The sequence below is a fragment of the Vulpes lagopus genome, chromosome 5 (assembly GCF_018345385.1).
Source record: "Vulpes lagopus strain Blue_001 chromosome 5, ASM1834538v1, whole genome shotgun sequence".
NCBI classification, from domain to species: domain Eukaryota; kingdom Metazoa; phylum Chordata; class Mammalia; order Carnivora; family Canidae; genus Vulpes; species Vulpes lagopus.
In genome coordinates, this window is record NC_054828.1 from 41,419,760 (window position 1) to 41,491,848 (window position 72,089).

A 72,089-nucleotide genomic window follows, 5' to 3' on the forward strand; every position below is an offset into this window, starting at 1 on the left:
TCAAAAGAAACCTCCAATTTTTATGTCTTCAATGAAAGTGATTTTCACCCACAGTTAATTATTTACAATTGTACCACAATCTGCACAGCACCCCCAAGGGAACTCCTCAACTTAGTCCAATGTGTTCAGTTGTCTTACTCTCAAACCACTACCCAAATCTGTTTATCTCCTCTGAGACTCCTCTTGCGTCTGTCCCCTCCCTCTATCATAACTGCATCCATGCTCTCAAGGCCCCACTCTTCTCTTGGCTAGGTGATACAGCAGGCCTATCTATCCTTCCCCTTGTTTTGACTCTTCCCACATTCCCATTTATTTCCCATATTACACAACCATGGCGGTTTTTCTAAAACACAATGTGAACACTTCACTGCCGCCCATATGAGCCTCTCTGGCTCCCTGCAGCCCTCGATTGATCTAAGTCAACACTCCTCAGAATGCCATTCAAGGCTCCGTAGCTTCATTCCCTGGCTTATCTCTGCAGTTGCATCTTCAGCTGTTTATGCCCTCAGACTGGGATGCAGCATTTTTGAACTATTTATAGTTTCCAGGTTCTATCCTGTATCTGTGCCTTTTCTCAGGCTACTGCCTCTTCCTGAAACACTCTTCCCCAGCAGTTTTGGTCTCATATGCATTAACATGGCTGACTTTTGTTCGCCTTTCAAAATCTTCCCCAGGGAAGAAATGAATCACTCACTCTTCTGAACAGAGACCGCCTCTTACTTGGTCATATGAAGTTAGACTGACTGGGATCAAATCCTAATACTGCCTTTTAGGAGCTGTGTTACCTTGAGTAAGTTGTTTTCTTTCCCTGTGCCTCACCTGAGGCCTCTTATTTTAAAATAATAATAATATCCCTATCATTGGGTAGTTATCAGAACACAAAAAATAAGACAGAAGAGCACTTGTTATACAGTATGGACTTGATGACTCAATAAATAGAACTACAATTACTTTTTTTTGTTAATTACTACTATATTCAGTAATTATCATACTTCACACTGGATTATAATATTTCTTTACAATCTAGTATTTCTGTAACTTTTAGTGAGGATTTTGAGGGAAAACATAGCATTCTATTCATCTCTGTATCTTTAAAAGTTATGATAAGGCCAGGAACATATTAGACTGTAGATATGAAGTGCTTTAAGGAGAACAAAATACTGTGTAAGTACACAGCAATATACTTCTACGATGAGAAAGAAAGCAGGAAGAAAATTCAAAATTAGAGATGACATAAAATGGTTTAAAATTGATATTGGTTTAAATTTTAAGATGTACCTTTTTTGTTGTTAAAGATTTTATTTATTTATTCATGAGAGACACACAGAGAGAGGCAGAGACACAGGCAGAGGAAGAAGCAGGCTCCATGCAGGGAGCCCGATATGGGACTCGATCCTGGGTCTCCAGGATCATGCCCTGGGCAGAAGGCAGATGCTTAACTGCTGAGCTACCCAGGCGTCCCCTAAAATGTACTTTGTTAGGCTATATGATTAAGTTTGCAAGTTTAGTGCCTCTAATGGTAGAAAAACAGTGTGTTCCAATGGGTAGCTCAGTTAAAAGAAAAAAAAATCCATAATTTATATTTTTGCTGGGTAACACACAAAAATTGGTGAACTCTCACATCCCAGTTGATGAATGTGATGCCTCCATTGCACCCCTAAATACATGACTCCCTACATCTCTTCTCCAGAGCCACCCTCCTGCTGTCATTGGTGGATTGAATCCATTGTCTTGTAAGTCTATGTATATAAACCGTGGGATCATTCCCCCAAGGCCCACATACCCTTGTAAGTTTTCATCCTTCCTTCATGACCCCCCAGAAGCTGAGAGGGCTCTGGTAGTAATCTCAGGCCCCACGTTTTCATTGCCTTTATCTCCAACTGTGAATTTAGGTTGTACTGGAAGTGGAGTTATTTGGTGGCAGGAACCACATATAGAATTCCAAATAACTGAGTTTATAATGATATTTTTTAGATAGTTCGCAAGGTGAGCACGTCGAGCCTACTCCATGTAAACCAATAATTGAGAATAGACTGTACATATCTTCACACTTTACATTTTTATGTAAGCACATAAAAATCAGAGGAACATAGCTACTTCTTCCAACACATTTTTTTTTTTTTTGGAAATTTCTGCATTGTCCTTGGAAAAACATAAAGATATTTAAATGGTTGATTTAGCTAAAGTTCTTTTTGACAAGACAGGAAAAAGAAACATGGAGTTAGGGATTAAAATTAAGCTGACACGGTCATAAGCAGCAACCATGAAACTACAGAGGTCATGTTTGGTGCTCTGAGATAATATATACCTGAATTCACATGTGTCAGTGGTCTTTCTGAGACTGAAAGTTGTCAGAGACTATGAGATTGAGAATAAAGTTACATCCTATTTAAAGATGAAGCTTTTTAGAAGTTCATTGAGGATGGGATGTAGAGAGAATGGCTATATGCAGCAGCTTGAAGAATAAATATTTATTGAATAATTATAAAACAGACCAATATTGGTTGGATTATTTGATTTTTGTGCAGACTTTATAATAGTAATAATGATGATGATGATGATGATGATAGAAATTAAAGGAAGAAAAGAACATCCTGACAGTGTTTTGATAGCAAGTACATTTTTTTCTGTAACTCCAAGAAGAGCTAATGATGTTCATGTAATTTTATCAAGTTAAATTAGAAAAACAAAAAAACAACTGAAAATTTGCTATTGGCCTGTGGCACCTTCCTGAATGTCATGCTGTTTTTGGACTTGGCCCCAGGGAAAGAGATACATTATTTTGGATATGAAAGACTGTCCAGTGCATTAGCTGTGACAGGATTGCAGAGACAGATATTGAACTAACCAGTGGGAAATGTTGCAGATATAGTGGACCTTGTTTCATAATCAATTGCTGCAATTTTCTGGCTCTGTAATAATAGGAAGTTCCAATATGGATATGAGGCAAATGATAAGAGTAGATTAAAAAAAAAAAGAGACTCCTGTTGACAGTAAGTACAAGACAACATATGATATTGGGGGTGCATATACCACATGGCTGGTTAATCTTCAAAGCTCATTTCATGTCAGAAAACAGAGCCAAGTGAGAACTGCCTCTTCCAAATCTAGACAGCCACACGAAAGCCAGCAATCAAATGCAATATTATCTCATTAAGCAAAGCTGTTTCCTCCTGATCAGTCTTCTTGAATAAAATAAAATTATGTTCAATTTTTTTTAAAAAAGTATAAGATTGGTGAAATTCAAGAAAGCTGTTGGCATACATTCAGCCTACACCATATCATTGCTTCCTCAGCATGAGCTGTTTTTCTGGAAAAAACAGCAATCGGCACTAATTAATACTAATCACTCATCTTGCTCTTATTACTTCAGTTTTTCTGCCCTTTCCAATATGTACTGTTTGAGTTGAATACTTGCTTGAGGACTGGGAAATTTTTTCAGCTCAGCCCTAACACATATTATTCTATTGTAAGCTGGAAAAGGAAGAACAAATGGATGTCAGATAAGATTAGAGATGTGCTTAGACCTCAGGGGAGGTTATAAACTTCTAAAAGATTTAATGTTTTATGATGGGATTTCTTCCGACAATACTTTTTATATCTGTATAGTTATTACAACTAGGTGAGACAACAGTGAAGGTATTATTGCTACTATCCTTGGTATTATCCTATTGTTACTGGTATGTCCTTATAGTACCTTTACTCTAAGGTACTCTCTGTATTTAAAATCCATCAATGACTCTTCATTGTCCACTGAGTTAAGAATATAATTTCTACCTTAGCGATTAGAAGCTTCACAAATAACACAGTGTCATCTTCCTTTTCCAACCTCATCTTGTATTATTCCCTTTGGCATTTGCTTGTAATACCCTGGACTCCTGCCCTCTAGACCAGTCATGACTGCCAACCATATTCTGGTCTTCTTAGTTTATGTGCCATTTTTTACTCATGCTTGGCCCTTCCATTTTTAGTTTCTTTGATCTACTAAATCCCTTTTGAATAAATAATTTCTTTCACTTTACAATTCATATAACATTTTATACTTTTGCTAATAGTACACTAGTAAAAGTGTACTTTTGTATACTTGTGTCTGCCTGTCATCAACACAGTTTGTCATATTAGACTTGAAATAAGTATTTGATGGACAAAATTAAAACATCTAAACGGTTAGATAGATTTTCTCCCTTTACTTGGGGAGATATGGATATAAATCATTTTCTTGGTTTTAGGTATATTTGTATAATATAAATACATATGATTACAGCAGACAAATTTTTCTGGTATGTTCACATTCTCCTGGAACCTAAATATTTAAAGTCCCTCTCAATTTTTTTTCTTTTTCATAAAGCTTTTTTTTTTTAAGATTTTATCTATTTATTCATGAGAAACAACAGAGTCAGAGACACAGGCAGAGAGAGAGGCACAGAGAGAGAAGCAGGCTCCATGCAGGGAGCCCAATGTGGGACTTGATCCTGGGTCTCCAGGATCACACCCCAGGCTGAAGGCAGGCGCCAAATTGCTGTGCCACCCAGGCGTCCCAAGTCCCTCTCAATTTTATCACTAATATTCTGATTATAACTCTAATATTTTGTCATGGTTTCCAGCTTACACCTAATAGGGGCTGATGAATCAGAACTGATCATTTGACAATGAGAGTGGGATATTGGGACTGGGTGGGACATTTTGTCTTAGAATCTACTGTTCAGTTCGACAAGTGGCCATTCCAACCTACATCAGTCTTTAAACCTGGCTTTTTCCTATGATGGTGCATATCTGGTATAGGTTGAAACTTTATGACAGCTTTCATAGACAGGAATTTAATGGTAACAGAAACTTGCAATTTTGTTGTATTACCATTTAGTATTTGTTCTTTTCCCTCAGATTTTTCCTACAAGATATGGTGGATGAGTCTGTATTTCTGTGACCTCTTCTTTAATTTAAATTCGGTTCAATGCTTGAGCCTTAATTTTATCTTCTATGTTAAGTAAATTCAATACAGTACATTTTTTAACACAATCAATGCATTATAATTCTTTGCTTAATAGTCACTGGACCTTTGTTCAGATAATGCACTATAGCCCTTTTAAGTTAAATCCTTGTGTGACTAAAGGCATATGACACTGAACTGCAAATAGGTATGTTACAAATATCCACCTGCATAATATCCTGGCAAAAAGCCTTTGATTAACATAACGATCCTGTTGAGTAAGGAAAATGAATGGAGAAAGTGAAGGGGCAGGAGTTTGTAAATATTAATTCCTCAAGAGAGACATGAAACATTGACATACCTTGAGAACTGGTTGGTGGTACAGCAGAAGTGAATAACATGAGAGAATTGATCATCTTTTCCTTTCTCCTTTCCTCCAGGCACTTCCAGAGAAGTAAATAACTGTTGTATTGAAACTTGCAGACACATTTTGTCTTCCTGGAGGTATATTTGCCATTTTATGATTGACCTTAGGCTGTTTATCATGTGAATACTTTAAGGTGGTAGAGCTGTATGTGAATTAAGTCACCTCCAAGGTGGCTGAACAGTTTAGTACATTCCCTCTTCTGGACACAGAAATGATTTCTACTTGGGACCACTTATTCTCACATGACTAGTTTACTTATTTGAACATTTGGACCTTATTGCTATCGGAGAAAGAAATTACTCTAGAGAGAAGGGAGATGATGAATCAGTATTAGATGATTTCAAGCAAGGGAATAAGCAAGATAATAGCCTTCTTTATCATTAGTATTTATTCAGAAAGTCATTTGGAATTTTATAGCCAACTTCAGCCATAACCCTCCAAAACATAGAAAAAAGGAAGAATCAGGGGATGGAGTACTTCCATACAGAGAGACTGCCTATTCTTTTGGGAATTCTAACCCTTAAAATGAATTCTTACCAATACAGTCCCAACAGCTCCCAGGACATTTCTAACAATTTTCTGGGTGGCAGTTTACATTTATCAACGATTGCTATGAGAACTCAAAATTGAGAAAAGCATAAAACTAGAGATACAATACTTATTATCATTGCTAGATTGATCAAGAAACTTAGGGACTATTGCCTCATGCCTTTCTTTTCAAACACACAAGTTTTAGAAAAACAAACAAACAAACAAAAAATAAAAACCATGGGAAAAAGTTCTTCAGAGTAGGAATAAATTAGAACATGACTACAGAGGGAAAAGGGCATAGGGGCTGCTGAATTGACATAAGGAACCCGTTTCACCATGTCCAAGCATATCCCAACATTAAACAAAGCTTTATAACTTCCTCTCAAGTTGGCATTATTTATATTAAAAACTGAAAAGATCAGTGCTGGGGGCAAGTCTGCCTCTTGGCAGAACCTCAGAACTGGAACACAGAAGAGAATCTTATTCTCAGTCTCACAGTCCCAGAATTTCAGTTTTGCCAGGGTACACAGTTTGGTCACAGTTAGGGAGACTGATAGAAGCTAAACAAAACCAGAGAAAATTAAAATGTAAACTAGCCCAATCATAGGATTTACAATAGGCAGGGAGTATTACTTCTCATAGAATATATATTTATGTTGACTCTTTAGGACAATATCTGCACATATCAGGGTACTTGGGAGGCTAACTCAATAGAGCTTGGTGGTGGAGAATGCCACCAGAGGTGATTTGTTTTATGAGCTATTATATTCATTTAGTGAGAACAACAACAGTGACATTATTAAATCTGATGAAAATCATTCTCATTGTTTTATAATAAATATCTTAAATGACAGCCATTTGAGTATGCCAGATTTAAAGTCTCTTGCCTTTTTAATCAGTGACGGATAAATCATTGGTAAATCTTTTTACTCACCTTTTCCTAGTATACTTGCAAATATTCAAACTTTGTTAATGTTAACTGGATTCTTTAGACAGGTTATAATAAGTGAACTGTAAAGTCCTCTATTCCTTCCTTTTATTCCCTTTCTTTCTCCAGAAACTGTATTTAATTATGATTTTGTGAAGAAAAAAATTTAATCATAAATAAAAATATGTAACAAATATATAAATATTTAAAATATAGCAAATGCCCATAATATAGTCACCTTTCAGCTTAAATAAATTAAAATAGTTTGTATTTATTTATGTATTTATTTTTAAAGATTTTATTTATTCATGAGAGACACAGAGAAAGGCAGAGACATAGGCAGAGGGAGAGAAGCAAGCTCCCTGTGGGGAGCTCAATTTGGGACTCCATCCCAGGACCCCCGGTGATCACACCCTGAGCTGAAAGCAGACGCTCAACCACTGAGCCACCCAGGCATCCCAAAAGTTTGTCTTTAAGATTTTGAGGGGAATTTCCTCTAATTAGGTTAAGGAAGTTCTTTACTTTCTTTTGTTTGCTGACAGTTCTTACCCAGTGAACCTACAGGATATTATGAAAAGTGAAATAAGTCAGAATGAGAAAGACAAATATCATATGATTTCATTTATATATGGAATCTAAAAATCAAAACAGATGAATAAACAAAAAGCAGAATCAGACCTATAAATACAGAGCATAAACTGATGTTGCTTGAAGAAAAGGGGAAGGGGGATGTGCAAAATGGGTGAAGGGAGGTGGGAGATACAGGCTTCCAGTTATAGAATGAATAAGTCACGGGAATAAGACACAGCTTAGGGAATGTAGTCAATGATATTGTAATAGCGCTGTATGGTGACAGATGGTAGCTATGCTTGTGGTGAGTATAGCATAATGTATAAAGAAATCAAATCACTATGTTGTATCCTGAAACTAATGTAACATTTTATGTCAACTCTACTCAGAAAATTTTGAAAAAGAATTGGTATGAAAAAAATATAAAATAACATGTATGTTGGGCTAATTAAAATGCATTAAAATTTAAAAAGTAAATAAGTAAAATCCAAAAGAAAAAGAATACTTCTTCTGAGTGGGCCAGTCATTTTTCTATTTATGGATTGGCACTATGTGGTCATGAGGTTTTGTTTGTTTTTTACTATGATAAATTTGATGTCCTCCTATTTAGAAATTTTGCTATTTCAGTGTATTTATTGTATACCTTTCCACAATTTTGATTCTTGCTTATATATTTATTATAGAGTGAATTGGATACCTTTCCTTTGTTTTGTAGTGTTTGAAAGAATTTGTATCATATAAGATTTATCTGTTTCTTAGAGGTTTAGGCTTGAAAAAAATGTTTTCTTAAAATTATGTGGCCTAAGCCTTTTGGAAGGGTGTGTGTGTGTGTGTGTGTGTGTGTGTGCGCGTGTGTGTTTATGTATGTTTTGTGAGTTGGGTGGTGGATGTAGATGAACCATCAGTAATGAACTGGGAAATGGGATTTTAACTATTTATTAAATTAATAAATGTTGGTTTATTTTTGTTATTAAAGATTCTTCTAAAGTCAGTTTTACAAATGGATTTTGTATTTTTAGTTGCTCATTTCATCTTGGTTGTGAAATTTATTGATAGAGATTGTTCACATTATTCTGGCTTTTCCTTTATTCTGCCTGTTGTTAAGTTCTTGTTTTTGAACCATTTATCAGTTATTTATACCTTTTCTAATCTTAATAGAAACAGCTATATTTTATAAATATTCATAGTTTCAAAAAGTCAACTTTTGGTTTTATTTATTTCCTCTAGTGTTTTCTGTTTCCATTAATTTCTGCTTTTACGTTTAGTATTTCCATTTCTCTCTATTCTGTTAATTATTGCTATAACTCTGAGTTGAATGCTTAACTTGTTTTTTCTTATTACATAATGAGTGCATTTAAGATTTTATCCTACCTCTGATTAAGACTTTAGCCATTTTGTTATATAATACTTTCAACTCTGTGGGTCTTTAGATTCTAAGTATATTATGATTTTCCTTGTAATTTCTTTATCTTTGTATTAGTTTATTTTTGTTAAGTCTAAAAATTTTATCAACACTTTAAGAACTTCTAGTTTCTAATATATTTTGACAATAGTCAGTAAGTAGTCTGACATTTATTCTTCAACATTTGTTATTTGAATGCTCTTGAACATCATGGTCCAAGAGACAGATTTAAGCTGTGTAAATAGTAAGTGCTATGACAATTCTGACTTGAGAAGGTTAGCATAATTTAGTTTCTGGTCTAATCCAGAATAAAACATCTCACTTTTCTCTTCTACTTATAAAAACTTCACTTGCTGTCACTTCAGGGTGGGGATGTATAGATGTGGTGTGGAGACGTACTTTATAGAAAGTAAGAGAATGAATTTTAATATCAGACAGTGTTGATTTGAATCCAATTTTGATATTTAATATGGCATTAGACAAATAACTTGAAATATCAGTATTTTCTCTTTAATTTACTCATATGGAGCTTATACATTTTTAAATGTCACCTCCTACTCTTACAGAAATACATGCATTGATCCATGTTCTAAAAGAACAACTGTATGGAAAGGTGATTTTACTAGGTGAGATGGGCCTGTTCACTGCTTTGTAATATTTTCTGTGTGAAGTTATGGTGCCATCAGAATTTTTTTAGAAGATTTTATGTATTTATTTATTAATGAGAGACACACAGAGGCAGAAACACAGGCAGAGGGAGAAGCAGGCTCCCTGCAAGGAGCCTGATGTGGGACTCTATCCCGGATCCCAGGATCATGCCCTGGACCACAGGCAGACATTCAACCTCTGAGCCATCCAGGTGTCCCATGCCATCAGAATTTGAAATAGCTACTTTCCTAGACGAGGTACAAACTTGCTAATAAAATTTGTTAGGAGAAGACCTAAAAAGGCAATTTTCTTTCCACTTTGATATTCAAATGAGCAATGTGCCGACTTCAACTTCAACTTTTCCTTCTCTAATAAGATGGTAGGAAATGAGTTTGGTAATTTTTTTTTCACTGTCAGTTATCTACAACACTGGAATTTGCAGTCTTTTAAGTTTCCTCCCTAAGCAGTCATGAAGTTAGTGATGTTCTTTCCATGCATAAGGCAATATCTTTATTGTCTATCAGCTTTGGTTTTCACTGGCAGCTATTGCAATTTTGGCTACATGGCTCTCCCTAGGCCCTCATGAGCCACAGGCCTGTGAGCTCTGAATCTCTGAGATGCTGGTTGTATTGTGATAAGCTGAGGAGCCTGGCAGACCTACAAGTTTACTTGCAGGGCCTCCGCAATTCGCTCATGTCCCTGTGAGACAGCACATTTTGTGTTGGTACAAGGCCAAGGAGCCCGCAGCTGTGACTAATCAGATGGTGTTCCCTCAGGCTCTCCCAGAGAAATTGAGGTGGGTGGAAGTGTGCATATTGAAAAATTGGGTGCATATATGTTTCTCAGTGTCCTCTAGTTGTGAGGATACAAGGACAAAGTAAGGAAGCATTTTTCTTTCCTTTTTCATGGGTGGCATCACTCTGGGCTAAGAGAGGCAAGCAGATCTTAAAGTCTTTTTCTTGATTTCTGAAAAATTTTACTTTTGAATTTTCTGTATATTTGTAGTTGTTTCAAATAGTTGTTTTTTAAAGTTCTGTGGCAGGGGCACCTGGCTGGCTCAGTCAGTTAAGCATCTGCCTTTGGCTCAAATCATGATCCCAGGGTCCTGGGATTGAGCTCCACATGAGGCTCTCTGCTGGGCAGGGAGTCTGCTTCTCCCTTTACCTCTGCCCCTCCCCCCACCTGCTCAGGTGCATGCGCATGTTCTCTCTCTCTCTCTCTCTCTCTCTCTCTCTCTCTCTCTGTCACTCTCACAAATAAATAAAATCTAAAAAGAAAAGAATTAGAGTTTTGTGGGGGATTTTGCTTATGCCTTACAGAACATTAAAGTAAGAGCATCAGAAGGTATATATCAAACTTGATAACTCAAAAATAGTGAGACCACAACTTTAGTGAACTTTTTTCTAAGTGACATCTCTTAATAACTCAGTGCACTTAAAAATATATTTACTAACATTTTCATAATCATTCTAGGAATGCAATAAGTCTGTGAAATGTAGAGAGCAGAAATCAAGCAGTTCCCTAAGATGAGAAATTATCTATAGCTTTTAAAGTAATTTTTTATCCTCAAGAAAATGTAATAGGAACAGCAGAATTGCGGGACCCCTGTAGAGGTTGCATTTGGGCAAATATATCTTCATTTGTTAAGTTGTTTACATGTTGATAGCAAGCCTTGCTCTCGGGAACAGACAGAGAATTCCTACTCAACCAAATGTTGCCTTTGCACCATCCTTCTTACTTTCCATATAAGCCAAAGGAAGTTGCATATTCATTTCAAATTTGTTATTTGGCTTACTGTGACTAGAGACACACTGAACTATGAATTTTTAAATCCATGGATTATTAAAAAACAAAGTTTTGCCAATTCTTTTAGAAATGTGAAAAACAACTTGGGAAATAAGGAAAATATTGAGCTCTGAAAGAAAGAATGGAGAGAAGTGAAGGGAAAAAGAAATGAGATAGTCTCTATACTCAATGCCTTTGTCTTAGAAGAAATTAAAAAAAAAAAAAACCTGACTTCCTTTAAGCACATGAAAGGTGCCCAGATTTTATCTAATATTAAAAATCATGACATGTGTCAGATGGCTGTCAGGATTCTGAGGCAATATTAACTTTCACTTCATGGCAGTACTCTGCCACTCCTGATTTTACATTTAGCAGAGTCCATTTCTTCATCGCAGCTTCAGAGCTGCTAAATTCAAGATTTATTGATCTAGTGTCAATCATAGATGCTTTATTTTCTGAGTCCTTGCCTCACCTAACTGACTGTAGGCCTTGGAAGAGAAGACACTGTTAACACTGCTGAATGTGTGTGAAGGCATGACAAACGGGGGAGAAAGGGTTTAGAAGGGTCAGTTTGTTTGGAGCATTAGTGCTAATTGAGAGTTCTAGGTCATGGAACTTCTAGGTCTTGGTGCTTTGCTTCAGTTAAGAGTAGTCAGAAAGAGGTACTCTAATGTAGCACATGCAGTAAGAGGATAAAAGTAGTGAAGACAATGCTCGGAAAAATGACAATTTTTTGGAGTGATATAGCAATATTGGTATTGGTATTTTATGAAAAAAGATGAGCATAATTTAACAAAACTATCAAATCTAATCAATTAATTAATTAATGCTTTTCAAGTACTAACATTTGAACAAAATGTATCCAGTGCAAAGTTATGAAAAAAATATAAAAGTTAAACAAAAATATTTAAATTTCTAGATACTAGGTGACATCCCTGGGCTCTGCTGTTTGCTTGGACTCCATTGCTGTCCATCTTGGCACCAATGAGATCACTGGGAGCAGTATCATCTGGTGTGGTCGGGCCAGTTGACCTTCAGTATCTTCCTGTCATTTAGCTCTCCCGAGTAGAGTTATCACCAACCACTGTTGCCTCTGGGTATCTTGTCTGCTCTGTCCAGTGGGTGTGGTTTCAGCAGATATGATTTCTTTGCTTGCCATCTTCAAAGAAATGGCTGTGTCCCAATTTATCTTCTTTGTTCCCCTTTGAGGAATCTGCTTGTAAAATGAACTCCTCTAGCTAGGTCCATCCCAGGCTTTTCATGTGGGATTGCAGTGGGATCGGGGGAAGGATAACAAATAAGGCCGGAGCTGAGTGACAAAGAGTAGCAGGAGGGGCTTGAAGTGAGGATGTCAGGAAAAGGGATTGTGCAGAAAGTAGAAGAAGAGGTATTAGAGACTGAGATAAAAATGTCCAGATTGCTGACCTATGTCTCAAACATTTGCATGACCACAACAAAGGTACCAATGTTTCAGTTTTTAAAAATAGGAAGGTAAAAAGGTGATGGTTTTCAATCTTGGCCACACATTGGGAAGCTTTAAAAACACTGAGGCTTGAGTTCCATCCCCCTGATTCAATTAGTCTGGGTAGTGATCCTATCACAAAAAGTTTAAAAATCTTCCCAAGAGATTCCAACATACAGCTAAAGTTAAGAATTGGAGTTGTAAGTGAATACCAGGATTTTGAAAATTATTGTTATAATCAGTAAATGGAAAGTGTAGCTGTTTATTTCAACCAAAGGAAAATAGGCTCATCTTTAAGGAGCATCTTCCATGTGCCAGGCATGATGCTGAGTTCCTTATATTATCTTTTTTATTTTCATAATAATACCATGAAGTGAGGATAATAAACCCCATTTAAAAAAGTGAAGAAAGTGAGACTTATAGAGAAGTATTTTGCTTAAGGTGACACTGTGCAGGTGAACCTAGCAGATGAGACTCAATCCCAGGTCTATGCGATTTATCTTCTCCCTTACCTTTTCTTTAAGACAGTTGTAAAGTATAGTTATCATGAATTGTTTAAAGACCTACATTCTGGAAAGGAATGGGATGGAGGGATGGGGTACCTGGGTGATGGGCATTAGGGAGGGCATGTGATGTAATGAGCCCTGGATGTCTAGAAGATTGATGAATACCTGACATCTACCTCTGAAACCAATAATACATTGTATGCTAATTATTTGAATTTAAATAAAACAATTTAAATAAAAGACCTATATTCTTTTGCGCCTTATATGTAGAGATAAGAAAAGAAATCTCTGTAGAGATAAGAAAAGAAATCACAGAGATTTCTAATTACTATACTTTTCTAATTACTATAATCTGCAAGATTGCTCAAAATTAAGGGTAAACAAATTCTTACCCACTGTTTTTGTGTGGCCTATGAAGTAGGATTTTTTTTTAACATTTTTTATGTGGTTGAAGACAAATTAAAGAAGGATATTTCATGACCCATGAAAATGATATGAAATTCAGAGTTTGGTGACCACAAATAAAGTTTTATTGGAACCAAGTACACTCATTTGTTTATGTATGGTCTCTGTAGTTGCTTTCCCACTATTTGGCAGGTTTGAGGAGTGGTGAAAGACCATATGGCCTAAAATATTTGCTATTTAGCCTTTTATAAAAATGTTTGTCAATTTCTTCTCTAAAGTAAGAGACCGAAAAATCTTGGTATACAAAACTGATACATAGTATGGAGAATGCTTACACACATTAAAATAATAAATAATAAAATAATTTGCAAGGTTCTTTGAAGATATGAGGTACTCTGGTGCATTTCAGTGTTGGTTTAAAAATAATTAGGTAGCCTTGGGGGTTGGTGCTTAGATAAATGAAAAGAAAAAGCACAATAAATCATTATTCACAGAAGACTAATCATAGGAGAAGATAAAACCTTTGCAAATGGCATCACTAGCAATTCAGGATAAATTGTAATGACTGTATTCCTTTTTAGCTTTACTTGTAAATTTAGTAGTTCTGTTTCTATTTTTGCATTGCATTTCTTTTTCCAAAATTTCTATCTTTTATAATATTGGTATATACATCAGTGTTTTCAGAAAAAAACCAATTCAGTTATATGCTACCTTTGCTGTAGCAACTATACCAGAGTCTCTCAACCTGTGTTACACAAGCATCAGAATTACTTAGGATGCTTGTTTTAAATAGAGATTCTGGAGTTCCAGGCCAGACCTGCTGGTTCAGGACCTGTGAAAACAGGATTCTGTCTTTCAACAAGCTCCCCAGGTGAATTTCATGCACCCTGTAGAGTGAGAATCCCGTACTAAATCATGGATGAAAATATTCACACTTATACTAGGAGCATAGATTTATGGGAGTAGGCAAGCAGGGTATAGAGATTCCTGCAAAGAGATGGAGCAATATCAGGTTTCTATAATCCCAGAGTGTATAAATGAAAGCAGATATGGAAACGATCTTGCTAATAAGAAGCAGATTCATTCAGGTGGGCAGAGAAATAATAGAAATGAGGAGGCTCATTAGGAGAAGGGAAACCGGCATATACTACTGCTAGTTTTTTTCTGCTTTATCAGAATTTGATTGATTCAGGGCCTCCCTGGCATCCCTTCTTCATCTTGGAAATGACCAAGTATGCCAGGCATTTTCTATTTGCTCTTTCAGATCCATTCTCCATCCCTTTCCACCTATTTTCTGTCTGGGGAAGTTGAGCTGTGTGGACTGCATCAAAAGGCTTCCCTGCCCAGTGGTTTCTAGTTGGGGTGACAGGAGATCAGAGGGAGGGAGGAGGGTGAAGCTTCTTCACTGTGGAACCAACTCTGGCTAAAAATCACTGCACTGTTCAAAGTGGCCTTTTCTTTCTTCCTTCCCTCTCTCCCTCCCTCCCTCTTTTCTTCCTTCAGAGAGAGAGAGAGAAAGAGAGAGAGAAAGAGAGAGAGAGGCGAGGAGGAGCAGAGGGAGAGGGAGAGAGAATCTCAAGCAGATTCTGAGCAAACATGGAGTGCAGTGGGAAGCTTGGTCTCATGACCATGAGATCATGACATGAGCTGAAATCAAGAATAGGACACTTAACCCACTAAGTTACCCAGGTACCCCTCAAAGTGGCCTTTTCTATACCATACCTCCACTGCTGTCTTTTTTTGCCTTGTCCCTTTAGGTTTGAGGGTAGTAATAGCTCCATGGTTGCAAACCCCAGGTTAACTTTGTATTCTCCTACAACCTGCCCATGTGTTTATATATTTTAACCCCTCTTTGAGTTTAATTTGACTGTGCTATTTGTTTCCTGTTTGGACTCTACTGAAATAGCATCAAATATCTATAGACAAAGTCCAAAAGGAGAGAGGAGACATCATCACCTCGTTGAGCAAAGGTTTATTTTATCAAATATGACAAGATTCTTGTAATATTACCTCTGTCTAAGACTCTTCCTCCATCTGTTTGGCTAACTCATGGTCTATCTGTCTGTCTGTCTGTCTGTCATTCAATACATCTATTTATCTCTTGGTCCTTTTCAAAATCTCACCTTGAATGCCAACTTCTAAGAGATGCCTTAAATGACTCCCCAAAACTAAATTAGTTCCCCCTTCCACACCTTCTCATAATATGCTTTACTTTTCCTTAATTGTGCTCATCCATGTTATAAGTAATTTATCTTACATTGTCTTCGGCTACCTCTCAATAGTTTGTGCTTAACACTTGCCCTTCACAAGTGCTCATATGATTTTTGTTGAATATGTGAATAAAATACAGTTAACCTGGCACATTTCACTGTTAACCTTTCCCCCTGGGGAGGCCTATGACACATATAGAGTACATGCTATTTTCTGTTCTTCCAGGAAGCCACACCCTTCCATGTGACCAGTTGTGCCACTGCTTACTTGGACCTCTAGGTCTCAGGTGAATGGTTTTACTTGTTTCCCCGAAGTTTGTCTATTTTAGGAAACATTTGGTATAAGAAAGGAAGCAGAGATCTACAGAACAAATAGTCAATAATTGATAAATAATACATTATACAGAGTGGAAGCAGCTATATGGTAAATGTGAGACTGGTGTTGCGTTAAACTCAGTGAATGGGCATTTACATTTTCCTGGGAAAAGATACGTTGAATTCCCACTTTCCCCTTTCCTTCTCTCCAAAGAATTTCAAAGCAAAGACATTAGCAGACATGTATCAACAGTAAAAGTCTTCTCCTTAGAGAATCAAAGTGCCAGAAATTTTTAGGTGGTAAATTTGACAAAACTGCAAGTTTTTGTTTGTTGTGGGATTCTCTTTGGGAACTTAATAACATTTCCTAAATGAATAGTCTGGATTAGATGGAGAGGAAAAAAATTGTTTATTCATTCCAAATATTTGGAGATTGAGTAGCCAGTGAGAACTCCTCATGATAATGCTTTTTTTTCTTCTGTCTCAAACTCCTTATAATGTGCATTTCAGTTTCTTTATAGCCTAAGACTTTGGGGGACATAGATATGAATGAGTAAAGTGCCTCTAGGGATCCATAAAGGCTATTTGTTTTTCTTCTATTTGTATTCCTTATTTCATCCATTCACAGTTCTCACCCCATTTCAGTTTTTCCCTTTATGGAACAAAATGTCCTGGCCCCAAGGACTCATCTCTTTCTCTTCTTGAAGGACTGCAGTCAGTGTAGTTTCTTTTGCCAGCTGCCACCTCATGCTGAGAAATCATGCAGATAACTACCCTTCTCCATGTCCTCACAAACTCAGAGACAGTCTTTCTGCATTGCACCAAATGCCACTGTGAAGAAGAAAAAAAAATCAATGAGAATCTTCCTGTATTTCAGTATGGGCTGGCTTTCTTCCTTTGTGAGAAATTTCAGGAATCAGGAGAAAACTATTCAGATTATCTCCACCAATTTGCTAATTTTTGAAATTCCTTTGTCAAAGACTTAGCTTAATATTACAAGCCCTGTTTTAAAACATTTATATGGGAGATAACATATAGCATGTTGTTATCATTCACCTTTCATTGTGAATAAGTTTGCCAGATGCATTCTGTAGGCAAATTTCTTTAGAGACTTGGGAGCAAGAAAACATGAGGACCCGGTATTAAGTGCAGAGAAGAGCTGAAAGGGACACTCTTGCTCTCAGTATAAACATTATCTACTTTTGCCTAGACATACCCCTTATTTCAGTCTCAATTTGACCCAACATTAAAACAGTCTGTCAAGTATTGAAGGCATTCCAAATGAAATGATACACAATGACTTTTCTGACTTTGGCCAAGCCAGAGAAGTATTTACTTCATTATTAACAGTCCTTCAATGTATAATATATGTATGTATTACAGAATATAAAAATGCATGCATTTTAGACTTGTCGTTACATTTTTTTCTTAAAACAATACATGAATTCAGTATTATCTAAGGCAGTAGGAGTTCTACAACCCATAAAAACACAATAAATAGTATGTGTTACTCTGTACCATTACCCTTCAGAAAATGCAAACAGGGAGCATTTATTAAGCACTTCAAAATTTGTACCTCCATCTAGTGGTAACTGACAAAAATAACATGTTTTTAAATGGATTTTGTAGGCACCGGGAGAAGATAAATGGAAAAGTTCTTGACCAACCAACATTCATTATCAATTCAGTTACATTTTGATAAGGAATGGAAGGTGCAAAGTCTAGCTAGACATGGAGTAGGCAAAGGAGAGGCAAAGAATCTACCTCATGAATGGTAGAGTAGGCTGGAAATTAGTCAGGATGGAATAAGCCAGGGTTTCAAGCATTATATAGAGGAAATATCACAGAACTAAAGGATGAGTGGTTTGTTTTGAATACAAAAAAAGAGGGTCAGGGAATTACCCACATTTGCTCTTTTTGCATCATCATCTAAAGTCCACCCTTCATCATGGCTGTTAGAGTCAGTCCTTGATGACAAAGAATGGTTCCAGGAGAAGTTCAGGAGAAGTTATTTTGTGATATGAAAGAATCTCTCGGTTTCCGTAAGTGTCTCATATGAAACCCCAGTGAGAGGGAAGCTCAATAAAACATTATCTTAAACTGGTAGGAGCAAAGGATATCTGTTTCCAACTCAAGCTACCAAGGAGAAATGCCTAAGTGAGACGGCAACTGTTAAAAATGCATAAGTTCGTTTTTCCAAAATTTTCTTAGAACTACTTAAATGAATTCTTTCCAGTGTTACTCCTGAGAAGAGTAACCTGAGATTATTTATTTCAATATGAGCAAGACAAACTGGTTCCATTTTATCTTTTTTTAATGTGATTGCTTAGATTTTCAAATATCAAAGAGCTTTCATCTTACTAACTGTGAGAAAAATTAATACATCTAATATGTCTGTCTATAACATTTATGGATTCACATTATTGACATAAAAAATTCATGCTATTGAGAATTACCTCAGTGCTGGAAAAATCTTTTTCCTTATTGGAGTTCAATTTGCCAACATATAGCATAACACCCAGTGCTCAACCCATCAAGTGACCCCCTCAGTGCCCATCACCCAGTCACCCCGACCCCCCGCCCATCTCCCTTTCCACCACCCCTTGTTCGTTTCCCAGAGTTAGGAATCTCTCATGTTCTGTCTCCCTTTCTGATATTTCCCACTCATTTTTTTCTCCTTTCCCCTTTATTCCCTTTCACTATTTTTTATATTCCCCAAATGAATGAGACCATATAATGTTTGTCCTTCTCCGATTGACTTATTTCACTCAGTGCTGGAAAAAGCTAATAAAGATCTGATCTAAAGATTTGTTCTTTAGGCTTTGTCTGCATAAGGGACAATGACCTGAAAACTCATTCTTTAAAGAATTTATCCCAAATGCCATGAACAAGTAGACATTTGGGATAAATTTACATTTTTTTATTTTTAAACTTCTGTTTTGAACCATAACTGTCTTGATTTTGTTTATTTATTTATTTATTTGAGAGAGAGAGAGAGAGCATGGATGTGGAGGGGCAGAGAGGGAGGGAGGCAAGCAGACTCCCCACTGAGGGCAGAGCAAGTCGCAGGGCTTAATCCCAGGACCCTAAAATCATGCATGACCCAAGCAGAAACCAAGAGCTGGTCATTCAAATTACTGAGCCACTGAGGCACCTCTGAACCATACGTGTTTTGATTCTTTACTTAAGATTGTTTAGTCACTTTGAAATACAGTAGAGATACTGATAATACCCTGATTTTCCTTTGAGTATTATTTTATTTGTTTATTCATTATTTCTTTCATTCATTTATTCTGTTTTTATTAAAAGAATTCTGTCTGGATTCATAGCTTTGCTGTGCGTGCATGTATTGCACAAATGCTTATTTGTTGTTATATACCATGTCTGGAATTAGGTGGAGGGATATAATCATAATTTTGGGCTAGGTGAGAAGGACTTTGTAGCAGTTCTTTCTTCAAAAATATTTATGCCGAGGGCCAAAGCTGTAGTACCCATGACATAATTAACATTTACTTCTGATGACTTTTTATGTTTCTTTAGGTTCTGGGAAGATTTCTGCAAGGAACTAGTTTTCTTAGTTTTTCTAAGTCATAACCTAACTCTCCCTGCAGGACTCTGCCTACTGTGGAAGCATCATTCTTTTGCCAGCCCTGATGTACCCAATTCTGTCCCTCTGAGGGTAGATCACACTGTCACAAAGCACACCCCTGGGTCTGAGCAACAGCCAAGTGGGGTTGTTGGAGATTGTGGAGGGTGTGTGGGCACTTAGGCTAGGGTGTCCACATTGCATCTGAGAAGCCACTGAGAGGTTGGCCAGAGCCTGGTTAGGAAGTAGAAGGCAAGAACTGCAGGCCACCAGCAGGGGTGATCAGCAGCCCCCAGCACTATCAAACTGACGATCATGTGAAGGGAGGAGGATAGGGGATATTTTACTTGGCAGTCTCATAGTTCTATTTCTAACTTGTGAATATTTAGATATATATATTATGTTGACTCCATTTATTCTCTTGCCCTCAGGCCTGCAAAGGTTAGGATGGGCCAGATGGCTGCTTCCCACATGCTGCCCCTGTTCTGCCCTGGCTCTGTTGGATGCCAGTGCCTCTCACCAGCTACTCTGCACTGCTGCCTCTCTGGGCTACTCTGGCACTGCTTTTCTTGCATCAGAGCCTTTGCTGTGCTCAGGAGGTGCTAAAACTCTTAGTACAAAGGCTCTTTGGGAGGCATACTTGCTCTAGGGTTGTTTTCAATGTTATCATCTCTCAGAGGTGAACCCAGGCAGTATTGTGTGTGCTCTTATATTCGAAAGAGCGAGTGAAATAGCCTCTTTGTTTTTATATATAGGCTTGACAAGACTCAGATACGAGTCCAATAGAGACAGAAGACAAATTCTCAAGACGGAATATTAACCTGTGAGGAGATCGGGGTTAAATAATTTGCCTAAAGACATACAGAAATAAGTGAGAGAACTATGACAAAGTATGTTTCTGATTTCAAATCTAGGGCTCTTGTATATGATATCAGAAAGGCACTTGATTTCATTTTATCAGAACTTAGTTCCTTTTGAATTATTCTTTGTTTTGTTTATGTTTATTTGCATTGTCTCTTAGAAGTGTAAACATCTAAGGGCAAAGTCAGACATTTCCAGGGCACTGTATCTTCCAGAGCACATGGGATAGTGCTGAGAAAATAGTACACACTCGGAATAAATTATGGTTAATATATGTTTGGTCTTTGGGATTCCAATCTCATGTATCAAAGACAAAAAGTCTTCAGAATTATAAAAACCTGATTCAAGTCACTGCAACATCACTTACTATTTGTGAGATCTTGGGCAAACTGCTTAATCTAAGAATTCTTCATCTGTAAAGTGGACATAGTAAAAAAAATTAATTAACTGGTAATTCAATGATTAACATAGGTAAAGCACAGAGAATATAACATGCTCTTAATACACTAGCTAGCATCATTATCATTTTCTAATCAAATTTCAGAGATCACATGGCTTATAATATTTTGCCATTGTACTAAGGGGTCAATTTGCCAATTTGAATAATAACTTATTTTAAGACTGGAATATGTATTAGCAACTAGATCTACCATTAGCTCAATGATCATTTTCATGATGTTGATAGTTTCAGTGGATCTATTTCTTCACTAACATCAGTGATAAAAACTTAGTAGATATTGAGGACATGTCGCATAGGTGCCAGCAGTCATGAAGAGCTCAAGCATATTCATTTCTGGACACAGTGGGCAAGGGGCTGAAGTGGACTGAGCTGTCATGAACTGTAGAACTGGGTCATGCCCTTTTTGTTCTTAAGTAAACTCATTCTGACACTACAAAAGATAGGACCATATTCCTCTCTTACCTGAAAGCAAATCTTTATTTTCTATTTTTAAATGTTATTTATTCGAGAGAGAGTGAGGATGTATGTGAGTGGGGGTGGGGAGGAGCAGAGGGAGAGAGAGAGAGAGAAAATCTCAAGCAGACTCTGTGCTGAGCTCAGATCCTGATGTGGGGCTTGATCCCATGACCCTGAGATCGTGACCTGAGCCAAAATCAAGAGTCAAATGCTTAACTGACTGATGCACCCAGGCACCCCCTTATTTTCTATTTTTTGAGGAAGACATTACAAAAACTTTTTTTTTATATATCATAGATGGAATTCAGGGATTCCATTTTATCACCTCATCATAACTCTAGAAATTAACCCTTTTATAGTTCATCACAGTCTTAAAAAGAAAGCATTGTGGAAAGAAAAATTGTCTTGCATTTCTACTGTGTCATCTCTATTAGACTTATTTGAAAGTTTCTTGAGGACAGAAACCCTGCCTTTTTCCCTCCATGGTATATAGCTCAGGGCTTCATATGAAAACCATAGCAGGCACATCTTCCCGCAGATCCCTCCTAATCGTGCTCACCCAAAGTAGAGTTCTTGTTATTGATACAGGCCACAAACAGGCCACCTGCCAGTTGAAGAACCCTATTTAAAGAATTGACTGCAGTTCCACATCTATCTTTCAGTTCCAGCTATAGATGGTTTATTGTGCAAAATAAAAGGCTTAGGTATTCAGCTGACAGAGAGAGTAGAAACCTCTTTGTTTGTTGACAGAAATAAAATGTGTCTTGTCATAGGTGTTGATATCACATATTAATAGCCCCTGCTGAGGAACATGGGCACCCTAGTGCGGTGCTCCATAAATATTGATGTGATCACCCTGAACTGGCAGGGCGCCTGGGAAGCCATGAGAGGTATAGATAAAGGATTTTTATAATGCTGTGTGCTCAGTTGCCCTCCACCTTCCTTCTTTTTTTATGCTTTGAAATCTATGCATCTCTAACTAATTTCTTCCCTGTCCAGTCCCCAGGAGTCCAGATAGTCCAGGAATATGGTTGAATCCCCTCCCTCTTTTCAAACAGAACACCTAATCCTCTTATCTTTTATACTTTTTACAGCAATCCCAGCTTCCCCAGCTGGCTGCCTATCTGTGGGCAGAAGGGTTGCCTGCCATCGGCTGCTGGTGAGGCAACATCCAGGCCATTTCAGCTGCAAGGGCAGAATTTTATGCTGTGATGTTATTTTCAGTTCAGGGGACACTTTCCAGTAATTGAGTTGACAGTCTTCCTTAAAGTTACATGCCGACCGGAAGAAAATTGTTCTGTTTCTGAAGGCTGAGCAATTGCTGATGCTCACAGTGGCAAAGTGCCAGATATCTTGTAGCATATGTGTTGTTATTTCACTACTGTTTACTGAGCCTTGCCAACCATAGTCTGAATTGTGACCAGCTTGAAGTCAAAATAGGGACCCATCATTTTTTGGTTAAGAGTCATCTATTTATCTGAAAGGGAGAGAGAGAGAGAGAGAAACAGCAGGAGGGGCAAGGAGCGGGAGAGAGAGAATCTCAAGTGGACTCTAAGTTGATCATAGAGCCCGATGTGTTTCAATCTCAGGACCCAGAAATCACAACCTGAGCCAACCGAAACCAAGAATTGGACGCTCAACTGACTGTGCCACCCAGGCACCCCAGGGACTCATCATTTAATTATAAGGATACATTACTACATCAGAATGCATTGTGGACTACTTCTGCAATAATGTACTTTATTGTTTTTGCCCACCAAATATTTATTGAGCCTCCAGTGCATGTCAGGCACTGTTCTAGGTACTGAGAATATAGAGATGGGCAAGTAAGACAGACAGGCAGGCTCTTTGCTCTCAATCACATTCTCATAATAGGATCTCCAAATAAGCAAATAAGCAAGGAACACATCAATTATGAGGACTATTTATTACATTAAGTTGAATGGAAGACTGGGTGGTTACACTAGATTGGATAGTCAGCAGTAGTCTGAAGTATAAATTTTTTAAAAGCCACCAACAGATTATAGATGGAGTAAGATACTATTCCAAGCAGCACTGTTAGTCATGCAAAGGCTTTAACATGGAACATATGGCATTTTGAAGAACAGTTTGGTCCATACCTTTGAATATTTTTTAGTATTAAATGATAAGAGAGACAAAGCTGATTGAGAATGTGTGAAAAGAAGAAAAAGGGGAACCACAAAGACACTGGGTGGAAGCAATTCTTTAAGGGTTTTTCTCAAAAGATAACGTCAAGTACTTCCGAAAAAAGTCTGAACAAGGATCAAGAACAGATACCAAGATTACCCAGTCATACCTAAGATGAGGGTTTTTTTTTTTTTTTTTTTTTTTTTTTTTTTTTTTTTTTTTTTTTTAAGATGAGGGTTTTGTTGGTAAGAGAGACTCTGATGAGTCCTCTATCTCAGAAGGCTGTCTCAGCACCCTTAGTTTGGATGACGTCCATCTGCCTTGAGAAGCAATGACAATTCCCTTCTTTTGTTGTATCTGTTCTTAGTGCTTGGCATGGAATTTAATCAATGTTGAATGCTCATATTTTATAGATGATATCAGCAAGTAAGCAAATGTGATAAATCCACCTCCTTTCCCCAATTTGGAAATTAGACTAGCTGGAAAAATATGTAGAATGTTTTGTCCAAATCTGTACCGTTTTTGCCATCTTGGAGCACTGAGAGAGTGTGAAAGGAAGTAGGGGGATGGTTTAAGGCAGAACAAGGTGTTTGATTCAGAATATCACTTAAAATTGCTCTGGACCTTTATTTTTCAGTATTCGAAAATGAACATCCTCTGAGGAATGCCAATGAATTGTAGAAACTAGGTATACTTAGTCAACTAGGTTGATATCCTTTTGTGATCTCATAAATATGCTTATTCCAGGAAAACTAAAGATTTTTTTGTAATGTAGAATAGAACATGCTTTAGATTACTCTCTTAAGATACATATAGTTAAAAATAGGTCATATTGACTAAATTTGTCTGGCTTTATATATATAGGGAAGATTATATTTGAGGCTTTTTTTTTTTTTTTTTTTGGTTTAGATGTTTTCCCTGAACATAATCTATCACATTCTCCCCAGATTTCTGTATGGAGCCTGACTGTTATATTTGGGAAGGTTCTTTTTAGAAATGGTCTGAGACATACAAGTAGGTTTTTTTAGGTGGTAAAGTAACTCAGAGAATTTTTTGTATTCAAGGTTTGATAATGACTACTAAAAAAAAAAAGTTTTTATATTTAAATGACAATTGACAGCTTAAGAAAGATGGGTTGGATCTCTGTGCCTATCTTCAGAAGCTTAAAGAGATCAAATAATTCTGACTGAAAGCCATATTAAAGAGCCTGGCTAATGTGGGAGATAGATTATAGAGTCTGATCACAGGCTTTATGCAGAAATTGGATTTCATAGATACGCTGTGAATTGCACAAAGCGATCTACTCAACAGGGGCAGGACCTGACAGTACTTAGAGATTTCATTTGGAAGGGTTTGAAAATACTGGGTATTTCAGTTTATTTTAAGTGATGGATGAGAGCAAGCTAAATATTTGATATTAAGGATTTTTTATTGAAATAAAATAATATTGCATTATTAAAAAAACTGTTTCAAAAACTTTGGCAAAACTATAGGGCTTTGAATTAATCCTATTCTTTTTCAGACATATTATTTCTGTTCTAGATTGGGGAGACAGTAAACATTTGTGGATATTTCTGGTTCCTGCTGAGTTTTGATTGAAAAGAGGAGAATAGGCATTTTGATACTGATTATGTTCTTTCTCTCGGGCCTTCTGACCTTTCCAAAATAGAACTGTCAACTGAATTAATTCTTTTGTTGAATACTTTCTAGTGCAAGGGCTTGTACTTGAAGAGACATGACAAAATGAGTAAAACAAGGTTCTTGCTCTTACATTGTTCGATGCAGAGTTAGAGGCGTCCTTCTATTGCCTTTTGGTGATCACTATCTGAAATTTGTGTATCACTTTAAATTCAGCATATCCCAAACTAAATTTATTTATTTATTTTTTCCAAACTAAATTTAATTCTCACTTTGTTTAATGTTGGTGGTAAACCATCTTACCCTTCCAGGTCTGTATTTCTGGAAGCCTCTTTCTTTACCCTTCCATCCAATTAATCAAGTTCTTTCAAATCTTTCTTCAATAAATCTAAAAAACTAAGTTTTTATTCTCATGTATTAGGACATAATTGCTGTTCCTGAATTATAGCAGTCATTTCCTGAATAATTTCAGTGCATATGTGTATAAGTATAAAATTACCAACTGTTGTTCCTTAAAATATATGTCCTCATTGTAACTAAATTATTTAATTGTCCATTTGAAAAATAATGCTTGAGTATTATGAAAATATAAATAGGAATATGAAAGAATAATTACTCCTATTTATTGAATTGTTAAAGATATCTCATGTGGTGTTTCCAGGGCTTAATGCATATTTTTCCCTTTATTATAGCCCAGTAAGTACTTTCAGGTCTGTGTTATAAATTTTAACATTCAAAAATTTGCTTTCTATGATAAAATATATTTTGTTTTTATGGAAATAGTTTTTATTTTATTTTTCCCTATTTTACTTAATAGGCTAAGTAAAATATTTGGCTCTTCTAGGCAAACTCTAATGGATTGGTCGATTGATTGAAAGTTAAGTGAAATGCAGAGTCAGGCAACCTCTGGCAATGGGATCCCTTTGATAGATTCTTTTACCTGATCCGGCCTGTTATTTAGAAAGATACCCTGACAAAATTTTATACAATGCTTTATTGAATGTTCTACTACAAGGAAGGTATTCCCTAAGTTTTTGCTCAATAAAGAAGGTGTGAAGACTGGTTGATATGCTGCTATATAGATCTGGAGTAATGAGGACTCAGAGTGGAATTCATATGAGGAGGAGAGGTCAGATGTTACAGGTCCATAGGGATAAAGTGACCAGGATTTGATGATAAAAGGAAGTTTCCAGGAACGCCTGGAACTTTAAGGGCAGCTAGGAGAAAAGTGATGTTGTAAGGGTACAGAAGGATGGCAGCTCTCACAGGGATGCACACATTGATTGAAGCTGTGGACATTTGAATCTCATAAAACAATACTTTTGACTATTTTGTTAATTTAAAAATGATTATTCTTTCTCTTTTCAAGCAATTAATGCCAGTGTCTCCTAGTCCTGTCATACTTTATATATAATTTCCAGTCTTCATTTCACTATGTATTAAAGAAAAGTCTCCCACAAAAATAATTTAGACTTGCATAATTTTTCTACTAACTTTCAGATTTTATTATTCTTTTAAAAGATTTTATTTATTTATTCATGATCAACACACAGAGAGAGGCAGAGACATAGGCAGAGGGAGAAGCAGGAACTCTATCCCCTGACCCCGGGATCATGCCCTGAGCCGAAGGCAAACTCTCAACCACTGAGTCACCCAGGCATCCCTGACATTTAGATTTTAAATAAACTTTTTGACTGTGGAATTACATTAATGTATATAGCAAATGACTACAAGCTCAGCAGTTTAAAACAATATCCATTATCCCAGAGAAGTCTGGGCATAGCTTAACTGGATCCTCTGCTTAAGAGTATCATAGGCTATAATCAAGGTGTTGTCCAGGAATGGGTTCTTAGCTGGAGACTCAGCTGGGAAAATAGCCATTCCCTCCTTCATCCTTATTTTTCTGGCTTGATGTTATCACTCATTTTTACTCTTTTAACAAAAATTATTTAAATTCAATTAATTAACATATATTATTGGCTTCAGAAGTAGAGATCAGTGATTCATCAGTCTTATATTATACCCCGTGCTCATTACATCATGTGCCCTCCTTGATGTTCATCACCTAGTTACCTCATCCTCCTACCCCCATTCCTTCCAGCAACCCTCAGTTTGTTTCCTATGATTAAGAGTCTCTTATGGTTTGTCCTCTCTTATTTCATCTTGTTTTATTTTTTCCTCTCTTCCCCTATGATCCCCTGTTTTGTTTCTTAAATTCCACATATGAGTGAGATCATATAATTGTCCTGCTCTGATTGACTTATTTCACTTGGCATAATATCCTCTCATTCCATCCATGTTGTTGCAAATGGCAAGATTTTTTTTGATGACTGAGTAGTAGTTCATTGTGTGTGATATATATATATATATATATATATATATATATATATATATATATATCACATCTACTTTATCCATTCATCTGTTTGATGGACATCTGGGCTCTTTCCATAGTTTGGCTATGTAGACATTTCTTCTATAACTATTAGAGTGCCGGTGCTTCTTTGGATCACTACATTTGTATCTTTAGGGTAAATATCAGTAGTACATATTCTGGGTTGTAGGGTAGCTCTATTTTCAGCTTTTTGAGGAAGCTCCATATTGTTTTCCAGAGTGGCTGCACCAGCTTGCATTCCCACCAACAGTGTAAGAGGGTTCTCCTTTCTCTGCATCCTTGCCAACGTCTGTCATTTTCTAACTTGTTAATTTTAGCTATTCTGACAGTGTGAGATGGTATCTTGTGGTTTTGTTTTGTATTTCACTGATGCTGTGAGCAATGTTGAACATTTTTTCATGTGTTTGTTGGCCATTTGTATATCTTCTCTGGAGAAATGTCTGTTAATGACTTCTGCCCATTTCTTGGTTGGATTATTTATTGTTTGGGTTTTGAATTTGATAAGCTCCTTAAAGATTTTGGATACTAACCCTTTATCTGATGTGTCATTTGCAAATATCGTCTCCCATTCTGCTGGTTGCCTTTGGTTTTGTCCACTGTTCCTTTACTGCGCAAAAGTTTTTTATCTTGATGAATTCCCAATAGTTCATTTTTGCCTTTGTTTCCATGCCTTTGGAGACATGTCTAGCAAGAAGTTGCTGCTGTCAAGGTCAGAGGTTGCTGTCTGTGTTCTCTAGGATTTTGATGGATTCCTGTCTCACATTTAGGTCTTTCAGCATTTGAGTCTTTTTTGTGTGTGTGCTGTAACAAAATGGTCCGATTTCATTCTTCTGCATGTGGCCATCCAATTTTCCCAACACCATTTGTTGAGGAGACTGTCTTTTTTCCATTGGATATTCTTTCCTGCTTTGTCAGAGATTAGTAGGCCATAGAGTTAAGGCCATTTCTGTGTTCTTTATTCTGTTCTATTGATCTGTGTGTCATGTTTGTGGCAGTATCATACTGTCTTGATGATTACAACTTTGTAATAGAGCTTGAAGTCCAGAGTTCTGATGCCACCAGTTTTGCTTTTCTTTTTCTACAATCCTTAGGCTATTTGGGGTCTTTTCTGGTTCCATACAAATTATAGGATTATTTATTTTAACTCTGTGAAAGAAATTGATGGTATTTTGATAGAAATTACATTTAATTTATAGATTACTCTAGGTAGAATAGACATTTTAACAATATTTGTTCTTTCAATCCATAAGCATGGAACATTTCTCCATTTCTTTGTGTTGTTTTCATTTTCTTTCATGAGCATTCTATAGCTTCCTGAGTACAGATATTTTGCCTTTTGGTTTAGATTTATTTATTATTATTTTATATTTTTATATATTATTTTAATATATTTATTTTTATATTTTATTATTATTATTATTAGATATAGGTATAGATATCTTATGGTTTTTGGTATAATTGTAAATGGAATCAACTCCTTAATTTCTTTCTTCTGTCTCAGTGTATAGAAATGCAATAGATTTCTGTGCATTGATTTTATATCCTACCACTTTGCTGAATTCCTGTATGAGTTCTAGCAATTTTGGGGTCAAGTTTTTTTGGTTTTCCATATAAAGTATCATGTCATTTGCAAAGAGTGAGAGTGACTTCTTCTTTGCCAATTCAGATGTCATTTATTTCTTTTTGTTGTCTGATGATGAGGCTAAGACTTCTAGTACTATGTTGAACAGTGGTCAGAGTAGACAGCCCTGTCTTGTTTCTGCCCTTAGAGGAAAAGATCTCAGTTTTTCCCCATTGAGAATGATATTTGCTGTGGGCTTTTTGTATATAGGTTTTATGATATCGAGGTATGTTCCCTCTATCCCTATAGCGTGAAGTGTTTTAATCAAGAATTGATCCTGTGCTTTGTCAAATGCTTTTTATGCATCTGTTGAGAGGATCATATGGTTCTTGTCTTTTCTTTTATTAATGTAATGTATCGCATTGATTGATTTGCAGATGTTAAACAACCCTTGCAGCCCAGGAATAAATCCCACTTTGTTGTGGTAAATAACCTTTTACTGTACTGTTGGATCCTATTGTCAAGTATTTTGGTGAGAATTTTTGCATCCATGTTCATCAGGGGTATTGGTCTGTAATTATTTTTGGTAGGTCTTTCTCTGGTTTTGGGATCAAGGTAATGCTGGCCTCATAGAAAAAAATTTGGAAGTGTTCCTTTCTATTTTTTGAAACAGCTTCAGAAAAATAAGTATTAGTTCTTTAAATGTTTGGTAGAATTCCTCTGGTCAGCCATCTGGCACTGGACTCTTGCTTTCTGGGAAGTTTTTGATGACTACTTCAATTTCCTTGCTTTTTAATCCAATCTGATACCCTGTGTCTTTTGATTGGGGGCATTTAGCCCATTTACTTTCAGAGTAACTATTGAAGGATATGAATTCAGTGCCATTGTATTACCAGTAAAGTCATTGTTCCTGTACATTGTTCTGTCTGGTCTATGTTACATTGGACTCTCTTTACTTAAAGATCACAAATTCTTTAGTTCCTGTTTGTTCTGGAAGCGTTTTATCTCTCCTTCTATTTTAAATCAGATCCTAGTTGGTTAAAGTATTCTCAACTGCATATTCTTCTCATTTAGTACCCTGAATATATGATGCCAGTCCTTTCTGGCCTGCCAGGTCTCTGTGGATAAGTCTGCTGCCAGTCCAATGTTTCTATTTTTGTAGGTTATAGACCTCTTGTCCTGAGCTGCTTTTAGGATTTTCTCTTTGTTTCTGAGATCTGTACGTTTCACTAGATATGTATGGAGTGTTGACCTATTTTTTATTGATTTTGAGGGGGATTCTCTGTGCCTCATGGACTTGGATGTTTGTTTCCTTCCCTAGATTAGGGAAGTTCTCCACTATTATTTGCTCCAATATACCTTAAGTCCTCCCTTTCCTCTTTTTCTGGGATCCCAATTATTCTAATATTGTTTCATTTTGAGGTATCACTTATCTCTTGAATTCTTCCCTCATGATCCAATAGTTGTTTCTCTCTCTTTTTCTCAGTTTCTTTATTCTCCATTATTTAGTCTTCTGGATCACTAATTCTCTCTTCTGCCTCATTTATCCTTGCAGTTAGAGCCTCCATTCTTTATTTCATCTCATTAATTGTCTTTTTTGATTTTGACTTGATTAGATTTTATTTCTTTTATTTCTCCAGAAAGGAATTCTCTAGTGTCTTCAATGTCTTTTTTCAAACCCTGCTAGTATCTTTATAATCGTCATTCTGAACTCTACTTCCAACATCTTACTTATGCCCATACTGGTTAAGTCCCTGGCTGTCAGTACTGCCTCTTATTCTCTTTTTGAGATCACTTTTTCCTTCCTGTCATTCTACCCAGAGAAGAAAAGATGGATAAGGGAACAAAATATTAAAATGGCAACAATGGGGATCCCTGGGTGGCTCAGTGGTTTAGTGCCTGCCTTCAGCCCAGGGCATGATCCTGGAGTCCTGGGATTGAGTCCCATATCAGGCTTCCTGCATGGAGCCTGCTTCTCCTTCTGCCTGTGTCTCTGCCTCTCTCTCTCTCTCTCTCTGTCTCTCGTGAATAAATAAATAAAATATTTAAAAACAAACAAACAAATAAATAAATGGCAACAATGACCCCAGGGAATACACAGTAAACAAATCAGAAGAGACCCAAAACTGAAAAAAGAGAAAAGAGAGAGAATATAATCAAACAGATAAACAGAATAGAGAAATACACTGGATCCTATGTGTATTTTGGTCTGTTTGCTAGAAAACTAGATCCCAAAAAATGTAATGAAAGAACAATTTATATGTACAAAATATTAAATATAGTGAAAGGATAAAATGTAACTATAAAAATCAAAATTAAAAGATATAAAAAAGAAGGAATATAAACAGAAAGGTGAACAGAATAGAACAATACACTATATCCTGAGTGTATTTTGGTGAGTTTGTTAGAATAAACTACATCTCCAAATTGTAAGGAAAGAAAAACATACGTATGTGTGTGTATATATATATACATAAATATATACACACACACACACACAAAATTAAATACATTGAAAGGATAGAATGTAGCTATAAAGATGAAAATTATAAAAGACTTTAATCAAAGAAAAAACAAAAACAAAAAAGCAAATATAATCAGGTGAAGAAAATAGATGCTTAACCTAGATTCTGGGTGTATTTCGGTCTTTAGAAGATACTGCATCCCAAAATTGTAAAGAAAGAAAAAATATATATATACAAGATAAAATTATATATATATATATATATATATATATATATATATATATATACAAGATAAAATTAAATACAATGAAAGGGTAGAATGTAACTGTAAAAATTAAAATTAAAAAAGATTTTAAAAAATTGATAAAATAAGAGATTGGTTAAAAAGGAAAGAGAAAAAAATTAAAATTGAAAGACTAAGGAATTGTGGGAAAAGAAAAAGAAAAAAACAAAAAAACATTCCATGAATTCTATATGCTATATTCCCTTAGTGCTGGAATTTTACATTTCTCAGTTCCTCGGACTTGGTCTTGGTTGGATATTCTTGTAGATCTTCTGGGGGAGGGGCCTGTTGTGCTGATTCTCAGGTGTCTTTGCCCCATATGGAATTGCACCACCGTTGCCAGGAGGCCAAGCTAACTAAAGTGCTCCAGATTTCATGAAGGCTTTCGCACCACTTTAAAGGATGATAATGAAAATGGCAGTCACCTAATCTCCAACTGGAGCTGAAAGCCCAGGACCCCACTCTTTAGTGAGCCCTCAGGGATAAACTGTCACTCCTGTCTCCCTAGTCCCAGTCTGCACTCATCCAGCCTGTGACTGAACATTATTATCTCATGCACTTTGACTGCCTTTTGAGTCTTCAAACCCTGCAGACTCCTAAGGTGGCAAATATGTGTGCTGCTCCTCCTGGGGAAGGCGGGAGTCTTGCTGGTTCTGCTGCTTGCTGGGCTCCCATTCTCTCAGGACTAGACTTGTTTCCCTTCTGTGATACAGTAGGGCATGTTCTCTGTTCTAAGCAAACATTTATGAGAGACAGCCCCCTACCCCAAAAAAGGACCTCAAGTAAAACTACAACCCTGAAAGGTCATGAACTACGAATTGTTTCTGGTGGAGAGCACGTTCTACCACTAAATCTCAGTTTTTCCTGTTTCTCTTGTGGTGAAGGGGATGCCTTTTGGTAAAGAAAAATATTTTTAATCACAGAGTTAAACATCATGGATATCCCACCCAGATTTTTTAAAAGCATCATCCTCTTGAAAGAGAAATACTAATAACAATAATATTAATAGTGATAGCAACAATATGGCAGATTATTGAATGAAATGAATTAACTTTAATAAATGCTGTGGATTGTCTTATCTATTAAAAAAACAAACAAAAAATAAAATAAAATAAAAAATAAAACAAACAAACAAACTTACATATATCATATGTCAATAATATTCCAATAAAGCTGGAAAAAAATAGAGCAAACATTTCATGGTAGTATACATTTTGCCATTAGTAAAACAGCAGAAAGTTGGTAACAACTGTGCCCTGGTTTGTGATTTATGGCAAATTGGAGCTGGGAGCCCAGTCCTGTGCTCACTGATTGCAGCCAGCTTCCACGATCTCATGACTATGAACTCTGTTGCACTCAGGCACCCCTGGTTTTCCTGTGACCCTGAGGATCCTGAGACTACACTGTCCCATCTAGGATTCCACCCCCGCTTGGCTAATTGATTACTTTTCAGGCAGGGATGTCCCTCACTGGAGCCGACTTGTAAAAGTTTCAATTTTGTATTCTGCTGTATCACTTTCTAGTGCTGGCTGCCAGAGGCTCCCCTTCCCTGTGGTTTATCTTCCCATCTATCACCTCAGATTCACTTCTCCACACCTCCTACCTTGCAGAAAGTGGTCGCTTTTCTATTTGTAGAGTTGCAGCTATTCTTTTCTTAGATCTCTGGTTGAGTTTGCAAGTGTTCAGAGTGATTTAATAGCTATCTAGCTGAATTCCTGGGATGAGATGAAACTAAGGTCTCCTACTCCTCCACCACGTTTTTAAAAGATGGACATCCCCTCCCTTTAAACAACAACAATAATTATTTATTGAAAAAGAGAGTGTGTGCATGAGCAGGGGGAGGGGCAGAAAAGAGAGAGAGAGAGAGATTCTCAAGCAGACTCTGCACTGACTCCTACATGGGGCTCAATCTCACAACCCTGAGGTCATGACTTGAGCTGAAACCAAAAGTTGGACAGTCGGACACTCAACCGACTGAGCCATCCAGGAAGCCATCCATGGAAGTCCTTCATTTTCCCTTTTGCATGGTTGTTGGCACCATTCATTTCTTTATAAGTTTAAGTTTCAAGAAAGCTTATTTTTTCAAAGCCAGCAAGAGAAGAAGTAGGTTAGCAAGATTGAGTCTTATAAAATGTAACATAATCACAGCAGTGAAAGCCTATTGCTGTTGCTATTATCTGTTGGTTAGAAGTAGAGCACAGGTCCTGCTTACAATAAGGGGAGGGAATTTTTACAAGGATATGACTAACAGAAAGTAGAGATCATGGGACTATCTTAAACTCTGTTTGACACAAGGGATTGTAAGAATTGGTTCATAATGAAAATTTTCCTGTAATTTTAATTGTTTTTCATACTTCTTCGCAAATGAACTATTAACTTCTGTTAAAGAGGATCTAATGCTGTTACCAGCTTTCTCTTACAAATGGCAAATGTATACTACCATGAAATGTTTGCTCTAATTTTTTCCAGCTTTATTGAGATATTATTGGCATATCTATGATATATATAAGTTTAAGCAGTAGAATGTGATGATTTCATACACATGTATCTTGTGAAATAATTATCATTATAAAGTTGTTTAACAATCCACTCCTTCATATAATTACCATTTTCCCCTTAGTGATAACATATAGAGTCTACTGTGTTAACAACTTTCATTATGTAATACAGTAACCTTAATCAGAATCACAATGCTATATATTAGCTTCCCAGAAATTATTCATCTTATAGCTGGAAGTTTGTACACTTACACCAACATCTCCTCATTTCCCTCATCCCTCCAGCTCCTGCCAACCACCATTCCATTTTCTATTTCTTAGTATTGCTTTTTCAGATTCCACATGTAAATGAGTACATATAGTGTTTGTCTTTGATTTATTTCACTTAGCATAATGCTATCAAGGTTTATCCATGTTGTCACAAATAGCAGGTTCTCCTATTTTCATGGCTCAATAATATTCCATTATATGTATAGATTTTCTTTATACATTCATCCTTTGATGGACATGAGTTGTTTCTATATCTTGGCTATTGTAAATAATGCTGCAGTGGATATTGGAGTGAAGAAATTTCTTCAGGATAGTGATTTCATTACTTTAGCATATATGCATGAAAGTGGGATTGCTGGGTCATAGGGTAGTTCTATTTTTAATTTTTTGAGGATCCTCTATACTGTTTTCTGTAATGGCCTTACCAATTTACATTCCCACCAAAAGTGCACAAAGGTTCTCTCTTCTCACATTCTTGCCAGCCTCTTGTTATCTTTTGTCTTTTTTGATAAAAGCTATTCCAGTAGATGTGAAGTGATTTCTCATTGTGGGTTTGATTTGCATTTCCCCGGTGGCTAGAGATGTTGAACATCTTTTCATGTACTTGTTGGCCACTTGTATGCCTTCTTTAAAAAGCGGTCTATTTGAGACACCTGGGTGGCTCAGTTGGTTAAGCATCTGCCTTTGGCCCTAGTCATGATCTCAGGGTCCTGGGATCCAACCTTGTATCAGACTCCCTGCTCCCTGGGGAAGTTTGCTTCTCTCTCTCCCTCTGCCCCCCCCTCCCCCCGTTTGTGTGCATACATACCCTCTCAAACAAACAAACAAACAAACAAATAACCTAAAAAAAAAAAAAAAAGGTCGACTGGGGGCAAGATGGCAGAGGAGTAGGGACCCCAAGTCACTTGTCTGCCCCAATTTACCTAGATAACCTTCAGATCATCCTGAACACCTACAAATTTGGCCTGAAATTTAAAGAGAACAGCTGGAATGCCACAGAGAAGGGTGATTGCTTCTAGAAAGGTAGGAAGGCGGACAAAAAATAAAATAAAATAAAAAAGAATCAAGTGGAGGAGGGGCCCCATGAGGAGCCAGACTAAAGCCGCGCAGCAAGAGTCTCTGGGACAGGAAGGCCTGGAGAAGCGGGAACTTTAAAAATCCGCACCGGATTCTTCCCGGTTGTTAAAGCACTCAGCAGGGAACTCGGACAGAATCACAGGAGGGGCAGTGGAGCCTCCAGTCTCCCGGGGTCACTAACAGAGGAAGTGGCCCCGGAGAGAGTGCACGATCTCGGTAAAGGGCTGGAGCGCGCCCAGTGGGGCTCAGGAGAAGCCGGTTGGCCAGGTGGGGGCTCAGGGGGAAGGGGCTGTGCCCTGCCGCCTTCAGTAGCTGCGGCCCGGGAATGAGATTCCAGCAGCGTAGGCCCCGGATCCCAGAGCACAGGGGACACAGCCCAGGATCCTGTGCTCCCCCCAGGACAGGCGGAGGCAGGGAGGACACAGGACAGCGAGGACGGGAGGACTCCCCTACCACCAGGCCCCCCAAACTGTGCAGGTCAGGGTACTCCGCTGCTCTGGGAGCACCTAGGCCAATGTGGACTGGCAGACTGTGGTAGCTACTGGGGGAGCTGACTCCAGAGCTGCAGACCTGGCCGCAGCCAATGTGTTTGTTCCTCCTTGTGTCACCCTGTGCCTGGGAGAGGTGGGCCGCAGGGAATATAGACCTCATGGGGTAAATAGCCCCCACTGAGCCTGTGGGGGGGATGCCCCTCCCCCAGACTTTCATTTTGTTCTACAATGGCAGAAGTTAATACCTTCTAAAACATGTCCGGCATGCACCCAGAACCAAATGGAATACTGTGCTGGTTCATTCTGTGAGATTGTATTCTCTCTTCATTCCCATTCTGCCCCTCTCTTTTATCTCACTTATATTTTGGCGGTCAATGTTGGGGCTCTCTACAAGTATTTCTGGACAGAATTTAATACACTAGAACCAAGAGGATCACCCTCTAGGACCCCTGAGGTAGACTACATTCTCCCTCCACTACAACTTGATCACCACCACCATCTCCCAGTACCCCCCACCCCCGGGCTTTTTTCCTTTTTTTTTTTCCTCTTTACCTTTGCTTTTTTCTCGTTTTTTCTTCTTCTTTGGGATTCTTGGTCTTTTATTTTTAACTACTTGTTTTAAAATTTGTTTTTCACTTTAGTGGTCCTTTTTTTAAATTTCCTTCTGATCTTTGTTTTCATTTTCTGATCTCTGACCTTGTAAGAATCATCTAGGGTGAAATTTACTTAGGTTGTGGTTGATATCCTTGACTCCGCCCACTCATACAGCCACTCTGCACTGATCAAAATGACTAGAAGGAAGAACTCACCAAAAGAGAAAGAATCAGAAACAGTACTCACTGCCACAGAGTTACAGAATTTGGATTACAACTTGATGTCAGAAAACCAATTCAGGAACACAATTATAAAGCTACTGGTGGCTCTGGAAAAAAGCATAAAGGTTTCAAGAGACATCATGACTGCAGAATTTAGATCTAATCAGGCCAAAATTAATAATCAACTAAATAAGATGTAATCCAAACTGGAGGTCCTAACAACGAGGGTTAATGAGGTGGAAGAAAGAGTGAGTGACATAGAAGGCAAGTTGATGGCAAGGAAGGAAGCTGAGGAAAAAAGATAAAATGATTAAAAGACCATGAGGAAACATTAAGGGAAGTAAATGATAGCCTCAGAAGGAAGAATCTACATATAATTGGGGTTCCAGAGAGTGCCAAGAGGGACAGAGGGCCAAAAAGCATATTAGAACAAATCATAGCCAAGAACTTCCATAATTTGGAAAGGGAACAGGCATTCAGATCCAGGAGATAGAGAGGTTCCCCCCTAAAATCAATAAAAACCATTCAACACCTCGACATTTAATAGTGAAACTTGGAAATTCCAAAGATAAAGAGAAAATCCTTAAAGCAGCAAGAGATAAGAGATTCCTAACTTATATGGAGAGAAACATTAGATTAACAGCAGACCTCTCCACAGACACCTGGCAGGCCAGAAAGGGCTGGTAGGGCATATTCAGGGTCCTAAATGAGCAGAACATGTAGCCAAGAATACCGTATCCAGCAAGGCTCTCATTCAGAATAGAAGGAGAAATAAAGAGCTTCCAAGATAGGCAGAAACTGAAAGAATATGGACCACCAAACCAGCTCTGCCAGAAATATTAATATTTCTTGCAGAATATTAATATTACAGGGCACCCTATAAAAGAAAGAGGAAGCCCAAAGAAATAATCCACAAAACAGGGACTGAATAGGTATTATGATGACACTAAATTCATATCGTTCAGTAGTTACTCTGAACGTGAATGGGCTAAATGATCCTATTAAAGACACAGGGTTTCTGACTGGATAAAAAAGCAAGACCCATCTATTTGCTGTTTACAAGAGACTCATTTTAGACCTAAGGACACCTCCAGCCTGAAAATGAAAAGTTGGAGAACTATTTACCATTCAAGTGATCCTCAAAAGAAAGCTGTGGTAACAATCCTCATATCAGATAAATTAAAGTTTATCTCAAAGACTGTAGTAAGAGATGAAGAGGAACATTATATCATACTTAAAGGGTCTATCCAACAAGAAGACCTAACAATCATGAATATTTATGCCCCTAATGTGGGAGCTGGCAAGTGTATCAATCAATTAATAGCCAAAGTAAAGACATACTTAGATAATAATACACTAATAGCAAGAGACTTTAACACAGCACTTTCTGTAAATGACAGATTTTCTAAGCAAAAATTCACCAAAGAAACAAGAGCTTTAAATGATACACAGGATGAGATGAATTTCACAGATATACAGAACTTTCCATCTGAACAAAACTAAATACATATTCTTCTCAAGTGTGCATGGAACTTTCTCCAGAATAGACCACATACTGGGTCACAAATCAGGTTTCAAGTGATACCAAAAGATTGGGATTGTCCTCCGAATATTTTCAGACCACAATGCTTTGAAATTTGAACTCAATCACAAGAAGAAATTTGGAAGAAACTCAAACACGAGGAGGTTAAAGAGCATCCTACCAAAAGATGAATGGGTCAATCAGGGAATTAGAGAAGAATTAAAAAGATTCATGGAAACTAATGAAAATGAAGATACAACCATTCAAAATCTTTGGGATACAGCAAAAGCAGTCCTAAGAGGGAAATACATTGCAATACAAGCATCCCTTGAAAAGGGAAAAAACCTTAAATACAGAAGCTAACCTTGCACCTAAAGGAACTGGGGAAAGAACAGCAAATAAAACCTACACCAAGCAGAAAAAGAGAGATAATAAAGATTTGAGCAGAATTCAATGAAATAGAGACCAGAAGAACTGTAAAACAGATCAACAAAACCAGGAGTTGGTTCTTTGGAAGAATTAATAAGATAGGTAAACCATCAGCCAGCCTTATTAAAAACAAAAGAGAAAGGACTCAAATTAGTAAAATCATGAATGAAAGAGGAGAAATCACAACCAATACCAAGGAAATACAAACAATTTAAAAAATGTTATGAACAGCTATACACCAATAAATTAGGTGACCTAAGAGAAATGGATGCATTTCTGGAAAACCACAAATTACCAAAACTGGAAGAGGAAAAAAATAGAAAACCTGGACAGGCCAATAATCAGGAAAGAAATTGAGGCAGTCATAAGAAATCTCCCAAGACATAAAAGTCCAGGGCAAGATGGTTTCTCGGGGGATTTCTATCAAATGTTTAAAGGATAAACAATACCTATTCTACTAAAGCTGTTCTGAAGGATAGAAAGGTACAGAATACTTCCAAACTTGTTTTATGAGGCCAGCATCAACTTAATTCCAAAACCAGACAGACCCCACCAAAAAGGAGTATTATAGACTAATATCCCTGATTAACACAGATGCAAAAATTCTCAACAAGATACTAGCCAATAGAATCCAGGAGTACATTAAGAAGATTATTCACCAGGACCAAGTGGGATTTATCCCCGGGATGCAAGGCTGGTTCAACACTCGTAAAGCAAGCAACGTGATATATCACATCAACAAGAGAAAAAACAAGAACCATATGATTCTCTCAATAGATGTAGAGAAAGTATGTGACAAAATACAGCATGCATTCCTGATCAAAGCTCTTCAGAATGTAGGGATAGAGGGAACATTCTTCAGCATCTTAAAAGCCATCTATGAAAAGCCCACAGCAAATATCATTCTCAATGGGGAAACACTGAGAGTCTTCCCCCTAAGATCAGGAACATGAGAGGGATGTCCACTCTCACCATTGCTATTCAACATGGTATTAGAAGTCCTAGCCTCAGCAATCAGGCAATAAAAAGAAATAAAAGGCATTCAAATTGGCAAGGAAGAAGTCAAACTCTCCCTCTTCGCAGATGACATGATACGGTACATGGAAAACCCAAAAGACTCCCCCCCCCAAGATGGCTAGAACTCATTCAGCAATTCAGCAGTGTATCAGGATACAAAATCAATGCCCAGAAATCAGTGGCATTTCTATATACTAACAATGAGACTGAAGAAAGAGAAAATAAGGAGTCGATCCCATTTACAATTGTACCCAAAAGCATAAGATACCTAGGAATAAACCTAACCAAAGAGGTAAAGGATCTATACCCTAAAAAGTACTGGACACTTCTAAAGAAATTGAGGAAGACACAAAGAGATGATGGAAAAACATTCCATGCTCATGGATTGGAAGAATTAATATTGTGAAAATATCTATGCTACCCAGGGCAATTTACATGTTCAGTGCAAACTCTATCAAAATACCATGTACTTCACAGAGTTGTAACAAATCATCTTAAGCTTTAGCCAGTGGAATATTGAAAAAGAAAACCAGAGCCAGGGGCATCACAATGCTGGATCTCAAATTGTGCTACAAAGCTGTGCTCATCAAGACAGTGTGGTACTGGTACAAAAACAGATATATAGATCAGTTGAACAGAATAGAGAACCCAGAAATGGGCCCTCAACTCCATGGTCAAATAATATTCAACAAACCAGGAAAGACTATCCACTGGATAAAGGACAGTTTCTTTAAATTAAAAAAAAATTTTTTTATGATAGTCACAGAGAGAGAGAGAGAGGCAGAGACACAGGCAGAGGGAGAAGCAGGCTCCATGCACCCCCCGACGAATCCCCGACGTGGGATTCGATCCCAGGTCTCCAGGATCGCGCCCTGGGCCAAAGGCATGCGCCAAACCATTGTGCCACCCAGGGATCCCAAGGACAGTTTCTTTAATGGATTGTGCTGGGAATATTGGACAGCCACGTGCAGAATAATGAAACTAGACCATTCTCTTACACCATACACAAAGATAAACTCAAAATGGATTAAAGATCTAAATGTGAGAAAAAAATCCATCAAAATCCTAGAGGAGAACACAGGCAACACTCTTTTTGAACTTGGCCACAGTAACTTCTTGCAAGATATATGTATGAAGGCCAGGGAAACAAAAACAAAAATGAACTATTGAGACTTAAGCCAAGAGAAAAAGCTTCTGCACAGCAAAATAAATAGTCAAAAGACTAAAAGACAACCTACAGAATGGGAGAAAATATTTGTAAATGACATACCAGATAAAGGGCTAGTATCTAAGATCTATAAAGAACTTATTAAACTCAACAGCAAAAAACAAACAATCCAATCATGAAATGGGCAAAAGACATGAACAGAAATTTCACAGAGGAAGACATAGACATGGCCAACAAGCACATGATAAAATGCTCCACATCACTTGCCATCAGGGAAATACAAATCAAAACCACAACGAGATACCACCTCACACCAGTGAGAATGTGGAAAAATACTAAGACAGGAAACAACAAATGTTGAGAGGATGTGGAGAAAGGGGAACCCTCTTGCACTGTTGGTGGGATGTGAACTGGTGCAGCCACTCTGGAAAACTGTGTGGAGGTTCCTCAAAGAGTTAAAAGTAGAACTACCCTACCACCCAGCAATTGCCCTGCTGGGGATTGACCCCAAAGGTACAGATGAAGTGAAACACCAGGACACCTGCACCCCAATGTTTATAGCAGCAATGTCCACAATAGCCACAGTGTGGTAGGAGCCTCGGTGTCCATTGAAAGATGAATGGATAAGGATGATGTGGTTTATAAATACAATGGAATATTACTCAGCCATTAGAAATGATGAATACCCACCATTTGCTTTGACGTGGATGGACCTGGAAGGTATTATGCTGAGTGAAGTAAATCAGAGAAGGACAAACATCATAGGATTTCACTCATACAGGGAATATAAAAAATAGTAAAAGGGATTATAGGGGAAAGCAAGAAAATGAGTGGGAAAAATCAGAGAGGGTGACAGAACATGAGAGACTCCTAACTCTGGGAAACGAACAAGGGATAGTGGAAGGGGAGGCAGTCGGGGGTTGGGGTGACTGGGTCATGGGCGCTGAGGGGGCACTTGACAGGATGGGCACTGGGTGTTATTCTATATGTTGGCAAATCTAACTCCAATTAAAAAATATACAAAAAAAATGTCTAATTCCTTTATCTTTAAATTGGGTTCTTTGGGTTTTTGCTGTTGAGTTATGTGAGTACCTTATATATATTTTATATTAACCCCTTTTAAATTTGCAAATATCTTCTTCCTTTCCATAGATTGCCTTTTCGTTTTGCTGATTTTGTTTTTTGTTTTTTGTTTTTTGTTTTTTGTTTTGCTGTGCAGAGGAGTTTCATTTGATGTAGTCCCAGTTGCTTATTTTTGCTTCTCTTGCTTGCTCTTATGGTGTCACATCCAAAAAATCATTTCCAAGACCTGTATCAAGGAGCTTTTTATCTGTTTTCTTCTAGGAGTTTTACATTTTTATAGTTTGGGTCTTATATTTAAGCGTTTAATCATAATTGAGTTGATTGTTGTGACTGTTATAACAAATTGGTACAATTCCATTGATTTGAAAAATTCAGTTTTCCCAAGAGATAATCTTTTCCCCATTGAGTATTCTTGACTCCATTATCAAATATTGGTTGACCATATACACATGTGGTTATTTCTGGGCTCTCCATTGTTCCATTGGTCTATGTGTTTGTTTTTATTGCAAATACAGTACTTTTTTGAGTACTGTAGCTTTGTGATAAAATTTTGAAATCAGGATTTGTGATGCCTTCAGCTTTATTCTTCTTCATGGCTACATTGGTTATATTCGGGGTCTTTTGTGGTTCTATACAAATTTTAAGAATATATTTTCTGTTTCTGTGAAAGATGCCATTGGAATTTTGATAGGAAGTGCATTAAAGGCAGCCCAGGTGGCTCAGCGGTTTAGCGCCACCTTCCGCCTAGGGCGTGATCCTGGAGACCTGGGATCGAGTCCCACGTCCGGCTCCCTGCATGGAGCCTGCTTCTCTCTCTGCCTGTCTCTGCCTCTCTCTCTTTCTCTTTTTCTGTCTCTCATGAAAAAATAAATAAAATCTTAAAAGAAAAAAAGGAATTGCTTTGAATTTATAGATGGCTTTTGGTAGCATGGGCATTTTTTTAAAAAGATTTATTTATTTATTCGAGAGAGAGAGAGAGAGAGAGGCAGAGACACAGGAAGAGGGAGAAGCAAGCTCCATGCCAGGAGTCCGACGTGGGACTCGATCCCGGGACTCCAGGATCGCGCCCTGGGCCAAAGTCAGGTGCTAAACTGCTGAGCCTCTGAGCCACCCAGGGATCCCCAGCATGGGCATTTTAAGAATATCAATTCTTCTGATCCACAAGCATGAAATATTTTTCCATTTGTGCCATCTTCAATTTCTTTTAGCAATGTCTTACAGTTTTCAATGAACAGTTCTTTCACTTCCTTTAAATTTATTACTAAATATTTTGCAGTTTTGGATATTATTATAAACAGGATTTTTTTTTTCTTTCTCAGATAGTTCCTTGTTACTATATAGAAATGCAGCTGATTTTCATATGTTGGTTTTGTATTCTGCAACTTTAATGAATTTTTTTTTATTAGTTTTGCTTCAGCGTTATCTTTAGGGTTTTCAATAAATAAGATAATCTGCAAGTGGACATTTTAATTTCTTTCTTATTATAATACCTTTTCTTTTCTTTTCCTTGACTAATTGTTCTGACAAGGACTTGAAGTGATGGGAGGAGGTAATTGTTCTTGACCTTAGAAGAAAAGTTTTCAAGTTTTTACCATTGAGTATGACGTTAGCTGTGGACTTGTCATATATGGTCTCTATTATGTTGATATATCTTCCTTTTATACCCAATTTGTTGAGAATTTTATCATTAATGGATGTTGAATTTTATCAAATGCTTTTTCTGCATCTATTGAGATGATCACATGATTTTTATATCATTCATATATTGCATTTATTGATTTATATATGTTGAACTATTCTTGCATTCCAGGGAGTGAATTGTACTTGATTCATGGTGTATGATCTACTTACTGTACTGTTGAATTCAGTGTGGTAGTATTTTTTGAGAACTTTTGCATCTATATTTATTGGGGATATTGACATGTACTCTTCTTATATGTCCTTTTCTGGCTTTGGTATTCAGGATAATAATGCTAGCTTTGTAAAATGAGCTTGAGAGTATTCTCTCATCTTCGGTTTTGTGTAAGAGTTTGACAAGGATTGGTGCCAATTCATCTTTAAATGTTTAGAAGTCACCAGTGAAATCATCTACTCCCGGGCTGTTTTTGTTGACTGATTTTTGTTTATTGTTTCAGTGTCCTTACTCATTATTTGTTGGCTCAAATTTTCTAATTCTTCATGATTTGGTCTTGGTATATTGTAAGTTTTTAAGAATTCATCTATCTCTTGTATAATTTTCAATTTATTGGCATGTAATTGCCCATAGTAATATATTATGATCCTTTGTATTTCTTTGGTGTCGGTTGTAATGTCTCCATTTTCATTTATGATTTATTTGAGTGTTCTCTCTTCTTATCTTGGTCTATGTAGCTAAAAATTTGTCAGTTTGTTTATCTTTCAAAAACCAACTCTTAGTTTTGTTTATCTTTTCTATTGTTTCTCGGGTCTCCATTGTGTTTACTTTTGCTCTGATCTTTGTTGTTTCCTATATCATGGTCATGTTGTGCTTAGTTTATTCTTCTTTTTGTAGTTCCTTGAGGTGGAAAGTTAGGTTGCTTATTTGAAATCTCTCTTTTTTTAAAAAAAGTAGGTATTTCTCACTATGAACTCTCTTCAGATTGCTTTTGTTTTATGCCATAAGTTTTCATATGTTGTGATTCCATTTTCACCTGTGTCAAGGTGTATTTTGATTTCCTTTTTGAGTTCTTTGATCTATTGATTGTTTAGAAGTGTGTTGTTTAATCTCTACACATTTGTCAATTTCTCTTCCTTTAGATCTACTAGTTTTTGCTTTATATATTTTGGTGTTCCAATATATATTTTGGGTTAATGTATATTTACATTGTTATATCCTCTAGACGAATTGACTCCTTTCTCAGTATATAATGACCTTATTTGCCTTCTTTGGTGGTTTTTTACTTAAAGTCTATTTTGTGTGATACAAGTTTAGCTTCCCCTGCTCACTTTTGTTTTCTATTTGCATGGAAATACCTTTGGCTATCCTTTCATTTTGAGCCTGTGCATATCCTTAATGCTGAAGTATAGGCAGAATATAGTTGGATCTTGTCTTCTCATTTTTTAATCCATTCAGCTGCTCAAATCAGTTAGACTATGGTAATTAATATATTAACATATAAGTAATTATTGATAGATAAGGACTTAGTAATGCCATCTTATTTTCTGACTGTTTCGTAGTTTCCTTGTTCCTTTCTTCCTTTTTTGCTGTCTTTGTGAATTGATGATTTCTGTAGTGACATGCTTTGATTCCTTCTCTTTAGGCTATCAATTTTAGGTTTCTGCTTTATGCTTACCATGAAGCTTATATAAAACATCTTGTAGATATAACAGTGTATTTTAAGATGATAACAACTGAGCTTCAATCACATATGAAGATTTTGCCCTTATACTCTCTCTCCATATTTTATGTTTTTGATGTCCTGTTTACTTTTTTTATGTTGCTTTATCCATTAACAAATTGTTGCAGCTATATTTATTTTTAATACTTTCGTTCTTTAGATATTTTTAATAGATTAAATTAAAATACCACCATATTACAGTATTAGATTATTCTAAATTTACCTATATATTTACCTTTATGATTTTTCTTGATAGTTTTATTTTTTCATATTAGTAATTAGTATCTTTTCATTTCAGCTTGAAGAATACCTTCCAGCACCTTGTTAGGCAGGTCTAATTTAACTGATGAAGTTGGTCAGTTTTTGTTTGTTTTTGGAAAGTATCGCTCTTTCATTTCTGAAAGACCAACTTTGCTGTGTAAAATATTCTTTGGTAGTTTTTTCTTTTAGCATTTTGGATATATCTTCTCACTCATTTCTGGTCTTCTATGTTTCTGCTGAGAAATCTACTGATAGCCTCATGGGGATTCCCTGATATATTAAAAACTTTTTTTCTTGCTGTTTTTAAAATTCTCCCTCTGTCTTTGATTTTAGACAGTTTTACTATAATGTTTTTGAAGAAGATAATTTTGAGTTGAAATTTGGAGGTGATCTATTAGCTTCCTGAAATCAAAAGTCCAAATCTCTCCTGGAAGTTTGGAATTTCTCAGTCATTGTTTCTTTAAATAAGTTTTCTGCTCTTTTCCCCCCCTCTCTTCTCATACTGTGAATCCAGTAATGTGTAGATTATTTCTTTTAATGGCATCCTATAATTCAAGTTACCTTACCTCATTTTAATTTTATTTTACTTTTTGCTTCTCTGACTGGATGATTTCAAATGACCTGTCTTCTACTTCGTTAATTCTTCTGCTTGATTGAGTATTCTTTTGAAGCTTTCTATTGAATTCTTCAGTTCAATCAATGTATTTTCAACTCTTGGATTTCTTTTTTCCTTTTTTTTTTTTTTAATGGTTTCTCTTTCTTTGTTGAGCTTCTCTTTTGTTCATGCATTATTTTCCTAATTTCATTTAGTTGTCCTATCTGTGTTTTCCTATTGCACACTGAATTTCTTTAAGAGGACTACTCTGATTATTATCAGACAGCTCATAGATTTCCATTTCCTTAGGGTAACTCATTAGACTTTTATTATTTTATTTTGGTGGAGTCATGTTTCCTTGATTATTCATTATCCTATAGCCTTGCATTGGTGCCTATACATTTGAGGAATTTGGTAGCTTTTCCAGTCTGTGCTCATTGGTTTTGGTAGACAAAGCTCTTCACAAGTCAACCTGTCCAGAGATTCTTGGTTGGCTGTCTGGTGATGTCTGCAGGTAGATTTGCTGTTAATGGTTGCACAGGTCTGGTACCTGACTCAGAAAGTGGGCAGTCTGCTTATTTGTGTGCAAAGGGACAAGCCTAATGTCTGGGTGGATTGGCCTGGCACTTGAGTCTGCTATAGTGGGTTTGGGACCTGGATCTGTATGGATGGGCTTCGATTATGGTTCACAGGCCCATCCAGGCCCTGGGCACCACTGAAGTGGACTTGACATCTGGATCTGTAGAGATTGGCCTAGTAGTAGAGTAGGCTAGGAGCCTGGGGTCAAGGGGATGGCCTGGTCCTGGAATGAACTTAGCCCTTGGGGCCATGGAGTTGGCCTATAACCTGGCTATGTGACTGGCTGAGCATTTGAGTCTACAGAGACTATCTGATATCCCACTATCACTAGGGTGAGCTGGGAGCCAGGCCCCAAAGGGGCTGGTCTGGAGTCTAGGTCCATGAGGGCTAGGATGGTAGTTGGGTGGGATGGAGGTTTGGGTTATATAGTAGTCAGCCTGGTCCTGGGACCACCTGAGGATTTAGGCTCATGAGATTTAGGCTCATTAGCACCATGGGAGCTTCTTGGGGATGCTGGAGCTGGCAGGAGACAGGGTGAGCCAGGGACCTAGATTTATAGGAGCCTGACAGAAGCTACCTAAGGCCATTGACTTAGACTGTGCTGGGGGTACTGGTTCTGTGGTCTGTGGTGAGCTGGGTATTCAGTTTACTCTCCTTCCATGGGAGCAGAGATATGTCTTTGTGTGCTAGGCTGCTCTGGCCTTGGGGGAGGGATGATGAGACTATGTTTCCTATGTTTCCTACCCTCTATGATGATTCTTTTCTAATTTTTTTGCTTCACCCAGGTGCTGTATTCCCTCACCTGGAATCCTTGTCTCTTGTGAAGTAGTTTTCACATGTGGGTAGTTGTTCAAGTTGATGTTTCTGGAGGAGAGGATAAACTATAAGAAATTCCTGTGTTGCCATTTTTCTGTTGTTATTTTCCCCATATTTTAGTTGTTCTTCTATCTTAGATGTTAGTTCCAAGTACAGTAAAAACAAAGGAAAAAAACCCAACAAACTAGGAAACCAGAGCCAAAACAAGAGAAATGAGCAAGCAAACAAACAAATATGGCAGAATGCTAAATGTCTAACAGCATAAATCTAACTTGTTCTTGTTTCACTTACTCAGGCTGGTCAGTGCATCCCACTGTTCTGGCAAACATGATTTTAGGAATAGCATTATGAAGCAATTATGAAGGTTCAATCTAGAAACACATGTATAATTCCTAAAGGCAATAGGACCCACAGAAGTATCTATCATCTCAAAGTCTGTTGGTGCTTCCTCCAACATCTAGTTTACTCAGATATGTTTCTACTATAGCAAATTAATTCATAGAACAAAAGAAGCAGAAATGTCCCTCAGAAAAATAACTATGTCCTCATTAGGTGTTTAATTAAAAAATAAATTTATATTCCCTTTCCTTTGCATTTGATTGCTGAGTAATTGAGTTGCATGAGGATATATTGTGGGTGAGAAGTGTGTGAGAACAATAACAAATTGTTTGCCTGGCATTTTGTTTTTAGAATTTGATTTATGCCTTCTATCCCCATATAGATTATTGTAGTGGTGAATTCAAAATTTCTAGTTGTGCTTTGATTTATTAGAATAGCAACATAAACAAAGTCAAATTGTAAATATTTTGTAGAAATGTTTACTACTTTGGTTATGGTTAGGATTTTCTTTTGTTTATTTGTTTGGATGAAAGATGTATGAATCATTATCAACCTAAAATGCTATATAGTAATCCGTTGGTTAGTCATGCAACTCTCACCCTTTATATCAATTTGAGATACAATTTTTAGACCCAAAATATTTTAATTTGATCTTGGTGTCGTCAGAGAATATGGGCTTATACAGATAGCTACCCTGGAAGAATTCTTTGTGTTTTGAACAAAACAACATCAACAAATGAATTACTTGATGGCTGAAATTACATGTTTTCTAACACTTTTTTAAAAAAGATTTTACTTATTTATTTGAGAGAGAGACAGAGATAAAGAGAGCAAGCAGGATCGGGGAGGGGGAGAGTGGGAAAGGGAGAGAGAAAAGCAGACTTCCTGCTGAGCAGGAAGCCCAAGGCAGGGCTGGACCCAGAGATCATGACCCAAGCCAAAGGCAGACATTTAACTGACTGAGCCACCCAGGTGCCCCTAATTTTCTTTTTTATAGGTATGAGAAGTTAACAAGGTAAAGAGTTTTCTCTCCTCTAGTATATGTTTGGCAAAAGGCTGTGGCTGTCCTAGAAAATAATCATTTCTCTGTGCTATTTAGACAGACATTTCAGGTTAGATCTTGCTCTCTGGTTGTTTGGGGAAAAGGAATGACCTCTAGGTTGAGTGTTTTGAAAATAGTGGGCTGCAATATTCATTAACTATTCAATTCAGTTTTCTTGCAGCTTTACTATTAAATTACCAGGGTTCTGCTATTTACCTGGCTCATTTCAATGTTAGTGTGAGATGAACTCTCTAGAGATTTGTAAGCATTTCAAACCAAATAGCCAAAAATATCTATATTAAATAAGTGCTATGAAATGAGGCAGTGTGAAAATAAGATCTGAGATTTTGAATATCTGTACCAGAATTCATTCTTTCTTCACACTCAGTTCTTGACCCTATGCCTAGATCCTCATTCTTCCTGTGTACATGGCACCTTTGCTTTTATTCCAGCTATTCTTTCTTCCCCCTCTTAACAATAATCAAGTAACACATAGCTTTTTGGCCCCAGACTTAAAATTTAACAATTTTATTAATTTTTATCCCTTGTATCTTGTTTAGTAGTTTCATCTTATGAGATAGCATGAAAATAATTCCTTAAAGGTTACATGGTAAGGGTCTGTGTTCTAAGGAATGTCTTAGAATTATTGACCTTTATAGCTAAAATGTATTATTTTATTTTTAAGCAACATATTTTGGAAGAGAGAGGCCATATTGGTTCCATAGTGAGTCAAATGTGGATAATGACAATTAATCCTTGATCTATAGATTACTACTTACTGTATAGTGGACCAGGAAAGTAGTTCAATGCCTTAATTTTCCTCCTTTTGAACATTTGCTTGGTTTCATAGGCCATCCAACCCCCGCAATAGGAAATTTGAGCTCTAATAATAAAGAGAAATAGAATAATAATAATAATGAGATATAGATAAAAATCTTAGCTATTTTAACTAGGATACTATATATATATTCTTCCAAATGTTCATATTTTGCAAGGATCATTCTCTATATAGAACTTATACTGGATACTTTTAGTGATATAGAATGCATCCTGAGGTTAAATGTAAAACTGTGGAAATAGCATAACAAAATTAGTAATTAACATTAATTGAGCTCCTGCTCTGTGAGGCGCACACAGTACAAAAGAAACAAACTCAGACTTCCTTGCAAACTAATTATCTACTGGGGTGATAAAACCCATAAAAAGGGGCACCCAGTCCAGAATTTTCATGCCTCCACACTAAAAGGGCTAATGTTATTAAGCTCCATATTTGTATAACACTTTGAAATGTATAATCTGTTCTCATAAATGTTATCTCTTAAGATCTCTTAGGATACTGGGAAAACTAAGGAGTGTGATAAAAGCATAAATTTTGGTTTCAGATAGAGCTGGTTCTAAATCCTGCTCTCCCTCTTCCATTGAAGATTTAAGCATCTCTGTGCCTTAGCTACCTCATTTATGTAGCAAGGCTGATAACATGCCTTTTGGTGCTGCTTTGAGAGTTAAAGGAAATGATATATGATGTTCCTTGTAGGATGGTGGCCATATACTAGGTGCCAATAAATATGTGCCCCTTTCTTACTCTGATTTTGCAGAAGAGAAAATGAAGCCCTTAGTTAGGAATAAGTCCTTGGTCCCCAAAACAAGATTAAGACTCTGTTTATTATACTACACTGCTGGGGTTATCATTCTCAGTGGTCTCACAGCTCACCATAAAGGACATATTAATTCCATGCTTATGCTAAGGATTTATTAATTCTTATTCTAGTTCTTCTCTAGAGATATTAGATAGGTTTGATAAAGGTTACTTTTTTGAAAGAAGAAAAAAATTACATATCTATTATTCCTTATCCACAATCAACTTTTTGTCACTTGATGAAATGTTTTATCCTTCCAGAAAGGCTATGAGCTCCACAGATTTCATTTTATCTTCCATATCTTATACATAATTCCTAAGTTTTATTGTCCTTTTGCTATTGTGTGTCAAAGAGTGTTGGTAGGGGGTGACAGAAACTAGATAAAAACATAAAATCAGTGGGATAATAGTAGACTTCGCAAGGGTCAGGCAGAGAAACAATAACAAGGAAAACATATGGGCATTTGGATTGGCCAGGGCCATAGATGTGCCCATAGTATTCCAAGAAACACATCAGCCTAGTGGAAGATGTGGAGCTATTAAACACATTAGTAAATATGTTTAAACATATTTACTAATTTTATATATATATATATATATATTTTTTTTTTTTAACTATTTCTTAGGAAGACCTGAGGCATCATAGACATAGAAACATATTTATTGCCCTTTTAGGGAGTTAAAAAATCTAATATTAACCCTATATAATTTACCCTTAGCAAATATGTTTTGTATAAATATATTGACTGCTTTCTACTAGGTATATATGGTACTGATACACTGAAAAACATTGAGATGAGATAACTACAAGGTCTCTAGGTCTCTTTATCTCTAAAGTTATAGAAAAATTATCACCTCTGTTCATGACTAATTATTGTATATGGAAACCAGAAAGAAACAAAATTAATAGAAATACATTTTTCTTCCTGCATAGGGTCAGTTAAAAGGGATACTTTCCATTTCCAAATATTTTCTTTAGACCATGTAGAAGACTTTTCTCAAATGCAGTACAGCAATATCTAATTTTCCATTGGATTTTAAGTGAACACAAGTCAGGTAGTTATTGAAGAATAAGCAGATTTTTCTCCTTAAGGTAAATATGATGTCCATTATTTTGGCTTGTCTCTATTCATGGGCTGTGAAGTCTGTAGTTCTAGTTTACTAAACTTATTTTAAGGAATAGCTAGTTCTGGAGTCTCTCTGGTTATGTGTATTGTGTATTTAGTTGTATGTTTCTCCTGCTGACCAGTGTCCTGCAGGAAGCTATAGTATTTTTAAAGCTCCAATGCTCAGTTGGGAATATTTGAGATTCTGGAGCCTTTTTAATAGCAATACAATATTCTCCCAAACTGTAAAGGTGGAAAGCTTATGAAAATATACTTCTCTGAAGTTATAGTAGTTATGTCTAAACATCATAGGATATTGGAGCTAGAATAACCTAAAGATCATTTATCCAGCTCCTAGTATTTCATATGATAAAAGTGAAACTCAAAATGTGAAGGTGAAGGTCCAAGGTGATATAGGTAGTTATTGGTCAAATGAGTCGTAGTAGCATCTCTTGCTGTTTATTTTTCACCATCTGGTGCATAATGTATACCTCTATATGAAAAGGTATTTGGTCCAGAAGAATTTCTTTAGAAATTAAATTAGATGAGGATTACAAGACTGAGAAATAGTGATAGATCAATGTCAACTCATCGATCTAACGCAGATTCACAATAATTATAATTAATGCATAATTATAGAATCATCAGAAGCCAACATTATGTCCTTTCATCTTAATTACTTGTAGAAAAGATATTTGATCTTCTTTTCGTATAGAGGTGACCCAACAAACCTCACTTTTTATACCTCCTTTAAGGATTCTAGAAAGAGATTCCGTTTTCTCACTGATACCATTCTATGGAGAATTTGTTTTAATCAATGAGAAATTAAGATGGCTTTATTCCATCCGTTTCATGTCCCCTGCCTGGACTTCCCCAAATACCAGAGTAGGACTTGAAATCAGCCTATATAATTAAACAGTTTAGTGTTCATTGCTTCATAATGTTTGCTAATGACAAAAATGAGTTGGTGGCTGGGTCATTTCAAGGATATTTAGTACAATTCTAGTAAACTGCAGAAACTTAGATGCAAATAAAAATCACAGCCTCTTCATTCCGCATTTTAACACCTAAAACCTTGTGATTCATTGGTTGGAATATTCACCTTATGCATTATGGTTGTAAGTTGCTAGGGTATGAAAATAAAGAAATTAGTTATGGGCTATAAAGAAAAGAATTCAGAATGGAAACATAAATTAATGTGAAAGATTTGCTTTAGAACTCGTTTCTTCAATATTCATATTCAAGTTCTTAATAGGAGTGAGTTCAAAATATGCATATTAGTGTTGCTTCTGTTTGACAATTTGATATCATGATTATGATATGACTGCCTTACTGAGTCTTTGTTTTCTGATCTATAAAATGGAGATCATGATAGTTCTGACATAATTGGAGTTTAGCACACACACACACACACAAAAACAAACCACAACAAAAATCCCTATGTACTTGAAAAAAATTTAAATTTCAAAATACATTGGTGTATATTTATAAATATATATTTCTGTAACATATATATACATATATATGATTAAATTTTATTAAGAGTGCAATTTGATGGGATGCTAATTTCATTTCTAACTCAAATTCTGCAGTACCCACATCTTATTACCTAACACATCACTACTTCTATAAAGAGCCAGTTCATTTGTCTCAAGCCAGTGGAAATAGTTTTCTCTTCTCTTTTGCTCCCTGTAGCATGTTAATTGCAGCACTTATTATTATTCATCTCTGCATCTCCCTAGCTTGGTGCCTGACACTCATTCAATGAATAATCTTATTGCTTTCAAACCAAGGAAGGCTAGACTAGTCTGTAGCTATCATATTGTGAAGAGCCAATAATTTGGCTGATCAAATTAAGACCCTACTCCTAAGAAACTGTTGGGAAGATCAAATTCTTGATCACCTTTGGATCCACCAACTTTTACTATCTTTCTAAAAAGGAGTAGAAGCAGGAAGCATCACTGAACAGACAAGTAATGGATTGATTATTGCAAAATGTTCTTCCCTCTATTTAAAGTGTAACTCAGCAGCAGATCTCAGTTCTTACTGTGTATTGACAAAGTGTTGAAATGACTCTCATTGAATTTACGAAGGTGACCTTCACTTTCATCTCTCTATGCCTGATCACCCACTTCCACTAAATGCAATGGCAGTAGTTATCTATCTGCTTTCTTGTAAGGACTTTTGAGATTATCTTTGCGAAGTATTTTGAAGCCATTATGAGAGAGATACTCCAAGTACATACTGGCATTTTTCTCTTCCTAAATTTCAAAGCCCATCTGAAAAGTTAATTTTTTTTTCTGGCATTCTTGAGTATGGTATCATAAACTGGCACAAAAGTTTTCAATATTGTGTTATCAAGCCCCCATGCTCTTTTGCTAAAAGAAGAGGAAAACTTCTGAATTTCTTGAAATATTGGCATTATGTGCAATAAAGCACAAATATCTAAAATGTCGTCTCTGAAAACATAATAGGGCAATAGCAAAACACTCTTAAAAGAGAAAGTCATTCAAAGCAGCACTTCACAGGGGTCATTTGCTGGCAATAGCATTCTCCTCTCAGCGCTCTGATGCTCCTTTACTCTATTACTGATATAGAGGTTTTTGCTCTTAGCCTAACCATTTTCTACTTGGGCTTTTGAAATAGAATATAAAGTTACTCATGTGCTTTGCTATCCTGACTTAAGACAAATGAGAGAGGAAACACAGGCAACTTTACTATCACCATTTGTGTTATCTCAGTTGTGGTATAGATATTTATGGTTTAGATGTTTCACTGCCTCCCAGCTTTCTAAAACACCCTTCACTATGACTTCCTCCTCCAACTTTTCCTTTTGAATAACAAGTCTAATTTTTTAAAACAATGTCTAAACATGCCGTTTTACTACTCCGCACCCATCACTGATACCCACTGCTTACATATAAAACCCAAACATAAGCCTGGCATCCAAAACCTTCCACAATATGGCCCTTACCTGTTTCTTAGCATCAATTTATTTGTTCCCTAGATGAACTGGTAATCTCCACAAACTTATATTCTACTCAGAATGTATTAAGTTTTTACTTCCCCCAATTTTTCAGTCTCTGCTTCTCCTATTCTTGTAATTATAGGCTATGTTCAAATCTTATCTTTTCAAACCATCCTAGGAGGAAGTGACACCTATATTTTTGAAGGTTCAGTACCACTTTTAGGTATAACTACTGTTGTTAATATTGCTGCTGTTTTTATTTGTTTCTTACATCTCTCACTTTACTAAAAGCTCCATGGGACAGAGTTTATAGATTGACCACCAATATCATCCTTACACAAGAGAATATTCCTAGTCTGTGCTCAAATATGTATTTACTTCAAGATACCTAATACCATTTACCGTACCTTGTTGGTTAGTATTGCAGGTGATGCATCAGAAATTATAAATATATATTTTTATTAAGTTAATAAATCTTCACAATGATACTATAAGATAACTGCCTTTACTATTATTTTTTAAAAGAGGAAACAAACTAAGATTAAAGAAAAAAAAATGAAGTGACTTGACAAGATCATAAAGCCGAAGCATCTGGGACAGAGTTTCAAACATATATTTCGTTGAGGAACTTCGTCCCACTAAAGCTTAAGATTAAAGTCCAGTAAAGATTTTAATACAAAAAACAAAAACAAAAACAAAAACAATCATTTGTGCAAAGACTGTCAAGATGGTTTATGAGAACAGAGTCTCCCAACACTTCTCAGACATACGAGTATGAGAAATACCCAGAAAATTGAAACATTTTAGGAATATCCTCTTGTTACAGATTATATGCATATGCTATAAATACTGCTAAATTTGAGTTGTGCTTCACACAATGAGAGAGATGGATTCTCTGCTCATGATTGTATTTGAAGTTGGTATATTTTGAATCAGCTGGAGACTACCTTGTAAAGGCAGAGAAGGTTGTGTTCAATATGCTTTTGTGTAGAATCAGGTCAAATTTACTGGGGGATGGCCTGGCATACATGAGCCCCTTCAAAACTTTTTTAGTCTGTTCATATGTTCCACTGGGAGTCCTTGTTCAGATCTGATTTCTGAGCTAATGTCAATCAAAGCTCGACCTCTGGGGTTTAGGATTATGTCACCTGTCTTAGTCCTGGTAGCTGGGTTGTAATTGCTAACTCTGATTTTGTTCCCATGTGCCTTTTGCTGTCAGGATACATCTTGGTACATCTGGAACTGATTTCCCTAGGGAAGGAGTTTAGATATGGACATGGAAAATGAAAACTAAAGCACAGTGTAAGATTGCCAAGGGTGTAAACAGCCATGTTGTTTTAGAGCAAAACTGCTGCCCAAAAGGGTTTACTAAAGGAATAGGATGAACAAGAGTTCTAGAAGGTGGAAATCAGAATGAGTGATATAAAGCAAAGGGATAAGCAGATGAGAAGATATGAGTTAGAAAAGTCCGGGTCTAAGGGACTAAGATGAGAGCTAGGGAGGGTCGAGGCAAGAATGATCTTTGGGGGTCCAGGCATGTTCAGAGATGTCAGATAATGCCATAGGCAAAGCTTGCTTGTTTTAAGAGCTTTTGCCACTCTTCATATAGCCTCTGCTTTTCTCTTTTAAAGTAGCCATCTTGGGCACCCTGGGTGGTTCAGCGGTTTAGCATTGCTTCAGCCCAGGGTGTGATCCTGGAGACCCAGGATCAAGTCCCATGTCAGGCTCCCTGCATGGAGCCTGTGTCTGTGTCTCTGCCTCTCTCTCTGTCTGTCTGCCTCTCTCATGAATAAATAAATAAAATCTTAAAAAAAACAATGGAGTAGCCATCTTTACAAGTTTTCTCTGTTATCTTATTTACTTATTCAAAATATATCAATGTGATGACTGCCATCAGTTATTCATCCATTTAGCAGAGTACCAGTCATAAGGGAGTTTTCAATCAAGTGACTAAGTGACAGGAATCAAATAATCATACATCATAGAATTCAAACAGTTGAATGTAATTTTGAAAATTTGTATAAAGAACAAGAATATAGAAGACGTCCATGAGTAAGAATTATGGAAGATAAGTCTGAAGGTGAGATATTAACCACCTATAAGATGAAGTATGTGTCTCAGGCAAAGGAAACAGGAAAGCAATGGTATATTTGAGGAGCAAAGAGAAGCCTGATATCACTGGGGCATAGCAAGGGATAAAATAGTGGCATTTTAAAAGATTGGAGAGGTGAACAGAGGCCAATAATTACATAAGAAAAACAACTAAAATGATAGCAACTAACATTACAGAGTGCTTCATATGTGTTGAATACTACTCTTCTAAGTTATCATGATATATCCATATCTATCTATATGTATCTATCTAGGTATATGTATGTCTATATCTGAGTATCTTCATATATGAATCTATCTATATCTATATGAATACATATATATATACACTTAATAAAACAAATTCATAAGGCAGATATTACTACTGTTATCCTAGTTTCCAGATGAAATATCTGAGACTGAGTTACTTAATAACTCCTCAATTCATCCAGCTAGGAAAGAGTAAAACCAAAATTTGCATCTGGGTCATTTAGCTATGTCCATAACCACTAGTCACAAATGCCTTTATAAAATATCTGGAGGCTATATTAGTGTTTAAACATAATCCTAAAAGCAGTAAGGTGTTAATAGCAAATGGGATAATCATGGTTTATGATAAAAGATAATTTGGGCTAGTGGATACAAAATGGATTGGAGAATGACACTAACTAGCAGGCCATTGGTGTAGGTTGAATACTCTGCTATCTAACACACTTTTAAATCTCCTTATCACCTGATTGGGAGCTTTGAGATTAGCTGATTATCCATCTCAACTGTTCATCCAAGATGATGCTGAGATCTAGAGCTATTTTCTCCGAGTCACAATTTTGTGCTGCTGCTCTTCTTGTATAACTGTAAGCAGTTTGCAGGATTGGCAATTCATTCAATATTCCAGTATTTCTTATTGCAGGCAGAGTAGTTGCCAGTAATTCAGGTCAATTTTACCAGGCACTCTTTCCTTAAATCAGCAGATGCTTACATAATTTAAACTAATTTCGACTGAATTTTAATTCTGTGGTATAGACAGGGGCTTAAGAAAGTAATAGTATTATATTAACACTTACCAAACAGTCTTTATATGTGCTAGGACTATAGCTTAAAAAAACCTAGATCTTTTCATTTATTTGTTCATCTAATTAATTTGTATATCTATGTCAAGAATATTTTTTTAAGATTTTATTTATTTATTCATGAGAGAGAGAGAGAGGCAGAGACACAGGCAGAGGGAGAAGCAGGCTTCATACAGGGAGCCTGACATGGGACTTGATCCTGGGGTCTCTAGGATCACACCCTGGGCTGAAGGCGGTGCTAAACCACTGAGCCACCAGGGCTGCCCTGTCAAGAATATTCTGCGTATCAGGCTTTATACCCTAGGCACTAGATATATAGTGGTGAACAAAACAGAATTCTTCTCCTCATTGAGTTTAAAATATAATGGAGGCATATATTGATGATGGGAATATAAAATGGCACAGCTGCTGTGGAACACAGTTTAGTGGTTTCTCAAAAAGTAAAATAGAGTTACCATATGACCCAGTAATTATACTCTTTCCTTTCTTAAAAGAAATGAAAACATTTGTTTGTGCAAAAACACATAAGCAGATATTCATAGCAGTACTTATAATAGCCAAAAGTGGAAATGATCCAAATGTCCATCGACTAATGAATGAATAAATATAACATGATATATGCAAACTTCCAGGGAAGATGGTGGAATAAGAGGATCATAAGCTCACCTCCTCCCACTGCTATAACTAGAATACATTCACATCAGTGTAAATAAATGTCCCAAAGACTTGCAGAACAGACTCTTCACAGCTAAATGTAGAGAAGAAGCCACAGCAAAAACGGTAGAAGGGGAGAGACTTGATCTGGAGCCAGATTGACCCACAGGACTGTCCTCAGGAGAGGCAAGCAGTAGGCATGTAAGGGGAGTGGACCAGAACCCCACCCCAGGCATGAGGCATCCACACATCGAAGATGAATCCCCATAGTATTTGGCTTTGAAAACCAGAGAGGCCTAAGAATCACTGGAGCTAAACACCTGGAACTTTAAAAAATCAGCAGCCAGCTCTGGGAAAGCTGGAAGCAATAGGAAATTGAGTCCCTGCATACAACAAACAGTCCTACTGAGATACAGCATAGAAGCAGCAGGTTGAAAACACCTGAGGTACACTGGAAGATTTATTTATTAATCTCAGAACATGTGCTAGAGGGGCAGGGATTTTTGGGAGATAACTTCAAGAGCAAGAGAGCTGAAGGGCACCATTTCCCTTCCCTGCTGATCAGCCTAAACACACAGACTGTTAAGAGTGTGCTCTGCCCCTACATTTTCCTGTGAAACACCCCCCCAACACACACACACACCTTCCCCAACCCTCCCTCCACAGGAGTTTTCCAAAGCAGCACCACAAGCCTGGCAGTGTGAAAGCAACACTAGCAAATGACATCACCACTCCAAAGTGACTCCTTCCCTAGGGAGAGGGAAAGATAACCATACAGACCAGTAAAACTGCTGTCTCAACAGTAGGCTGGGGGCAGACTGCTCTGACTGCAGGCCCCACCCACCAACTAAAACTTCTCAGGGAACAACCAGAGAGTATCTGACAGTTCAGTCAATCACAGCTCTCACAAATACCTAGACTGACCCATCTCAAGCCCAAGGTGGCCCCACAGTGGCCCACTAACAATACAGGGACCACACCCTTTTCATAACAAGCAAAGAGATACATTACAGACAACTAAACTGAAGGCAAAAATATTTTAGCCACATATAGAAGATCCCTGAAGCTCCAGGTTTTTGTGAACGGGGAACATTACACTGCTGAGCACTATAGACCTCATCATAAGGCCACTATTTTCAAGAGTAGAAGACATAGCTGACTTTCCTAACACATAGAAATAAACACAGACAGACAAAATGAGGAGACAGAGGAATATATCCCAAATGAAAGAAGAGGACAAAATCACAGCAAGAGACCTAAGTGAAATGGAGATAATTAATATGTATGATAGAGAATTGAAAATAGTAATCATAGAGATATTCACTGGACTTGAGAAAAGAGTGGAAGATCTCACAAAGACACTCAACAGAGAGATAGAAAACATAAAAAAGAATCAATCAGAGAAGAATTCAATAATTGAAATTAAAAATACATTAAAGGGAATAGCAAATTGGAAAAGTGGAAGAAAGGATTAGGGAGCCTGGAGGGCAGAGTAATAGAAAGTAATCAAGTTAAATGGAAGAGAGAAAAAATAATAAAAAATAGACTTAGGGAGCTCAGTGTAACACCATCAAGTGTAATAATATTTGCATTATAGGGATCCCAGAAAGAGAAGAGAGAGAGAAGGGAGCAGAAAATTTATTTGAATAAATAATAGTTGAAAACAAAATCTGGGGAGGGCAAAAATTCAGATCCAGGAGCAGAGAGACCCCAACAAAATCAAGGCCATCCACACCAAGACACTTAGTAATTAAAATGCCAAAAGGTAATGATATAAAAAGAGAATTTTAAAAGCACCAAGAGAAAAGAAAACAGGTACATACAAAGGAGACTCCATGAGGCTATCAGCAGATTTTTAGCAGAAACTTTGCATGCCAAAAGAAAGTGCCATTATATACTAGAGAAAAATAATCTGAAACCCAGAATACTCTAACCAGCAAGGCTGTCATTCAGAATAGGAGGAGATAGAGTTTTCCAGACAAACAAAAATTAAAGGAATTCATCACCACTAAACCAGCCCTATAAAAAATGTTAAAGGGGACACGGACTGGAACAGAAACACCATAAATAGGAGTAAGAGAAGTAGGAAGCACAAAAGCAGTAAAATTAAGTAACTCTATGAAAACCAGTCAAGGGATTTACAAAATATAAGATGTAAAGTGTGGTACCATATACCTAAAGTGTGGAGGAAAGGAGTAAAAATTTAATGCTCTTTGAATGGATTCAAATTTAAGTGACCATCATCTTAATGTAGACTGCTGTATGCAGAGAATGTTACATAAAAACCTAATGGTAATCAAAGAAAACCAGTAATAGATATGCAAAAAAAAAAAAATAAAGAGAAAGGAATCCACATATATCACTAAAGAAAGCCAGAAAACCATGATAGAAGACAGGAAAAAGAAAAAAAGAGAGGAGAACTATAAAAACAATCATAAAACAAGTAACACAATGACAGTAAGTATGTACCTATCAATATTTACATTGAATGTAAACTTACTAAACACTCCAATCAAAAGACATGGGGTGACAGAATAGATACAGAAGCAACACCCATCCATATGCTGTTATGAGACACATTTTAGATTTAAATAAACTTGCAGTCATACCATGCACCTTTTTTGAGCACAATGCTATGAAACTAGAAATCAACCACAAAAAACATCTGGAAAGAATTCAAATATGTGGAAGCTAAATAACATGCTAAACAATGAATGAATCAACTAAGAAATCAAAGAAATAAATATATGGAGACAAATGAAATTGAAAATATAATGGTCCAGTAACTTTGTGATGCAGCAAAAGCTGTTCTAAGAGGGAAATTTATAGTCATATGCCTCAAGAAGCATGAAAAATCTCAAATAACACCAAAAGGAGTCAGAAAAGAAGAAATTAAATTCAAAATCAGTAGTAGGAAGGCAATAATAAAGACTAGAGTAGAAAAAAAGTAAAATAGAAAGCAAGAAAACAATAGAACATATCAATTAAAGTAGGAGGTGGCTCTTTGAGGAGATCAACAAAATTGATAAACCAAAACTGGAAGTAACACAATCCCAAATTTTAAGATCTACTATATGAAGCTATAGTAATCAAAACAATATGGTACTGGTACAAAAAAAAAAACTGCATAGATCAAATGGAACAGAATAGAGAGCCCAGAAATAAACTTACAATTAATGGGTTTGCTTAATCTTTGAGAAAGGAGGAATGAATATGCAATAAGAAAAAGTCTATTCAACAGATGGTTTTGGGAAAACCAGACAGCTACATACATAAGAATGAAATTCAACATGTTCTTACATCATACATAAAAATAAACTAAAAATTGATTAAAGACATAAATATGAGACCTATAACCATAATAATAATAATCCTAGAAGAGAGCACAAGCAGTAATTTATCTGACATCAGCTATAGTAACATTTTTCTAGATATATCTCCTGAGGCAAGGGAAACAAAAGCACAAATAAACTATCAGGACTCACCAAAATAAAGAGCCTCTGTACAGCAAAGGAAACAATCAACAAAACTAAAAGACAACCTATTAAATGGGAGAAGATATTTGCACATGTCATATCTGATGAAGGGTAGTATCCAAAATATATAAAGAACTTACACCATTCAACACCAAAAAATAATAATAATCCAATTAAAAATAGGCAGAAGGCAGGAAACATTTCTCCAAAGAAGATATACAGATGGCCCAAAGAAATGTGAAGATGCTCAACATCACTAATCATCAAGAAATGCAAATCAAAACTATAAAGAGATATCAATCACCTCACACCTGTCAGAATGGCTAAAATCAAACACACAAGAAATAACAAGTGTTGGTGAAGAAGTGTAGGAAAAGAGACCTTTGTGCATCATTGGTAGGAATGAAACCAGTACAGCCATTGTAGAAAAGTATGGAGGTTCCTCAAAATATTAAAAATGGAATTACTATATAATCCAGTAATTCCATTACTAAGTAGTTACCCAAGGAATATGAAAATAGTAACTCAAAAAGATATATGCACCCCTATGTTTATTGATGCATTATTTGTAATAGCCAAAATTTGAAAGCAACCCAAGTGCCTATCAGTAAAAAAATGAATAAAGAAGCGGATTTCTTTATTCACATATACACATATGATGTGTGTGTGTGTGTGTGTGTGTGTGTGTGTGTGTGTGTGTGGTGTATAGTGGAATATTACTCAGCTATGAGAAGAATGAAATCTTGCCATTTGCAACAATATGGGTGGTTCTAGGAGATATAATGTGAAGTGAAATAAGCCAGTCAAAGAAAGACAAATACCATATAATTTAACTTATATGTGGAATTTAAGAAACAGAACAAATGAACAAAGAAAAAACAAACAGACAGAAAACAGATTCTTTTTTTAAAAAATAATTTTATTTATTTGAGAAAGAGAGCACAAGTGGGTGCAGGGGCAGAGGGAGAGGGAGAAACAGACTCCTCGCTGAGTCTGGAATGAGGCTGGAATCATGACCTGAGCTGAAGGCAGGTGCTTAACTCATTGGCCACTTAGGCACCCCACAGATTACCCCCTTTTTTTGAGAGAGAGAGGGAGAGAGAGAGAGAGAGAGCATTCATGCATAAGCAGAGGGGCAGAGAGAGAGAGGGAGAGAGAGAGAATCTTAGGTAGACTCTTCGCTCAATGCAGAGCCCAAGGTGGGACTCAATCTCACAACCCTGAGATCATGATGTGACCCAAATCAAGACATAATAATCAAAACATAATATTGGGAGAGAAAAGCAGGGTCCAGATCATTGCATACACTATAGTACAATTTATGAAACACTAATCAAATACACTAAATGTAGTGTTTACTCATATACAAATAAGTGATGGAATAATTTTAAATAGAAAAGGAATAATTTTTAGAATGTAGTATAAGGATTAATTTTGAAAAGGATTGGCTTAGGAGACAGTCACAGAGGTAAATTTAGAGATAATTCTAAAGAGGTGAATGAAGGTAAATTAAGTAATGTCTTATTTCCTGGGTTGGGTGTTGGTTTACTGTTCACAAAATTAATATTCTCTACAATTTTATAATTGTGAATGTATTGGATGTTATACCCAAAAAAGATAAGAAAAGATTGAAGAAATATTCTAGACAGAAGTAAAAACATGTGAGACAGTCCCAAATCCAAGAAACCCTATGAAATGTTAAAGGAATTAAAAGAAGGCAACTGGACAGCCATGAACAGAGGAGACTGAAGTCTGTTGCAGAAGTTAGAAGAAGGCTTCAAGTCCATTATTTTATTTCATATTCATAACCATCCTAGAAAGACTTCCAGCTGGCTGTTACTCTTCATGTTTTGCAGATAAAGTAATACAATAAAAGAAGAAAAGGTGGATAGAATCTTTAGCAGAGCTGAAAAAATTAAAATCCTCTTTGAGAAATAATCCAGTCTGAAGCAAGCTTCACTTGGCTGCAGTCTCTTGAGGATGACCTTTTTCTGCTTAAAAAGCAGATGTATAAAGCCCACTCATGGAGAAGTTAAATCAGCCAGACCTTTATCTCCACATCTCCAAGCAAGGTGATCATCCTTCACAGACTAAATGCAGTCTGTGAAGAAATCGATCTAAAGGCCTCAAACTAAGGAGCAGGAAAGGGGAAGAATGAGGAAGAGCAATGAGGATAAGTACCAATCTGTGTACTGAATATGTAGGCTTCTTGACCCTTTATACAAGTCTGACTCAAAGGGGTTGTCATTCAGGTAGGAGAGTGGAAGATTCCTCTCTGATCAAAGAAGTCACAGAAAAAAAGATGCTTGTAAATTGAAGTATCTGGGACTACCCCAGTGAAAAGCCCTGATTCTCATCTGATCAATCTACACAAATAATTCATCAGTTGACATAACTTCCATTAAGTTTTTAATGCTTCAGTCTGAAATATGAATACATAACCTTTGAGAGGACATTGCTAAATGAAAAATAAAAGGAAAGGAGAGTAAAGCATCTGAAATGCCAGATAGATAAGAATTCTTTAAAAAATATAAGTAATATATCCAGAGAGGAAAAGATATCATGCACATAAAGTAAGAACAGAATTTATGTAAGTGGAACACTAAGAAAATAAAAAAGGATTCTTAGAAACAATGGAACATTATGATAGAAGAAATCTCAAGAAAATTTTGGAATTAAAGGATGAGAAGTTAACTCAAGTAAATGAAAAAGCCAAAGTGATAGACTATAGGGACACTCTTCCCTGAGAAATGCACATTAGAAAGCTCATCCTTTACTTTCTCATGCCTTTACTGAAATGGTATCTGATTTGTGAGTCCTTCTTTGATGAATCTACTATTGCAATTTACCCTCTTCTTTCTGGCACACTCTGTAATTCAAACTTGCTTTTTTCCCCTCTCATAGATCTTATGGCATAATATATATTACATATATTATTTGCCTGTATCCTCACCCTAGAATGTATGACATTCTGTATTCTAGAGAATAAAGTTCTAGAGTCCTCTAGAATATCTATGTCTCTAGAATGTCTTACAGTTCTAGTGTGTCATATTAGGATTCTGTTGTTGTTGTTGTTGTTGTTATTTATTGTTGCTTTGTTCACTGTTGTATCCAGCAAGTAGAATGTTGAGTAAATAGGAGAGGGAGAAAAGGCAAACAAGAGAATTTAAAAATATAAATTATTAAAGTAAGATTTGAATGGAAGGAAATGGAGGTGAGAAAAAGTGGATGTATGCATCATTATTCATATCAAAGACTCACACTAGCCAAATAGAAATGTTAACATGTTTTACAAAGGAGTAATTATAAAGCTAAGCAGAATAATAATTAAAAACTTTAAAATTATCAATAAGAAAATACAGAAAATACAGATTAAAACTGCAATGATTTTATTATGGTTAGTTTTATACTGACAAGCAGTAATCTCGAAGATGCATTTTAGTTGAGAACATTAGGTTTAAAGTACATTATATGCTATGCTCCTGTCTTAAAAAAAAAAATCAATGTATACATGCTGATAGATATAAGGAATATATCTGTAAATACCTACAAATATTTATAAAAGATGACCCTTATGGATAAAGATCCGCGTGGTATTTTGAATTTGGTATCTTAGGCATGTATGCCTATGTTAGCTTTTTAAAAATTTTTTAGGTAAATGAAATTTATTTTATTTTATAAAAATAGCCTCTTCCCTTCACAAAAAAGCTTATTTCTTTTTATATCCTTGCTTATGTCCCTTCCAGGCTGTCTTCTGCCCACCCCTAATGTCTGGTTATTTATCCCACTTGTAGGATCCAGGAAACCTCAAGAATTAGCTCATTTATGGCACTTACCACATTATTTCCTGGTTGTCATGGTTAAGGTGATTGTTCCCTTCAATAAACTATGAACTTCTTAAGGATGGAAATATATTTATCTTGGAATCCCCAATAGTTGGTCTATAGATTTATAACTTTTCTGTGTGTATTGGCTCACTATATTTTACCATCCCTTTAAATCATAAGCACCTGGGCAGCTGGGGTGGCTCAGCGGTTTAGCACTGCCTTTGGCCCAGGGCCTGACCATGGAGACCCTGGATCGAGTCCCACATCAGGCTCCCTGCATGGAGCCTGCTTCTCCCTCTTCCTGTGTCTCTGCTTCTCTCCCTGTGTGTCTCATGAATAAATAAATAAAATCTCTAAAAAATAAACAAACAAACAAACAAATAAATAAATAAATCATAAGCACCTATACATTATGTGTTGCCTGAATATATGAAGATTTTAAGGATTGTCTCCAGTCCAGTGTCCCATCCATTATCCAAAATTTTCTCATTGTTTCTTTTTAATCAGTTTTATCCAGCATAATTTATATACATTAAAACCACACTTTTTGGTATACAATTCTGTGAGTTTGGCAAACCCATATAGTCATGTAACACCACCAACAAAAAATATAACAAATCATCATCAGCTCCTTAAAAACTCCTTGTTCTTCATTGTAGACAGCACTTTCTACCACCATCAACCCCTGGTATCCACTGAGTTGTTTTCTTTCCCTTTAGTTTTGCCTTTTATTTCGCAGAATGTTATAAAAATGAAGTACAAACATGGAGCCTTGGATATGGCTTTTTCACTTCACAAACATGTAGATTCATTGAGATTTTATGTTTATGAGTAATTTATTCCTTTTTGTTGTTAAGTAGTGTTCAGTCATATGGATGTACTGTGTTTTGTTTATCCATTCACCTGTTGAAGGAGATTTGGGTTGTTTCAAGTTTGGGGATATTATAAATAAAGTCATACATTCATATACTGATTCTTCATATTTAGTCTACTTTGTATTCTAAATTTTCAATTCGCTTGGACAAAAATGTAGGCGTAGGATGGCAGGGTTGAAAGGTAAATACATGTTCCACTATAAAAGGAACTGTAAACTGATTTTCAAAGTAGCTGAAACATTTTTCATTTTCACCAGAAATGTATGCAAGTTCTAGTTGTTCTCCATTGTTCTCAACACTTCCCATTGTTAGTTTTTAAAAGCCATTCTAATAGGTATGTCTAATTGTGATGTTAATTTATATTTACTTAAAGACTACAGATGTAAAGAATCATTTCATGTGCCTGTTTGCCTTCCAGTTAGTTTCTTCAGAAAAGTATCTTGTTTGTATCCTTTGGTTATTTTTTTAAACTGATTTTTAAAAATTGAGTTATCAGAGTTTATATACTCTGGATACAAAGGCCTTTAGTAGACATATAATATGTAAATATTTTCTAATATATTGTTTTTCTATTTTGTTAGCATTTTCTTTATGCCTATATATAGACATAGTATAGTATTTTCTATACTATTTCTTTTAGTTTAGTTCTGCTGCTCATGAATTTTGTCAGCTTCTGTAGGTCTAAAAAAGTTATTATTTCACCTTTTTTTTTTATTTTTTTATTTTTTTATTTATTTATTTATTTTTTTTTTAAATTTTATTTTATTTATTTATGATAGGCACACAGTGAGAGAGAGAGAGAGGCAGATACATAGGCAGAGGGAGAAGCAGGCTCCATGCACTGGGAGCCTGACGTGGGATTCGATCCCGAGTCTCCAGGATCGCGCCCTGGGCCAAAGGCAGGCGCCAAATCGCTGCGCCACCCAGGGATCCCTATTTCACCTTTCTTAATGAAAGATATTTTCATAGGAATAGAATACTAGGTTGATAGTTTTTTTCCCCCTTTCAGTAATTTCAGGATATTAGTCATTCTTTTTTTACACGTTTCTGATGAGATATCTTTTTTTCTTTATATATTGTGTCCTTTTCCTCTGGTTGCATCTAAAATATTCTCTGCATTTGCCTTGATGTAGTTTTTTTCATATTTTTTAATTGTTATTGAGACTTCTTGAGCTTAGATCTCTGGGTTTGGAGTTTTCAACAGATGGAAAGGTATTAGCTATTATTTCTTCAAGTATTTTATTTGCCCTTCTCTTCCTTCAGGAGAATCTAATTACGTATCTTTTTTCTGAGTTATCTAATCTGCCATTAATTCCATTTAGTATATTATGTATTTCATAAATTCTATTTCTTTTTTTTTTTTTTTTTTTTTTTTAGAATTATTAGATTTTATTTTTCCCTAGTACTCTTAAAGCTCAGTTTCACCATGTAACAGGCCAGACTTCTGGAATAACAACTCTTTCCCAGGCTATAACGTTTTTCAGGAGAATAAATTCTATTTCTTATTTTTAGAAGTTTAATTTGGACCTTTTTATGTTTCATTCTTTACTTTTTAAAGTATGTTTAGAATAATTTTTTTAGTGTCTGTCTCCTACTTCTAATACTAGTCTCAGATTGTCTCAGTTTTAGATTGTTTTCCATTGATTTTTCTCCTCATTACTGAACATGTTTGCTGCTTCTTTTCATGCTGATAACTTTTTAGTTGTATGACAACTTCATGGAATTTGTCTTGTTAATTGTTGTATATATTTGTATTCCCATAAATATTCTTGTGTTTTTATCTGAGATGTAGTTAAGTTACTTGGAAAGAGTTTGATAATTTTGGCCTTACTTTTTAGTTCTATTAAGCAGGCCATATTAGCCAGGGTTCTCCAGAGCATAAGAATCAATATGTATATATATGATATATGAGAAATAGAGAGAAAAAGATTTATTATAAGGAATTGGCTCATGCAGTTATAGAAACTGAAAAGTCCCACAATCTTCTTTCTGCAAGTTGGAGACCCAGGAGAGTTGATAGTATCACTCAGTAGGAGCCTGCAGGCCTGAGAACCAGGAGCATCATGGACAGGAGATCACTGTCATAGCTCAAGCAATCAAGCAGGAAAGGCCAAATTCTTTTCTTTCTTTTCCTTTTTGTTATATTTAGGCCCTCAGTGTATTGGATGATATTGCAGATAGCTTAAATGGGTCACTGATTTAAATGCTAATTTAATCCAGAAATACCTTCACAGACACACCCAAAAACAATGTTTAACTGAATGTCTTGGCACCCTGTGATCCAGTCAAGTTGACACATAAAATTAACTATCGTACAGGCCCATAGCCCTACTTGACTTACAACAAATTAGTCACCAGTAACAAAGCAAAACCCTTCTGAGTACCAAATACCTTTTGAATTATGAGTTTTTTCCAGTCTGGCTTGGGGAAACAGACATTATGCCTGCATTAACACAAGGTCATTTTTTTTTAAGCTGTGTCCCAGGTAAAAAATTAGGTACATTAAAAAAAAAAATTAGGTACATTATTCATACATGTGTTCTTCAGAACTCCTCTGAATATTCAACAGGAACTCCCTGCATATATACAAAGTTATCCCTTTGTGAAGATCTCTCCTCTGTAGTGCTCTGTCCTGTGAAATCTGGCCTTGGATGTCCTCAAATTTTTAAGGACTTAAGGAGTTTACCAAGGTACACATGGGTCCTTCCTGTGTCCCAACCAGGATATTCTCTTAAAGAGTAAGCTGGAACAACAAAAGGGATCACTTCATATCATTTCCTGTCTCTTAGGGAATACTGTAGCCTTTCTCACCTAAAGTCAAGTCTCTAGACAACTACTGTTTTTTATATTTTGCCCCCACACCCTCCCTTTGCCCTTTCTTTTTTTGGTTGTTTCAAGCAGGAAGGCTGTTACTCTATTTTGGTGGACAATGGAAATCTTCTCTCAACTATCTTTTAACTAAATGTCATAATAAAAAGAAAAATTGTAATATATTTACCCATGTTGTAACCATTTTTTATGTTCTTCTATTGTTTGAATATGGGTTTCTATATGATACCATATTCTTTCTGCCTGAAGAACTGTCTTTAAAATTTCCTAAAGTAGATGTCTACTAACAATAAATTCTGTCAGTTTTTGTACATCTTTAAAAATTTATTTTGACTCTGATCTCTTTATATATAAAAGCCCAGTTTCTCTACATCCTCACCAAAATGTGTTATTTTCTATCTTCCTTATTATAGTCATCCTAGTAGGTGTGAAGTAGTATCTCATTGTGGTTTTGATTTGCATTTCCCTAATGAAAAATGATATTTAGTATTATTTTGTGTGCTTATGGACATTTGTGTATCTAACTTGGAGAAAATCTCCTCAAATCCTTTGCCTATTTTTAAATTGGGTTATTTGTAGTTTTATTGCTGTATTTTAAGAGTCTGTTAAATATTTTTGAGACTAGTCCCTTATAATATGTTCTAAGCATTTTCTGCCATTCTATATGTCTTTTTCCTTTTTTTTTTTTTTTTTTTGAGAGAGAATGAGAGAGCCTATGCATGTGCATGCAAGTGAAGTTGGAGGAGGGAGGGAGAGTGACAAAGGGAGAGAGAATCTTAAGCAGACTACACACCCAGCACAGAGCCCCAGGCAGGGCTTACTCAGTTTCATAACCCTGAATTCATGACCTGAGCTGAAATCAAGAGTCTGATGTTTAACCAACTGAGCCACCCAGGAATCATCATCTTTTTACTTTCTGATGGTATTCTTTGAAGTGCAAAATTTTTTCATACAGTATTACTTATAAATCAGATCTTCTAGTATCCAATTCTCCCTGTTGTTGTTTATCTGGAAATGTGTTAATCTCTCCTTCACATTTGAATGACAGTTTGCTGCCTACAGCATCTTTGATTGATGCAAATTTATTTGAGTTTTTCCAATGTAGAGTTTGTTAAACTTCTTAAAATGTGTGTATTAGCATTTCTAATGAAGTTGAAAATTTTGCAGGCATTTTTTTCAGATATCTTTTCTACCCATATCTTTTCTTTTCTTCTCATAAGCATACTCTCCATTATGTATATGCCAGAACATTTAATGGTGTCCTGCATGTCATTTTCTTTATTCTTTGATCTTTTTGTTTCTCAGATTTGATAATCTCAATGGACCAAATTTAAAATTTTCTGTTTGTTTTTTCTGTTTAGTTCAAATGTTGAGTCCTTCTAGTAAATTTTTCATTTCAGTTATCATACCTTTATAATCCAGAATTTTTATTTTGTTATTTTATTAAATGTCATCTTTTGATAATCTCTATTTGGTAAGACATCATTCTTATACTTTAATTTTTAGATATGGCTTCCTTTACTTTTTTTTTTTTTGGTCACATTTAGAATAGCTAATTTAAATGATTTCTCTAATAATTTTAACTTCTAGGCTTCCTCAAAGACAGTTTCCATTGACTATATATTTTTGCATTAATAGCATATAATTCCTGTGTGTCTGCATGTCCCCTGATCCTTGCTGAAAACTGGACACATCCATACAATGTGGCAACTATTGAAATCAGATTGCCTTCCACCACCACCGTGTTTTTTGTTGTCACCCTGAGTTTCATTGGTTTTGCTGCTGCTGCTGCTGTGTGTGTGTGTGTGTGTGTGTGTGTGTTTCTTGAAACAGTTCTGTAGGGTGTATTTTTTGTTGTGTGTAGCCATTGAGGTCCTTGCTAGCTTAGCTCAGTGGTCAGCTAATCATTGCAAACGTTTTAAATGACTAAAACCAGTAATCTCAGAGCCATTACTGATGGGCTTTGTGTATCCTGGAGTACAACTCCAGCATTTAGGCAAGCAGTTTGAGACTCTGCTTTAGATTTCACTTTTTGCTTGGGCAAGAAATCTCCAGGTCTACCAGAGAAGAGATCTTAGGGTCTTCTCCAGGCTTCTCTAGGCATGCATATATGCTTGCCCATGAGTGCTACCCTCTGTATGTTTGTGTTCCTCTAGATACACTTGAACTTATCTGATATTTTCAAAGTCCTTATAAATATCTCATTGCCCAGTTTTTCCTTTAAAGATTT